The 71,685-nt window shown below is 44.6% G+C and overlaps 2 protein-coding genes and 1 pseudogene across 4 annotated transcripts; 1 reads left to right on the top strand and 2 right to left on the bottom strand.

The window, feature by feature from the left end:
• Positions 1–39,122: 39,122 nt before the first annotated feature.
• Positions 39,123–47,401, bottom strand: LOC146196625 (integrator complex subunit 1-like; annotated as a pseudogene).
• A 2,864-nt stretch (positions 47,402–50,265) lies between these two features.
• Positions 50,266–56,992, bottom strand: LOC146196624 (integrator complex subunit 1-like). Its single transcript, XM_084598393.1, has one exon. The coding sequence runs from the start codon at positions 56,832–56,834 to the stop codon at positions 50,460–50,462; it is 6,375 nt and encodes a 2,124-aa protein (XP_084454519.1). The 5' UTR covers positions 56,835–56,992; the 3' UTR covers positions 50,266–50,459.
• Positions 56,993–57,215: 223 nt separating this feature from the next.
• LOC146196623 (cation-dependent mannose-6-phosphate receptor-like) lies at positions 57,216–71,112 on the top strand. 3 transcript variants are annotated; one of them, XM_084598390.1, is made up of 7 exons: positions 57,216–57,431; positions 57,673–57,848; positions 57,985–58,094; positions 58,897–59,042; positions 63,916–64,042; positions 66,696–66,817; positions 66,934–71,112. In XM_084598390.1, exons 1-7 carry the CDS (start codon positions 57,268–57,270, stop codon positions 66,965–66,967), a joined length of 879 nt encoding a protein of 292 aa, XP_084454516.1. In that variant the 5' UTR covers positions 57,216–57,267; the 3' UTR covers positions 66,968–71,112. The 3 variants fall into 3 exon arrangements, with proteins under 3 accessions (XP_084454516.1, XP_084454517.1, XP_084454518.1); XM_084598391.1 differs by having other exon boundaries at positions 57,217–57,431; positions 67,690–71,112; XM_084598392.1 differs by having other exon boundaries at positions 57,217–57,431; positions 66,696–71,112.
• Positions 71,113–71,685: the final 573 nt, after the last annotated feature.

Raw genomic sequence — 71,685 nt, 5'->3', positions numbered from 1 at the left:
CGTTTAATGCGTCGTGTAGAAGGTTCCTTGTCAGCTTTAAACTAGTGATTTTGAGAGCGGGGAGCTTTTTCTTCGACGAAAGCTGAACGCTCTTTTTGTTGCCGGCTCCTCCGAGTTTTTTATTCTTCAGTGGGTGCATGTCAGCCCCAACGAAAAGTTCATTCATGTGCCAGTCAAGGCTACTCGTTTGTTTACGGCATTGTCACCACACTCACCACTGCTAGCTATTAACAATGCCGCTGTTTTGATTTCATCGCTGCCAGCCTGTATTTTTTTTTTTTCAGTATATCTCAATTTCTGTATCTTCACTCAGAAAGAGGCCACTGACCGGGTTTCTTCCACCCGTCATTTTTTTCGTTATTACCCCTGTTTCTTTTTTGTTTGTTTTCTTCTGGCCTACAGCGAAACCCCTCCAATTAATAATTTCCTACGCTTCCATAGGTCACTCTCATAACAGCATCGTCAAAGCAAGCAAATCGAGAGGACAGAACAGGAAGCTCGATGACTTAGGACAGATCGGAGATTGAGCACGTGACGTGAATTGTTTACTGGATGAACTTGATTGATGAGCAAGGAATGCCACGGGCCTAAGATATTCAGCTCAGAAGGACACGCACGGAATTGTTAAGGTGTTATGGTGCTACAGGAAGACACTAAAACCAGACAGTGGAAGCTTTACTTCAAGCTGAGGTTAGTGACCGATAATGGTAACTAGTAAATACATAATCCCGCCGCAGTGGCTCAGTGTTTAAGACGCTCGACCACTGAGCTGGGCGACCATGGTTCCGTCCTGACCGCACAAGAAGCATTTCGATGCCGGCGAAACGCAAGGCGCCTCTGTACTGCGCGATGTCAGTGCACGAACGTGAAAGGACCCAAGGTGGTCGACATTTCAAGAGCTCGGCACTACGGCGTCCCTCATAGCCTTAGTCGCTACGAGACGTCAAGTAAAATAAATAAAAAAAAAAAATCATGCATTTTATAGCGGGCAATGAAAAAAGTTTAAACCACAATGTCGTGAAAAAATATAATCGTTGAAGTAGAAATCCAGAAAGATATAACTGAACTGAAATTCTGCCCAGTCATCTATGCAATAAAATATGATAAAGAGACCTGTATATTCGATAAGGTGTCTCCAGTATCATGGTTTTCTTTCGATTTACTTAGGCCTCCCTAATCGACAGCCGTTTAATAGGTGTCCATTTAAGTTTTAATTTCACAACAACTCATGCATTCTGGTTCTTCTATTCACATATAGTCAGGTTCGGGATACTTAGGAACTACTGCCACCTTTTGAGCAGGTGATAATGGGGAAAAAAGAAATTCTCAAGAATTAAAAGACCGCAGCTTTAATTAAAGCTCTTCGGTACTCCTTCGGAAAGAGGATTTTAGGAAAGTCGAGGCTTCATCGCGTGACCAGGAAACATGGGATACCTGAAAACAATCCTACCCCCCCATTTCTAAAGCGTCTCACTAATGTTGGAAACATTTTATTTTTCAGTTGTACAAGGAGACGAATATGGTGTAAAATCACATTATATCGTTTAATATTTTCTCAATATTCTCAGCTTTGTAGGAGGTAGACTGCAGTGACTGGTACGTACTCGTATACCTACATCATGACAATAAAGGACACGACTAGTACAGCAACAAGAAAAAAAAAAAGTATAAAATATCCCAGAGCTTTACCACTATTTTAATAAAATGAATGAAAATGAGTGCTATTTATACCTCAGTAAAATTCTCTTAATTTCTTTTACAAAACAATTAAGTAAAAAGTTTCTTTTAATTTCTTTTACAAGAAATGACGCAATGTAAAGCGAAACCCTTGACTCAAGGAGCAAACCCAATGGTTCTCCCTCCATGTGCGCGCTATTAAAAAGGCGAAGTGTCACTCGCACGTTCGGTCGGATCTGGAGCACTTTCTTCTTCAAGGGCAAATTCTAAAGCATTTCAGCGCCCAAATTTTGTTTTTATGGCTATGCCAAGCCGACATTTAGGTCTTTATTTTAATATTGGCATCGGCATTCACATTTTCACACTGACATTGGCAGCATTCATTTCATTGGCATCATTACCGTAACATCTAGCTGAGTACACCGAGGGATGAATGCCTCTCGCAATCATATCCAAGTACTTCGGTTTTCAGCCAACATATTCAAATCAATCTCGTCCTTTCCATCTAACTCTCGGGAGTGGCCCCACGCAGCATATGGTCTATAGTCCTACATCTCACCATGCCTCCCCCCAACTCCCCCCCCCCCCCCCCCCCCCTAGTTGTGAGGGATCGCTCACATCACGAACGAAAATACTCAACACATCTTGCTGCTGCCCTTAATATAATAAATTTATGATTTTTGAAAGAACAAGAATATAAAAGTAACATCTTTGGAAACATTTTTTTTCTCTCTCTTGTTACCTTGGTGTCTGCTGCGACACTATAATTGGACCACTCTCGAATCATGGCGTTCCTTTTATTTATTTTATTCTATTTGTAGACCACCCATGCAGGCTGCTCGAATGCATCGTAGCATGTAGACTTGCTCAAGTTCCTCTTACTCACATCTTTTTGTCGCCTGACGCAGCCCTGCTCTTTGTCTTCGATTTCTACCACGACAGCAAGAACCTCTTTTCCGTTCATCTCCTTTTTAATAGCATTTCCGCGTGCTTTCTGTGCAAATATAGAAGGCCTAAACTAAGATCTTCCACACAAAATCTGGTACGCCGTGTGAGCGGTTTGATTTTGCCGTTCACTTTCCGCAGTGTTTCCGACCAGAATCTGCTTGTTGCAAATCTTCCTTTTTTTTTTTTTTCGCATCGTATTAGTAAAAAAGAATGAACCGTACGGTGAGATTTCCAAAACTACTTGTCCACAAGGGGCCGTTCTGGCGTCGGCAAATCTTTCGCTGTGCTTTACCTGAAACAACAAGCCAAGATACGTAGAGAAACTTAACAATGTTGAAGTTGGCAGACTGATCCTCAAGTTAGGCACTTAAGAACTAGATTATAGAAATCTGCCCGAAGGAAAGTCTCTAGACATAAACAAAAATAAGAAATTCGCTAAAATAAATATTGTAAGCCTGTCACCTTCGTAGTTCCGTGTTGTACTTTTCGAGCTTTCCGGCAAGTTCTTTTTTTTTTCTATTTTTATTGTGCAGCGAAGTAGGAAAAGAAATACCTTAAGCCGTCGTTAAAAAGTTGTCGACAGCCACTCACAGGTTTTCCGTTGGTGCGGAATAAGCCCTCGTTATTTCCGTTAGCCCCGCTCTACCAGTTGAGGAAACGGGGCCTTGGCGGCTTCCCGCTTTGAGAAATCAGACCTCCTCGTCGTCCATGTACCAGGCAGAGAACGAGCGGGATGATTCGTTTAGCTCGCTGAGACTGCCGAAATGATGGCCACGGAATCACGGGCGGCCCAGCGAAGTTCTGTTTCATGTCATTTTTTTTTTATGCTGGTACAAGTACGTATCATTCTGGTGCCATTTCCCGCCGTCCATATCGTCGTTAAATCTTATTCGCCGCCACGATACAAGTCAAGAAGCCGATTTCATTTTTCTTTTTAGTTTTTCCAATGTGGACGTGGTCGAAAACTGTTTTAGATATTCAAGGCAACTGAAACAAGTAAGAACAAGATAACTGAGCACCATAGAAAGGAAGCGAAGCTTGTCATGGTTGTTTACGCGACTGAATGAAGTCGCAGTCACGGCAACAAACCAGGGCCGTATTCTATAAGAAGCCATAATCTATCGACAATTCCTGATCCATTTCTTTTTTCTGGCGTTGGTCACTGCCGTTGAGTGGCGATGCCATGGATTTAAAGCGCCCACGGGGAGCGACCGGAATATTGATTCATTGGCGACCAAAGCGCAACATCGGCTGCATGACGCATCCAAGTGATTAACCGGTGCGTGCGGAGAGTGACGATCTTCTTGTTCTGTGACCCGTCGCTCGGTGCTTTGGTCTCATCCTGCCTTCATGCAGACACCATGGTGATGTCCGGCTAAATAAAACGGGGGATGTATAATGGCTTCTTATAAAATACGGCTATATAGATCTCGTGAGGTGTTGCTACGTTTCCGTTGGGCAAGTTGCGACGACTAGCCGATAATAAAGGCTACCTCTGAACGGAAGCTCTGGCATAGTTACAGGTTGCTGTAGTGTGCTGGCATTTTTTTTTTCTTTAGCGTGAGACGTCTCATTACTACGAATGTCTGCCTCGCTGGTCATAATCACCTTCATCAGCCTGACTGCACACGCCCACTGCAGGGGCAAATGCATCTCCCATATCCCTTCAATTATCTCGATCCTAACTGTGTTAGCTGCACCCATTTTATCTCTGCAAATCTCCTAATCTCATCCGCCCACCTAACTTTCTGCAGCCCTCTGCTAACGCCTGCCTCCCTTTCGAATTCTGTTCTCCGCCCTTAGAAAGCACCGTTTACCTTGCCTTCGCCTTTCATGACTTGCTTATATGCTCTTTTCTTCTCCCTGATTTCGATTATAAAATATTGTTAACTTGCGTTTATTACCTGACCCATACGGCACACTTCCTGTGTCTTAAACGTTAGGCCTACTGCTTTTCTACGCTTATGGAACGAAATCCCGTGCTCGATAGTTGTGAGCAAGAGTTTTGCGTCGGATCTGTGCATCGAATCTGTGCGCTAATGTGTCACGTCTCAATCATCCTGATGACGTCATCAGAGAAATAAAAATCCGGTCTCCACCGGGAATCGAACCTCCATCCCTCGGATACCCAATCCAGCATTTTCACCAACTGCACCACGTCCGGGACCGGGAAACGTACATCATAATTCTTCTTGTCTGACGTGAAGATGGCAGTCGCGATGGCAATGACGCTGCAATTAGTGATAATGACAATAATTAATGACAGTAGCAATGGTAGTGACGGTGCATTTAGTTGATAATGATAAAGAGAGCAAACGCGATGCAGCGTTCTTTCAGTGTAGATTCCACAGTGTTTTCGGGATTTTATTTCGTTCCATAGCGCTGAGTGGTCTTTAATTTATGTTGAATTTGGATCGTTAGCCTCCACGCTTCTACCGTTGTTCTTACTTTAATGTTTGTGGAGTAATTACATGTCATATAAACGAACCTGTTCCTGGTCAACCGCTGACTCCAAACCAATGCAGAAAAAAGGACACGGCGCTTCAAGAACGCGTCAGTATGAATGCACTTTAATAATAAGTCACGGTATGATAAGCAAAATGGCTGGCATTGTTTCGAAGTCTCTTTCCGTACGTAGTGAAGAGATCGCAGCGACTGTACGGGCCATTTGAAACTGTATTCGGTGTTAATAACACCACTGAAAAGCTTTAAATTGGTGTTAATAAATGGGGCAGAAATAATGGTTTCTCCCCGCTCATATATATCTCCTTAAGAATGGCGAATTTAATAATGATGTTTTTTTTTTTACGCTGCCTGTTCTAGAAAGGATAAAAGAATGTTCAAATCAAATTAAATGAAATAAAAAATTAAATAACAAGATTAGTAAAAACATACATGTAGACCACCTGGGCTCTTAGCCATCTTAACTAGACATGGGCCAATGCAGGAAGTGCAAGAAATAATAGCGCGACAATGCTATTTTGTACATCAATTGTGAATCGTAAAATTACATAACAATTACAGAAACAAAAAGTGAAACACTCAAAAAATGTTGAAACTGATTTTAATTATACTTTCGGGACGACGACAGCGCACACCTTCATTTGTTGAGAATAATAAGTAAATTAACCACAGGAAAACTCCCTAAAGCGCCGGCTAAATTTATCAAGCAAGGAAAGAAAAATATACTAAAAAAACCTGCCCGAGGTGCTTTCTTATTCAACACAGACTATGAATTTACCCGGGCATTATAGAACAAGAAACGCTACCATTGCTCTTCTTCGCGAATCTTGCTTCTCGCTTTAATCGCGAAAGTGCCGCTCCTCGACCTCCGCAAATTTTAACCGCGCACTATTCGCGATAAGCTCTATTTCACCTGTAGGTTCTACGCACGGCCGGAGAAAAAAAAATGCAAATAACGCAATTCGTAGGTGGTCTTAGGCGTGGAAGGTGTTGTCGCGAAAGTGGTATTAAGCTATTTATAGGCGCATTTCAGTTCAGCCTCTTTAAACAGTGCTTAATGCCGGTAGCATATTAACGGAAAATTTAGGTGGGAACACTAGCGATATAAACGACGTGGAACAAGTTGGTATTCTCGTTGTAGCGCTGCATATACACATGCTCTATGAGGCACCTTAGTGTCTGCTGTAGAGCAGCGTTAGAGCAAAAACCGCAGGCCCACGTTTGGAACGAATATTTAAAATGCTAAGCGAGCTTACGGCTTTAGGTAAGTGCTATCTTTTCAGCTGCGAGCAGCCGGGTGTTTCTTTTTTTTTTTTTAACTTCATAATGATTTGTGCATCTTGGAAATAATATGCGAAGAAGAAATTTCTGCTTTAGTTCTCCCGTTACGAAGCATGTGTTAAGAGCTTTGCGCGAGGTAAGCTTCTTTAACGATCAAAGGATAACAAAAAGAAAGGCTGGGCGTCTACCGCCTGGTTTTGCCGCCAAAGCCTTGTTTGTTTTGCACAACAGTTCTAAATTAAGGCACATGCCTAAGGCACAAGGTTCTCAGTGCCTAAGATCAAGCTGGAACTGCTAAGCTGTCGAGTATCACACAACTTCGAAAGCCGGCGAATATGTATACCATAAGTGCTAGCAAGTATGGAACCATTCACATGCAAGAAAAGAGTTTTTTGTTCTGTAGATGTTCCTTTTTTAAATATTCATTGCGTGAATGTATCAGGACTGTTAAATACAACATTAGTGATACATGTATCCTTACTGAGTCTGTTTCATATAAATGGCTAAAGAAAACCAGTACAAGTTTTGCTGTTATCTGCCAAGAAATGATTTGCACGTAATGCAACGCGCTGTTTTGCACATTGAGACCTTCCTTTTTTTTTTTGCATATGTTCAGCAACATAATTCATCACTGCTGCATTAAACCACCAGCTTTCAACGTCGAGTGTTCCACGAGCGGGTCACGTTTCGGTTTAATATACGGAAACATCATGCGCTCCCTTTGGAAAAGGACTTTAAAAACTTTTTGATGCTATAGCGCGCATTTTTACCATTAGGTAAAAAAAAAAAAGCTTGCAACTGAAGGGGCAGAATGTATTTCAACTTTTACGCACGTCTTTTTTTTTTCTTTCTTTTTGCCTGTTTCTAACCGACGTTTTACGGGGAGAACAAAAAGTTATAAACGCGTGGCGTCTTTGTTCTACCAATTACTGGAAGAAATTCGAAACCCGATTGTTTCGAGCTTCGTAGCTTCCTCGGCGCAACAGGTCGGCATCCTAAAAGCGCGTCACTTTTCAAAAACAATGGGCCTTTCAGTACAGCACCTTCGCTATCTATCAAAAAGAATAATAAGAAAAGCAGGACACGAGTCGCACTCACCAAGAGCGTCAATGCCACGCTGAAAACGACGACGAATGCGCTGGAGTGACGCATGGTGTCTCACGAACGTCGAGCGTCTTCCGGTCTTTCAGAGGAACGCCTTGTGGAACCAGAACAACCAAACCGTACGACTTGAACAGTTCCTCACAAACTTTTTTTTTTCCTCTTCCGCCTCCCCTCGCCGGAAGTTCGGTGTAGAGTTCAGGTAAAAAGGAAGCCGAGCGGGTTACTTCCTTTCCCTTTTTTCCCTCTCCCTCACAGTTTTCGTTTACGAAGGTTCTTCAGTGATCGAACGCCTCCTGTCGCGTACTTAGCCCGATCATCGAGAGGTGTCTACGAGTGAAGCGCGCGTTTTCTGTCGTCGCTGGAGAGTGCAGCCCGTCGATTCGAAGTTTGAGGCGGGAGAAAAGTCCGACCGTCCCGGCACCGGAATCGGTGCCCCGTTATATAGGCTCAGATCTTGCGTATCGATCAGCCCGTGACGTCATGCCCTCCGGCGATCCGCCATTGGTTGCCCCTACGTAGGAGGCTGGTGTGAAGAGGGGCCGCCTCTAGCGCATCGTTTGTTATATCTTCTTGTTCTTCGACGCGCGCTCAGCCCTCTTGCATGACTTCCGTTGTTGGTCTCTGGCGACGGCATTTAGGTAGGCTGGAAACGTAATACTCGAAAAGCGATGTACTTGTTGCATCTGGATACAAGTTTTTGGGGGTAGAATGGCCTTCCCAGGCTTGAGAGCGAGATTGTTTTCTTTTTTTCCCCGAAAGGATACATGCTATGAGAGTGGGCTTTGAAGATGACGGAAAACTAATTATATACTAACCAAAAAAGACAGCGTCGGTTTTTTATTTGGCCTCATCATAAAAACAAGTGGACAAAAGAGAAGAACGCATGCTGAATAGAGTACATGGTCTTTTGAGAAAGTGACCATTTTAAATTTATGTCATCGTAACAGTCGTTTTAATTTGTTCATTAATTGTCTTTCAGAAATATGCTATAAGAGCTGCAGGTCATACCTTTTTATTGTTGTGATATCTGACCATCCCAGTGCGTTGTTCAGGTATATTGTGAGCGTTATTTGCTTATTACCTTAAGTATACTGTAATCGCCTTTCAGCGACAGCGTCAAAGTGTCCCATCTGTACCTCCTCTTGCGGATCCGTTTTCACGTACATGCACTCTGCTACTCACTTAATTACTAATGACTTGCTTATGACTCTTATCTTGCACATATCCATTACCATACAGACGTAAGATACCGCATTGCGAGGTGCGTATTCACAAACGGTTCGAAAGGAATATGTGTTCGACACTAGCGTCAAGCATATCAGCTGAACAGTGCCGGCACACTTTTGGAACATGGTCGATGTAGCGAAGAAGAAGAGTGAAGTTTCGTGGCGTGATTTGGCAAGTCTGATGTGTCAGAAAACCGAGATGTAGAAGGAGTTATTGAAATGAGGAATGAGGGGCGGGGACTTCGGCCCGTGCTACACAGCCTCTCCTTCTGATCTCCTTGGCTAGGCCTCTGCTGTCTTCCACCACTGCAGCCGGTGCTGCGGTGAACATTGATTGGTGAGCATTGATGTGGTGAACATTGAATGATGAACATTTATTCGCAATGTATTTGGAAAAGAAAGGTGTGTGATAACTTGGAAAATGTGTGTACACTAATTGTGCGCATTGCAAATGTTGTGTACACTAATTGTGCGCATTTCAAATGTAGCTCCTGTAGGAGTGTTGGTTGTAGCATTAGTAAAGGGTGATTTACTGTTGAGTAATGTATTATTGTGATAGCATAGCTTAGTCAACGAGACCTGTACTAAAATTGGATCGAATCAGCACTATATACGGACACATTTAGGTTGATGTGTACGTTTTTTGATGAGTGATTTGTGAGATGGCGTACTCTGAGTAGTGTGGAGCAGGTGTATAGTGCACTATTTAATGATTATGGCATTCAGTCATTTAGTTAAAGATGCTGGACATGTGTAAAATGGCTTCTGCATGTATTCCCGCAAGTGTTCATTTAGGCCATGACGTGAAGCGGCCCATAAATGCCGCCAAAATCAGAGATAATTTCAGTCTTTTTGACGAAATCTTATGCGTCGCAACAGGCTAAAAGATTTGCCCCTGAAGAAACTTATTGGCTCTAAAACGCTCAATCGACCCACGTCTAAGATGAAGACTCCTTTCCAGACTTAATCCCAATCTGGAAACTGCATCACAGACTTTAGCTGAACTCTGCATTTAAAAACGTCTCGCAATACCGCTGCTCTAAAAAAAAATAAAAAAAAATAAATAAGCCCGTATTGTGACGATTGCGGCGCGATCGAAACTGTTGAAATATGCTGTCCGAGTGTCCTGCATATGTCGAAAAGCGTACTTACTATGAACATTGCATGGCTCTCCCCGGTGTCTCTAACGCTTGGACAGGGTTTAGGTCCCTTAGCCTGCCCTAGGCAACATAGATATTAAATGAACTTTTGACTTGCGTATTTAAACAAATATTGCACATCTCAACAAATTACATCACCTTTGCATGTCACCCTCATTCATATTTCAAGCTGTGAACTTTGTCCATTTTAATGTCGCTCTCACGTATTTTTCATGCTTTGAACTTTGTAAGCTCATTTTTTGGACTACGCGCCTCATCACTTGATGGTTAAAATTACTCGACGACGTATCTTATTGCGCATCTAATGGCCGCATTCTATCTCTCCCTTCTTTTATTTTTTTTATTTCCCACACCTCTCATTCCGGCTTTCTCTGTATGTATGTATGTATGTATGTATGTATGTATGTATGTATGTATGTATGTATGTATGTATGTATGTATGTATGTATGTATGTATGTATGTATGTATGTATGTATGTATGTATGTATTATGGGGGTTACCATTCTCGTAGAGAAGAGAGAATGCGCCACGGGGGGGCTAGACGCAGGAGTCGCCTTCTAGCCCCAACGTGCCAGCCCTAGCAGACAGAGCTGTGACCCCCAACCCGCGGTGCGAGAAATCGCCACTGCGGCGGGTTCGGGCCAGAGGGGACAAACACCGAGTTGCGTACTCGAACAAGAGTTTATTGCACTGCTCGAGTACACGGCAAGAGAATAGCAATTAAGAACAACCACCGTGTAGCGAGCGAAAGCCGCGTACGGGGGTGAAATAAAAACCACCTAATAGGGAAGCGCGTCAAGTAGGTGAGAGGAAGTGTCTGCTCACCTGACACAGCTTCTCGCTCACATCCCGTTGCGGTGCCTACGGTCAGTGTGCGATTCTCGGTGACGGCGGTGGTCTCCTCGGCGGAAATCATGTACCGCGCGCGTGCGCGCCCATTCGCCGAAGACCGCCAGCGAGTTGCTGCAGTCGCGCTCCTCGACACGGAACGGGAGAGGAGGTCTCCCGGTTACGCCGGCAGGAAAGAGGGAAGGCCGCGGCTGCGTCGCCGCAGGCCCGGGAGGCGGCGGGGGGTGGTCAGCATGCCCTCTCCTCCGCCAACCTCTCTGCCAGCGCGCGTAATCACGCGTGTTAATTACGCGCGGGCGCTATAATGGAGGAAGGGGATTGTGAATCCCCACAGTATGTATGTATGTATGTATGTATGTATGTATGTATGTATGTATGTATGTATGTATGTATGTATGTATGTATGTATGTATGTATGTATGTATGTATGTATGTATGTATGTGTGTATGTATGTATGTATGTATGTATGTATGTATGTATGTATGTATGTATGTATGTATGTATGTATGTATGTATGTATGTATGTATGTATGTACGTACGTACGTACGTACGTACGTACGTATGTATGTATGTATGTATGTATGTATGTATGTATGTATGTATGTATGTATGTATGTATGTATGTATGTATGTATGTATGTAGCGTGTCTGACTCGAGAACGTTCGATTAACACCCCACTCTCCCATCCCGAAGGGCGTTCAAGAGTTCGCAACTTGGCCACGCCATGTAGTCTCGTGACGTCCCCCCCCTCCTCTTCATCCAACCAAACGTCCCATATGGCTCAATGTCTTTTTTTTTTTTTAGTTCGGTGTGAGGTGAATCCATTTTTAGTTTCGTACGGCAGAACGGCTTTCTTTTTCGCTACTCTTAAGTAGCACGAAACTTTCGTTATATACAAAGACGAAGGTCAAAGAGATCCCGTACTGAACTGGGATAGTATAAAATGTTACAAAGGGCATATACCAAATGAAGAGAAGCACAAAAACGAACAGGGAACGATAAATTGAGTACGAAAAAGAAATGGACGTTAATACGAAGCTGAATAAAAAGGACACACAAAAATATAATTAAGAAGCAATAAAGTAATTCGCATAAAAAGATGCTATGACAGAAGAGAGCGCGTGCAGTGCAAAGTAAAAATTGAAATACCTATACAAGAATCGCGACAAGTACAATGTTAGCTTGACCACGCAAAATGATCATGTTTGCATGCGTGTAGTGGTGACACTGTGCAAGGCAATTCAGCCCGTAAATTTAAATGAGGGCGTCAACGTCAAATGAGACCACTAAGAAAATATTACATTGTCTATGCTAGTGCCGTAAACCGCAGGAGGCACCAACCAGCTGGGTAGACGCCGTGTTTGGGGATGGCGGCACACCACGTTGGAGTAAGCATCCTCAGTGCTGCGCTCGTGCTTGATTTGTCTACTTGTTTAAACAGTGAGGGAAACACCTGTAGTACTCGCCAAAAGAAAAGGCTGCACTCCCCTTCCAGTCAGTGCAATAATTGCTTAAATATATATTTCAGCCCTGCTCAAATATATCAGAGTCAATTTTCAGCGCTACTGCAGCCTTGTTTGGACCAGGTTCACAATGTTGCAAACTTGTGATAGGAGTATACTTGCAGGCTTTTCCGTAGGTGCTTTAGGTGCCTTATCTGGAAATATGTCTGTCAGTTTTAAACTAAGCACAACCGAAAGCTACGGTGATTGTTATCCTAGACGAATGCCTATTAAGCGACTTGCCGATATCACCGGGACTTAGTGTAGCTTTTTTTTTTTCGATTGGTGTAACGAATACTTTCCTCTGGAAGCGTTTCGCTATCTTTTCCTACGGCACTGGCATTACAACTGCACAACAATATGAATAGCTCGATGCAATGGGCCATTTGAGAATATGTCCCACGCCTTTTTTCAGGCGGCCACGTGCACTGCTAAATCAAACAACTCAACACCTCATAAAAACAGAAGCCTTAGTAGCAACAGTGACCAGAAGCATTTACATGTGTGTGTGTGTGTGTGTGTGTGTGTGTGTGTGTGTGTGTGTGTGTGTGTGTGTGTGTGTGTGTGTGTGTGTGTGTGTGTGTGTGTGTGTGTGTGTGTGTGTGTGTGTGTGTGTGTGTGTGTGTGTGTGTGTGTGTGTGTGTGTGTGTGTGTGTGTGTGTGTGTGTGTGTGTGTGTGTGTGTGTGTGTGTGTGTGTGTGTGTGTGTGTGTGTGTGTGTGTGTGTGTGTGTGTGTGTGTGTGTGTGTGTGTGTGTGTGTGTGTGTGTGTGTGTGCGCGCGCGTGCGTGTGTGTGTGTGTGTGTGTGTGTGCGTGTGTGTGTGTGTGTGTGTGTGTGTGTGTGTGTGTGTGTATGTCACTGGGCGCCGTATTTTATTCGCAAAATTAACGCCCGTATTATATCTTCTGCCGAGAATTTTCCGGAACTTTTAGCAGTGCGTTCATTACGCTGAGGCAAAATAGTCGCGAAAAAGTTAAGTGTTGAAAGCAGGCTAAAACCAAGCCGATGGAATGGAAATTTCATCAGAGATCCACCCTTTTGAACACAACCATTGTCATGTACTTCAATATGACTTACGTGTTCGAGATCACAGTGGAAAACTTTCTTTTTAAACTGCCATGTAGCGTAACTCGCAGTACTCAACGCAATGTCCAACCGCAACGAGTTGCTACAGTTATTAATATAGCAAATCGAACAGACAAACCCTCGGCTACTAGGCGTCGGTTCAACTTATTCTAAGAAGAACATACTTATTGGCTTTTCATCTCACGTCTGATCTGTATGGCAGTTTTGACAGTAGACAGATGCTGGACTTTATATTCTGGCTCTATTGTTTCGGAATCGGCCTTCAGCAATGGCAGCTTTCTAGGGTTGATTACATCTTAAGCAGCAGACTTTACATCAAATTAATGGATGCATTTCTTACGCAACTAAAAAGCACTGTACTTTAGTGTGGAAGCACTCGTACGACCGTCAGAGCAGGGAAAAAAATGTTGCTTGTGCCTCGCTAGTTGTCATAGCAACTGTGACGCTAGCCGTTATCGAGCCACCGGAGCAGCGATCAGGACGACGACGGTCTCTTCCCCCTATAGCCTTTCGTGCGTCAATTGCTTTTGCACCATCACTAGCAGACCTCCATGTGATGCCAGATTTGTCCTCTATCGTATCAAAACTGACGCAACTCTTTCTTGTGCAGTGTTTCGGATGACATCATACCATATCGCTTCCCATTTAGTATCCATCTGCTAGTCAAGTTGGTGGTTATACATTGCGACAGGAATCCGAACCGACGAAATATATTCCTTTAATTTTACTTCGTGCATTAAAAACGTTTAGCACTTTGTCAAATCCTATTCCCAGTCTCCCATCGCTAAACCTAGAATCATAACCATGCCAAAGAGTGTTTTTTTCAACCACCTGGGGATCTTTAACGTGCGCTGACGTTGCACAGCACACGTACGCCTCTTCGTTTCGCCTCCCTCGAAACACAGCCACAGCCTATGTGGCCATACTGATGCGTAATCTTGCGGTTACCATTAGGCGACACAACAGCGAGTGCTGAGCGGTTTGCCACAGGGCGCAGGTCGCATCTGTAAACACTACGTTTCCTCCGAGCGAGATGCCGCCTGTTTGCGTCCGTGCCTTTGGTCTTGCGCTTTGCATTTGCGAGTCACTGGTTTGGGAAGACTCACCAGCACGTCTCACCACAGCTCAGGGAGCCTTGGAATCAGTGAATCATCCATTTGGTGTAGTGCTGCTGCTTCAGGTCAGCGGTAAAATAGAGGGGTAATCTGTCTATGTTATAGCATTGTTTTTCTTTATTGCCACACTCAGGAAGGTACCATCGAAGCTGATTTGTTCGCACAGCTGAGGGATCGAAGCCGAGTGGTAGCGCAGTCACGAAAAGAATTATTTCATTTTTTTTTCCTCGAGGTCAGAAGGACAGACAACGCCTTTCCGGCGGAATGGAAGCCCTAGAGTTAGCGCTGTAAACAAAACACGTGAAGTCCTGTGCACTAATTTATTGCAGAACTTTGTGCCATCAGCAGCATAGATTTATCCACAATTCGTGTTAGTAGTGCACCTTAATTCTTGTAGTCAATCGTTTTGACGTAAGAATATTTGTAGTGAGTTTGAGAAGATTCTGAAATTGATAAGTGGTATGTATGTTTTCGCATGGATCGAGTACTGCATTTGATATTGTGCAAGCCCTAACTGCACCGAGAATTCAGCACGAAATCTTCATTGCAGCCTTCAATGTCTTCCTATCGATTCCTAAGGAGAACAAGCATGTTTTAGCGAGTCCGAAATGGGGTGTTTACACACTGGTCAGTTAGTTCTTAGGCTAGTCCAGAGCCGGATTCCCTATAGATTTTTCACAAATTAGCCTTAAGAGAGCGGCTGCAGTTCCGAAAGCAGCTGAGAACAATTAACCTCTTTCGAAATTCTCCCTGCCTTATGGCTTCACAATGCTTATGAATACAATCTGGTCGCCTCTACAATACTAAACGCGTGAGCACTTGTAATCTGCGTCTTCGAAAGAGGCCTCAGTCTCGTGTTTACATGGTGCTTAACATTCTTAGTGCCCTCGGCCTACACTCCAGAATTCGGAGATAGCGGATAAGTACGGCTTGGTCATTTAAGAGCCTCCACTGCACTTTGGCGAATCCTTTCGTCCAAGCTAAGTGGCGTTCTCAGTTGGCGGAAACGCTTTCATTTCTTGTCGCGCATCCTAAGAAAGAATTGAACATGCCATAGTTTAATGGCTCTTCCTAGCCTGTCCACCTTGTTCGAGTTGCGTCCTTCACGACGGTTGAAAGCGCTGCTGAGACGACGGTATGGCTGCTGAGATCTCTTCCATGTTCAACCTGTTCATAATGCTGCCGGATTCGTAGTCTGCCCTTCAGTAGTTTTAGCGTGGATCTCCCTCGGAAAACTGTATTTTCTGATTCGGTGCACTTGGCACAGCATAGCTATATAACAGGCCAGTACTTATGTACAGGGTCGTCCAGCTTTAGGGTGAACGCACGAGCGCATGTTCGCTCTCTTCGAAGTCCCAGTCCGTTCAAAACGCTTGCGCATGGAAGTGAAATGACAGCTCATGTGAAGCCCAACTTTCAGGTTTCTCAATGCCTGCTGCATTTCGTTTTGATGTGCGGCCGTCTCGGACGCAACGGCCCTTCAGAAAAACCGATCACCTCTTCGCGTGTTCACCTTATAGGAGTGGTCGTAACTTCGTTAATAGAGAACGTTTTCAGCAATTTTTTTATTGGGACCTATTACACTGGCCACTCAAGCGGATGTGGCCAGGGTTGGATCACAACACAGTGTGGAGGCACAATGGCATTTGAAAGCTCGATATACAAAACACGAATTGCATTTCATATGCATAAAAATCCATCATGATGATCTTTTGTACAGTTACAAACTGAAAAAAAAAATCAATTAACAGGAATTCAAATGAGCCTCAGGGAGGTACATCGTGTTGATTGGCAATTAAAAAACGATGCGGTTTGCTGAGCTCATTCCGTTCAAGTCAGCACTTGTGCACTCTAACGTTTTCAAACAGTGCATATGACTTCATATCAATGCCAGCACAAGACAGCACACTATAGCGTCATACATATACGACTCTCAACTAAACCGGAAATGCGAGACAAACTTCACTAAACGAGCAGCTCGTTATAAGGTCATAAGTGAGCGCATTCCATTCTCTCTCATGCTTGGGGAAGAAAGAAAATTTGTAAGCACCATTGTTGAAGCATTATTCTGAGAGGTATCTTGAGTGTTTAAAACTTGTGTGTCTGGTATGAGGCGGGATGAGGTACTTACTGGCATCTATCTGAAAAGGTAGAATAAGGAAAATAAACTTATAACTCAAGAATTTCGCTTTATTGCTGGATGTTAAAAGACCAACTTTAATTAAAAGTGCTATGGGTTAATCCAAACGACTATGCTTATTGCATATAAATTATAATGCCTTTCTTTGAATACTTTCTAGTTTAGCTTGATTATTCCTTGTATAGGAGAACCATGCCACAATCGCATAATCTAGCTCAGAACGCACGAGTGTTTTGTATGCTAGCAGCTTCCTATCAGGGAAAGCAAACTTAAAGGCCCGTCGAAATGAGCAGAGCGCCGAGTATTCCTTACATGTAATATATGTGACATGCTTTCATTCCATTTCAGGTCTCAAGTCACAATTATTAGCATAGTGTGTGTGTGTGTGTGTGTGCGTGTGTGTGTGTGTGTGTGTGTGTGTGTGTGTGTGTGTGTGTGTGTGTGTGTGTGTGCGCGCGTGTGCGCGCGTGTGTGTGTGTGTGTGTGTGTGTGTGTGTGTGTGCGCGTGTGCGCGTGTGTGTGTGTGTGTGTGTGTGTGTGTGTGTGTGTGTGTGTGTGTGTGTGTGTGTGTGTGTGTGTGTGTGTGTGTGTGTGTGTGTGTGTGTGTGTGTGTGTGTGTGTGTGTGTGTGTGTGTGTGTGTGTGTGTGTGTGTGTGTGTGTGTGTGTGTGTGTGTGTGTGTGTGTGTGTGTGTGTGTGTGTGTGTGTGTGTGTGTGTGTGTGTGTGTGTGTGTGTGTGTGTGTGTGTGTGTGTGTGTGTGTGTGTGTGTGTGTGTGTGTGTGTGTGTGTGTGTGTGTGTGTGTGTGTGTGTGTGTGTGTGTGTGTGTGTGTGTGTGTGTGTGTGTGTGTGTGTGTGTGTGTGTGTGTGTGTGTGTGTGTGTGTGTGTGTGTGTGTGTGTGTGTGTGTGTGTGTGTGTGTGTGTGTGTGTGTGTGTGTGTGTGTGTGTGTGTGTGTGTGTGTGTGTGTGTGTGTGTGTGTGTGTGTGTGTGTGTGTGTGTGTGTGTGTGTGTGTGTGTGTGTGTGTGTGTGTGTGTGTGTGTGTGTGTGTGTGTGTGTGTGTGTGTGTGTGTGTGTGTGTGTGTGTGTGTGTGTGTGTGTGTGTGTGTGTGTGTGTGTGTGTGTGTGTGTGTGTGTGTGTGTGTGTGTGTGTGTGTGTGTGTGTGTGTGTGTGTGTGTGTGTGTGTGTGTGTGTGTGTGTGTGTGTGTGTGTGTGTGTGTGTGTGTGTGTGTGTGTGTGTGTGTGTGTGTGTGTGTGTGTGTGTGTGTGTGTGTGTGTGTGTGTGTGTGTGTGTGTGTGTGTGTGTGTGTGTGTGTGTGTGTGTGTGTGTGTGTGTGTGTGTGTGTGTGTGTGTGTGTGTGTGTGTGTGTGTGTGTGTGTGTGTGTGTGTGTGTGTGTGTGTGTGTGTGTGTGTGTGTGTGTGTGTGTGTGTGTGTGTGTGTGTGTGTGTGTGTGTGTGTGTGTGTGTGTGTGTGTGTGTGTGTGTGTGTGTGTGTGTGTGTGTGTGTGTGTGTGTGTGTGTGTGTGTGTGTGTGTGTGTGTGTGTGTGTGTGTGTGTGTGTGTGTGTGTGTGTGTGTGTGTGTGTGTGTGTGTGTGTGTGTGTGTGTGTGTGTGTGTGTGCCAGTAGACTACACTTGCTTAAGAAAGAAACAGAAAATGTGTAATGATAGGAAATATGAAACGAACCAAGTTTAAGACGCATCTGCTGAATTCGAGGAGGTTTGTTTGGCATCGACAGCCTTAAAGCTTAGTTTTTCGGGGCTGCATCAACATCTTCTAGTTCTGTCCAGAGCACGCCGACGGCAGCGCTGCCGAGGAACACTGGAAGGACTTAGTCTATACAGTATGCCGGGCGGATGACAATGGGTAGTTCTGCAAGCGCCCTTTTTGAAGGTCACAATACTCGAGACATTCGAAGGCCATTGTATACCGCATTGTTTCGTTTGTCGTAATTATGTTCACGTAGTACTTGAATTCATCATGTTTTTTGCTGTTGTTGTTGTTGCAATGTAGGTCAAGAAGTTGTAAGGGAGCGGAAACCATATCAAAATATCTCCTTACAGTCTGCCCTAATGCTCTGCAATTTTTTATACGGAATGCAGAAATAAACATTTGGTTTGAAAATGATCTGTTGCTGTTAGAGCAATTTTTTATTCGGCTGCAGCTCATATAGACGGAGCATTTCTGAATGAATCGGAATTTTGAGAATTCGTAGATCATCACGTTAATTTTTCCGGTGCGGCCTCATGCTCTTCGTCAGGCTCTAATCAATGTTCTGATTCAGGTTGACATCGTTTTCCCGAATTTAGCGCGACGGGGAGATGAAATAATTTCATGCTTAAAGAGCAGGATAAAACTATTGAAAACATGTCCAAGAAATGTCGCGCTCTTCGGGGACAGCTGCCTGTCTCTGTGGAGAGTATGTAATGTGGACAGCGGCTGAAAGAAACCCGCTTCATTGAGCCTCTTGTTTTAGCTGTAAACAGGGAGGTTAAGGGACGATTTATAGAGACTTAGTGACAGGACAAGAGAAGGGGCCCTGAGGTTGACGTATAGTGCAGTACAGTATATGAACAGGAAGTGTCTGAACGAAGACGGAAATGTTGGGAAGGTCCAATGAGAATGTTTGTTTGAATCCTGTGAAGTATAAAGGTATATGCTTCAGCAACGTTGACATGTCCATGGGGCGGGGTACGTATTTATACGACGTTTGTAGTTGGCCGTAGTGCTTCCTAATTGCGAATTTGCAGGCCTGCATTACGCCGTTCCACTTGGGAGGGCTTCACCAGGGGGCTACAGGCGCCCGGATATAGGTGAATATCACGGGCCATCTCATGAGCCAGCTCGTTTTTTTGTGATCCCTGTATGCCACTGACCCACCATACGGTAACTGGAGATGAAGATAAGCAGTGTAGGGCGTCGTCTCAGTCTGCTGTATTAGACGGCGGTGGAGCAAGCATGCAACCGCCATGGAGCCAGCGCAAATTATGTATGAAGAAATTCAGGAAAGGTCCAAAAAGGACATGATGGCATGAGTTAAAGGCACAATTTCTAGAGTGTGCTCAGTCGAGTCCCTACGGCCCGTCCCTCCCTCTTCCTTCTGCAGGTGTCCGGTTATCGTCAGATACATCTGACAGACCAGCCGCAGAATATATGTTGAACACTTAATCTGCATTATTAATTAAAGTACATCTCTCTCTCTCTCTGTCTCTCTCTCCTTTGCGACATAATTTTGTGTTTTACTATTAAAACAGTTATGCTGTAATAATGTCGTTAATATTCTATTCCTTGTCTGTTTTGCGTTTCGTGCATATATATCATTTTGTACCCTACTGAAAGCCCTGTAGTGATTGCAGTATTTATAGTTAAAAATCATTACACTGATCTAGCTTAATTCAATAATATGCCTTGGTATCTTCAACAGTTAGGCTTCGCTAATTCAAACTCCGCATATTTTGCTAAACTGTCTATCACCTTAGTTCGAATTATCTATATTCGGCTGCGAAAATATTAATAAAAAGCTTATACAGACTCTCTTACTTCACAAACAAATTTATAATTTCCCTCAAGTGTAGATTTAATATAGCGCATATGTTGCGCTAACCAATCAATATGTGAAGGTATGAAACGACCACGCGACAAGCCTACATAGACGCACCAGTGTCTGGGCCGTATACCCACTAAGGAGCATACATGCCCGTACTCGATCTGCTCCACAGGATACCCAGAGTATGCGCCAAGTTTCTTGTCTCCAGACGAGACGTTTGCAAAGCTAAGAGAGATTTAATGCGACAGAGCCCTCGAGCTAGAGCGGCTTCTGTTTTCGCCAGCTGAGAACAGACTGCGTGTTTTTCGCGCACATGCTTTCTTGCACGTCTTTGTCGACGACGGGAAAAATAAGACTAGCAAGTAAAAGGTAATGAGGCGGCACGATTTTCGAGCTGGAAACTTTTTTTACCCTCTACTCTTCCATCATGTCTACTTGCGAGTCGAAGTGTATATAAGTATTGTGTCGATACTTTTTTCATACTTTAGGTTATCGTAATTTGAGTTCCGCTCATATGAGTGAAATACTTTCTACGCGGTTTCGAACTTTTGCATGTGTGTTATGTCCAATGCGGAGAAAAGCATGAAATTCACTGCCCATGATGGAAAGTTAGAATCCCCATGCTGTTACGAATTTTGCTGAGTATTCAAAAGGTAATTTAGTACTTGCTTAAATGCACTTGAATCTGATCGCTTTTATTTTGTTTTTGTTTCATCGCCACCCTTAAATGTACTTGCAAAGGATATCATGTTTTAGATGGCTCCCGAAGAGAACGAAGGTGAAAACACTGCCTCAAGTCATAGACAGCAGCGTAGGTTCTAAAGGTGGCTGGGAAATACATTTTAACAATACCAAGCCTCCTTATACAGTTACCGCGTTTGTGAACCTGTTATGCGATACATTAGACAAATATTATGTTCCCAAGTCTAAGGAAAATATCATAGGAATGATGTATATTCGCGAATTCTGCTCAGTTTTAATGTAGATGAATACAAGTCCACTTGTCGAAACGTTGGCTCGGCTTGCGAACTGAGGCACTCCCTCAACCCAAGGTGCCCGCGTGAGGTACGATGTCAGTGCACGTTAAAAAAAACCCAGGTGGTCTAAATTTCCGGAGTCCTCCACTACGGCGTCTCTCATAGCCTGAGTCGCTTTGGGACATTAAACCCCACAAACCAACCTTGTACAGTGCTCTTTCATACTGCGTCGCCATGTTCTTGCTCTCGTTCTAGCCTGGCGGGCTTGTTGTGCTTCAACGTCACAAAGTTGTGCAAGGGCTATGAAGGATGCCGCAGTGGAGAGCTCCGGACTCCCTGGGGTTTTTCACCATGCACGGAATTATCACACAACACACGGGTGTTTTTATTTCTGCGGGTGCGGCAACCGAATGCCAAAACTAGCCAGCAGCACCTGTACAAAGGTGGGTTAAAATGCATGTCGGCAGGCTCGATATGCCAGACCGACCAACAGAGTTCGACTTGCCCAACGCTCAGCACATGCAAGACGTTCATGGCATTTTTATTTTTTTTACTTTTACTTAGAACGCCACACGAAATTCCATTTTATATATCGACACCGTGTGTTCTGACGCCACTTGATTGATTTATAGGAAGGGAAAGACGCGGTAACTGTCTCACTTGTTTTCTGTGGACACCTCAACCGCGCCGTAAGGGAAGGGAGGAAGGTGGAAGTGAAAGTAGATAGAGAGAAAGAGGAGCCGTAAGGGAGGGCTACGGGGTAATTTCGACCACCTGGGGATCTTTAACGTGCGCTGACATCGCACAGCACACGGACGCCTCTTCGTTTCGCCTCCATCGAAACGCAGCCGACGAGGTCGGGTTCGAACCCGGGTACTCCGGCACAGTAGTCGGGCGTCTTACCACTCGGAGACATCACCAATGGTGAAAGAGAGAGGGAAAGATGTGGCCTTTGTATAGATGCACGAAAAAAAAAAAAGCAACAAGCATAATACATGGCGTACGAAACACGACATATCTGGGATAAGGTGCTATCGTATACAAGGGCGTACAGAATTAAATTGAACACGCAGCGCCTTTCCAGCCCTGACCAGACACGTGACCAAAATGAAATCGAGGCGTGTAGCATGTTGCCCCGCCGGAGTGGTGCAGTGGTAAGACGCCCGACTACTGTGCCGGAGTACTCACACGGGTTCGATCCCGACCGCAGCGGCTGCGTTTCGATGGAGGCGAAACGAAGAGGCCTCCGTGTGCTGCGCGATGTCAGCGCACATTAAAGATCCCCAGGTGGTCGAAATCACTCCGTAGCCCTCCACTACGGCTCCTCTTTCTCTCTTTCCACTTTCACTCCCACCTTCCTCCCTTCCCTTACGGCGCGGTTCAGGTGTCCACAGAGACAAGTGTGACAGATACTGCGCCTTTCCCTTCCTCTGAACCAATTATTATTATTATTAGCATGCACAGGCTGATGTGTGTACAGTGATCCGTGAGTGAGATTTTAGTGAAGTCGCATTGTTGGCGTGACTTTGCACTTGAAACATAAAAGCGAGCTTCGTATTCTCACTGCAGCACCTCTTGAACACACACACACAAAGAAGACCGCAACAATAAAGACGAAACCGAGGACCAGCAAAACCACAAATAGCTTAAAATAAGTTTCGAGGTTCGCGCAAGCCACAGAGGCGTGAGCTTTGCCATCGAGCGACTTGCAAGGCGGCGGTCGAGTCGTGTACTGAGTAGCGCTGCTTCCGGTCGCAGCAAGTGGCGTGTCCGCACGCTGCTTCGGTGTTCTCACCCATCACGCTCAAGAGATGCAAGGACAGTGGCAAGGCGACTCACGATAATGGCCGTCGACCGAAGGAACCGAGGAAAGCGGCTCGAGAAGACACTGGGTAGTAGCCGAGCGAAAGGTAAAAGGTAAAAAGTCCAGGTTTGTATGTCGCAAGCATGGATTCGACCGCCACCAAGGACTCGAGCGCTCATGATGTACCGTGGTGCGTTTTCTAAAGTTACGAAGGAATTACGACGCTCCCTTCCAACAATTGTGTATTTGTATATTTGTCCACTTTTGTATGCCTTTTTGTAACCAACACCCTCAGTCTTGAAAATATTAGTGAAAATTAGGCAGATAGATTGGCGAATACTATGCCAATAAAGTCTGCTCACTTTTTTCTATATTGCCAGACCATACGTACATACATTGCAACATACATATGTATGTGCTTTGCAGCATTTGTAAGAAAATTGAATTAAAATTAGTGAGAAGGTGGCTGAAATTGATACTGAGCATTTCATTATAGCCTCTCCAATACAGCCAATGCGCAGCCTTAAGAATTGAACATGCCACAACCCTACTACTTTGTATACACGTTCGCCGTTGAATATAACGTATAATCTGCTTACAGTTTATTTATTTATTTATTTATTTATTTATTTATTTATTTATTTATTTATTTATTTATTTATTTATTTATTTATTTATTTATTTATTTATTTATTTATTTATTTATACTGCAGACCCAGTGAAGGGTCCTGGCAGGAGGGGCAATAATTCAAAAAAAAAAACAGAAAACAGGCGCAGTTTAGAAAGTTTCAGTGGTCGTAGTAAACAATCTTGCCGCGGTGTTGCAGTGGTTAGGGCGCTCGATTTCTGTGCCCAAGGATGCAAGATCGATACCCGGCTGCGGCGGCCGCTTTTCAATGAAGGTGAAAACCAAGGCGCTGTGCTGTGCGAAATGAGTTGTCTCCCCTGATGGGGCTGGTACAGGTGGGTCACCGCCGCTTGCGGCGGGGGCTAGCCTGGCACCAAATTTTTATCTGTTCTAGGCCGTCTTTTCACCCGCCACCGCTTCGGTGGTGGTGGACGACGGCTGTTGTTGCGGCGCGCGTCTTTCTTTCCCTCTTCCTTTTCTTTCTTATCTATATTCTCTTCTATCTGCACGAGGCAGCGGAGGTGGCTCAGCTACAGAGCCAGTAGCAGGCCCGTGCATTTTCTTTTCCTTCTTCCTACAGCCACAACAACAACATGTCAGTTCAGGTTAAAGAACCCCAGATGGTCGAAATTTCCGAAGGCCTCCACCAAGACGTATCTCATAGCCTGAGTCGCTTTGGGACGCTAAACCACATAAAACCAAACCAAGCATATTAAAGAAGTGAACATTGCACAGAGTTTCAAGACGCATATGCGCGCGATGCAGCGGGCAGGCTTCGCGCACTTTCGCGGGAGCACACGCTCGCCTTGTGGAATTCTGGTCGCGAACTCCCGTTTAAAATCCCTGGACCCTGACCTGAAGCTCCGCTTCCACCCGGTCTACCCCGACGTGAAGAAAATTTGCTGTGCCGCCTGTGGGTTGGTGTAGCGTTCACAAACTCTTATTCGTTTGTGATAAATATGGCAAATAGCCCTGCATGTTGCATGTGCAACTTGCGGGTGTGACGAGACTATCGGCCACATTTTTTTCTGAGTGCCCCACATACAGTGCGAAAAGACAGTGCCTCTGGCGTGCGCTGGAGCGTCTAGATGGACGCCCACTAACTGAAATCAAAATTTGAGGTCCATGGCCGCGGCGATTGTCGGCGGTGAAGGCCTCTCATACACTGCTCCGCTTCATGAAAACCACGGGCCTGATCGATAGGCTGGGATTTTGCTGTGATTTGACATGATATGACTGTGACGTGATGCGACGCGATATGGCTGTGATGTGACTACACTGACTTCACCCATCCCTCTCTTGCCCATCACATTTATATCCACCCACTCCCTTCCCCCCCCTGCAGGGTAGCAAACCGGTTTCTATTACCGGTTAACCTCCCTGCCTTTCCTCCTCCTCCACGCGCTGTTGCCGCTAATCAGTATCCCGAACAGCAATGTCATTGAACGGTGATGACACAGCACACCCGTCAATTCGAACAACCTGTTTACTCGAACTAACTTTGTGATGTTACTAAACTTAACTGTAATCCTTAGCCGAAATGATAGAGGTTTTAGCGTAGTTAAATAGGACGTGCGAAGGCTTTAGCGCGCAGATGAAAGTTGATAGAGAAGATGACGTGCAATGCGCAGCGCAATAGTATTTTCCAGTCTGAATGCGGGGTTATCGGCCGCGGCGATAGCTTCACCACGAGTCTCCCATTATTTGCAGCTTGGGAGGTGTTTAGGCAAAGAGTTCGCGGCATAGATATTAAGATTGGTTCAGTGATGTCTTACTGCAAATATGGCGTTTATTTTGGCTGTATTTAGTAAGGTCTGTACAGTTGTTGTTGTTGTTGTTGTTTTTTTTTTTTTGTCACCTGTTGCGCGTGCATTCAGCATGACTTGGTAGCTTTTGTATGCTTGCGCTCCCACATCGAACGGTTTCTGGAGTGTCTAACTTGAACGCGAAGTTTCTAGTCTGTACACGGAGGAAGTCGCTGCCGTAAAGTGCTACCTTCAAACGTTCGATGAAGAGGGCTTTCGGGCGGCCCATGTGCGATCCCGTATCAATTGTGTTTTACAATCTGAGGAGCCAACTAGACAGGCATTGCTTGATGAGCGTCGCCACCCGGCTGCCAACAGAGTCTGAATTCTGTTGTGGTGGTGTCTCGCTCACTAATTCAATTGCAATATTAACCGAGTTTGCAAATGACTACACCTCTCTTTTCTCTGCCACTACAGGCACTGTTGATGATGTTCATGCGTTTTATGGCCATGATTAAGTCCCTGCCTATGATTAAGCCCCTTTCTTAGGATGTGTGCAAGGCGATAAGCTCTCCATTAAACTTAACTGAACTGTAAGCCGCAACTGACAGTTTGCCACTTTCTAAAACCTCGGGACATGATGACCTTCCAGGAGAATTTTTCGGGATTTAAAACTGTTTTATCCCCTTTCCTACTCCAAATTTTTGAGACCAGTATTGATGTCGGACTTCTGCGACAGTAATTTACAAAAAATCGTATCGCGTTAATACCAAAAGCTGATGACAAGGAAAAACTCTAGTTTTTAGTCGGATACAGACCTATCACGCTTTTGATAGTTGATTATAAAATTTTTGTCAAAGTCCTCTAAAATCAGCTGCAGTTTGAAATGTCTACTGTAATTGGGACCCGTCAGACGTGTGGCTTGCAGGCCCGATCAATACAGCCCAATCTACTTCTGGCGAGCACGGTTAATGCATTGACACTCGCGAGCAGGTGGCACTGCTGCAAATTGGCCTGACAAAGGCATTTGATTTGGTGTCCATCTCAGTTCAGTCGTTTCTCCTGGATACATCTTTGTTACAAACAATTTTCCGAGCGCTTAATTGTAAATTGGTCTCTTTCACACAACCCATTCCCCATCCACTCCGCCTGCCCACTGTCCCAGCTCTTGTTCGATCGATACTTGGAGCCACTTTGCGTAAGTGTTATAAACAACTGAGCAATCAGGGGTTTTCGTATATAGGTCACGAATTGACGGTATTAGCTTACACGGGTGACCTCGTGTTTTTCAGCGCCGACAAGCTAACATTGATGGGTTATTCGTTCAACGGAAGACTTTGATTTAGTATCAGGTGCTCAGATAAATTGTTCTAAGAGTTGCAGTTTCTGGTTTGGTACGTGGGGATCGACAACTGCTGAATATAGTCACGACCCATGGGGTTACAGGTGTTCAAGTAATGATAAGGCCATGCAGGCGTGCAGTCGGTCCCAAGAATGAGGCTTTCTGCTCCGGCACATAAAACATCAAACCTGATGGTGGCAGCTTTTTTTCTCCTCTTCGCTCTGTTCCCTACCCGACATCACCTCGAGCTATATTTTTGTCTTCCCTTCGTAACTTGTTCTTCGACTTCTCTCCCGACTTTGTATAGCGTGAAGTTCATGACAGTTGATAGTAAATTGAATCAAGTCATATAACAATAGCAGCTAATGAAAATATCCATTTCGCCACGTTCATAGGATGTTCGTTCCCGCCTAACTTATTTTCAACACTTCTTAAGCAGATCGCAAACACCCCGTTGAAAGCGCGTTAAGTGACAAATTATCTTACAGGAATGCTGCCCAAGAGCTCCTTTACCATATATAAAATACCAAAGAATACGGCGGAAGTTCATGAAGCGCTCAGTGAAAATCAATTTAGCTATAGCTATACATGACCACAGCTCGTCAGGCTTCGTCAGCTTACAAAGAATATGCCATTACTATAATTGGACATAACCTAAGAACGAAGCAGCTAAAACATGGCGCCGATTTTCGTCCCTTTGCCGTTATTCGAGGGATTAATCCCCTGCCACACTACAGAATAAACTGCGGATAATTTCCTGCCACGCTTATACTTACTGGCGTTGAACCACGGATTAACCGCAACGTTATTAAATTTGGCTGATGCTATTATACTGGAGGTTACTTGCCGCTACGTTTCGGCTGTGTTTGACTAGGAATATGAACGGTCTTTGAAACTGGGATCAAAGTTCTGCCTCTTATTCCGGCATTGCTAAAATGGCATTGTCAGCGTTGATACAGCAGTTGTATTTTCAAACCAGCTTTTCTTAACGGCTGCAGAGTATTTGTATTTCTAGAGGAAAAGAGAAACGCCACTAACATAAGCACCGAGTCTGGCATTGGAAATTAATTACTGCCGTGGCGAGCAGGAGCTATCCGGTACGCGCAAGCAATCGTAGCGAAAGGGCTAACTGGGTTTATCCGCCTAACATCTAAGTTTTGAGCGATGATCACTGTAAAACGTTTCTGAGCTTCGCCTAAGGGTATGACGCGAAAGTGTTTACGGTTTCCCGTTTACCGGGTCATCTTAGCAAACAGCGCAAGGGACAGGACAAGAAAGACAACAGGACAAGCGTTTTTCCTGTTGTCTTTCTTGTCCCGTCATTTGCGCTGTTTGTTAAGAGCATATATGACCAGATTTTTTTTTCTTTTTTGTATATCACTTTTGGGCACGATGCACCCCGTTCTCCAGTAAATCTGGCGTCGACGTTGTGAGCGAAAAAAATCACGAGGATGGCTCTGGCAGGTTGTAGCTGGCAGCTGACATGGCCGCGCACTGATTAGTTGTAGGGTTGTGTGACGTCACGCGGCCATGTCACGTGGCTGATTTGGCAGGCGCTTCCAACTTCGACTTCTCAATTCAGATGGGTGGATAATAGGAATCGAACTTTCCACAACACTTGCATTCTGAGTCAGACATGCCAACTCTTGATAGCGCAGACGCTTGCGTATACGCTTGGTTATAGCGGGGCTTTATGTCTTATATGCGTGTTCTATTATTGTGTCGCTTCGCGGTTCTTTACAGTGCTTCATGTGCGACAAATTGAATGCCCGTTAGAGTGTTGCAGTGCGTATGTTTTCCATTTGTGTGTTTCTGATGTTTTTCATTTTCTATAACGGTCCCATCAGTTCACCCACTCCTGTAAGAGCCTAGCAAGGCTTACAGTATGCTTAAATAAAATAAATAAATATGCCGGGGATTTTTTCACATAATCTGTTATCTACGACTGCGTGTTAGTGAGTATGTATGATATAATAGAGGCAAGAGAGATAACAGAGGCAAGAGCAGCCGTAGACGGGGACTGCAACGTGGTCTTGTCATGTGTACACTTAACGTAAGAACTTAGGTGTCCTCCAGATTATTTGTCCTCTTTTCCTTTAGTAAACTGTAATATATATATACTTATATATCTTGTAGCAAGCCGCACGCCAACATTCCCCCTTCATGCCTTTGCTCGCGGCGTGCGCAGAGGTCATGCAGGTATTTGGGGGTCAATCCGCTAATTTCGGAGCTCCTCTCTGCCTGCGCTATATAGCATAGAAGCTACCGAAACATTGCCTTTCCTCATGTTCACATTTTGTTGCTGTTATTGCCCTGTTTTCGGAAAGACCGGTACGCTAATGACATGCCGACACACACGCATGCACTCAAGTATGCATGCACTGTGATCCGCCCGCACAAAACGTAGCGGGAACAACGCACTCATTTCAAGTTCAGAGTAATGATCCGTGGCAGCGTTATACGGCACCCAGGGGAATTTTCATCACGTCCACTAGGGGGCAGGTGAGTGGCAAGTGGAGCGATTGTCGGGATCCATGTGTGCTGCGGTGTTTCCACTGACTGAAAGAAGAGGGCTAGCTATAGGTAGAGTGAATATAATACGCCACTGACTGAAAGAGAGCTAGAATACTTCTAATTCACTGTACTATAGGTTCAGTTTTCACAAGAGCGCTCTCTTCCTGTCTCTGTTTCGCCGCCAGATCCTAATTCAGCTTCGCCTACGTTGTGGACGAGTGGCTGGCCAAAATAAAGTTTTTTTTTTTTTTTTTTTTTTTTTTTTTTTTTTTTTTTTTTTTTCTGATGCTGGAACAGCCTGTTTCTCCGGAAGGTAGACTCGGAATATGGTCGAAAAACAGAATACAGGTAAAATTTGGATGCATCGACTGTCATAAAAAAATATCAATGAATCTGGAATAATAAAATAATTAAGTGCAGAAAGAGCGGTTCATTATACCACTGTTTCTCGTAACAACACAAGGGAAATGTAACTATACTGATGATGATGATTATGATGATTAATGAACTTCCAACATTACTACAACCAATTCCCGGCTCACATCAAAAGCAAGCAGGCGTGTATGGTCTTTAGCTTTGAAAGAGGTAAACAAAGGTAATAAAGAGGAAAGCACAGAAGGAAAGAAGGGAGGCCGGAAATGAAAGGGGAGAAGAAACAAAAGTAGTAGTAGAAGGAATGAGAAAAGGGGGGAGGGAGAGAATACAGGGAGAATGAAAGAAAATTCAAGAAGCTACTCACAACAATGAAAGGTAAACGGCAAAAAAACATAGAGCTATAAAATTATTCATTTTCAATTGCTAATTAATTACGTTTCAGCTTTAAAAACCACTCCTTGCACTGCAGGCTTACCTGAGAGACTCAGGCACGTTTATACAACGAAACGGCAGTTACCAGCTATATTTAATGTGACCCTCAAAACGTTTCTCAGTAGTCCGAAGTCGACGGTGGCGCCTGTTGCACGTCCAAGATCCAGCTTTTTTTATTCGCCTCACCATGTGCTCTTCCTGCAACCATATCGATGATGACGAGGCTGCTCCAAATGAAACGATATCCACAAAGTTTCCTTGCCTAATAGGGCAACTGGTAACTTTGTTCTGCCTTTAATCATCCTGTAGAGTGCAGACCATCTCGGCTATCGCCCATTGTGGCAGCAGCATCCCCGTAACTATATAGGCAAGCGTCATGTTTGTAAACAAAGGTGGCGCTGCGATCAGCAGCGACAAGGGGTGTAGGCAAAAACGCAGTGTGCCTGCACTGCGCCAAGTGACGCCGCCTTCGAACCCAGTTCGCGCGTGCAAATATTCTGAAGCGTAAGCTTTGCTCGTGCGTAGAAATAGTTTGGTCTATGTCTGGAAAGTAGTTCAGCTCTTTACTAACCGATTACTTCTGGAATTACCTGGCGAACAGTGCTGCATTGGCTTCCTTCTCCGTGGCCTGAAAAGCGCGCGGCTACGGTGGGCGACTGTAGCAACGTTGGATTGTATAGTGACTGATTAAATAAATGAAAACGAGAAATCACAATGTACAAAAAAAAAACAAATATATTATTAATATATACAGTGTCCAACTACCGGGCCTATTGTTAGCGCATGCAAGGACGATAATATAAATGATTGGAAGTGCGTTTTTCATATGACGACTATTTTGATGGGTAGTTTTCTGCTGCTCCAAGCACCTTCATTCTAAAGAACAATATTACCGGCAACCATACTGAACTAGAAATCATATTTTTAGCTCATTGTATACCAGCAAATTAAGTCACAGAATTTCACTGAATAAGAACTCAATTCTCTGTTCTTTGTAATATTCGCCTAGTGGGCGCGCGGCGAACATGTTTTATTCTGTTCGGTAAAAAGACGTTCGACGCCTGTTTAATATCGCACAGACGTAGTCAGTGTCATTCAGAGGTTAATGTATACATGAAGGCTCGTAAGAACGCTTTTTTTTTTTTTTTTTTTTTTGCTATGAGCGCAAATGCAATGTTCTCCACGATGTCCACGATCAGTTGCAGCGCAATTTGCGCGATCTGCTGAGCATTTTTTTAATATATTGGGGAAATTTTTATTCAAATGGCGCGTCATCTTATTCTGCTTATTTTTCATCATAGTCAATTCCGTTTTAGAACATTAGACTTAATGTACCGTATATACCACAATTAAATATCTTGCTCGATCAGAACTGGTTGTACGTGGTTAATTTGTTCATTATGATCTTAATGACCTTCAAAAATAAAATTTAATACTCTGAGAAATAGCGCTGCTTGACTTTGTCCGGATCCTAACGATGTTCACTCGATTTCTAGGACCGTTGATGAAGTGCGCGTCACTTGTTTAAATTCGGGAAAGTGAAAACAGAGAAAAGCTACTTCGGAACTATTGGCCTGTTTCAGCAATATCGCACTGGAGTGACCGCTCGAGGTAACTGCAGTTGCCTTTGCAGCAGCTTTTGTGTCATTTTCTGCACGAAAATATGTACGGGTAGTACCGCAGATGAATGGAACTCAGCACGGTTTCCTAGCTGCTTTCGATTAAGATCATACGCGCACGGAATATCACGCCTAAACTTATTATGGCCAGGTAGTATATACACCAAAACGTGAACGAGCTGCAGGCGTTTGCTATTGCGCTATTCGCCATGTGGCCGAAAAGCAATCACGGCAATTAAGAGTTGCAAACGAACTGATCAACTTTCAGTGCAGAAGTGCAAAGCAAGTTAACTGCCAAGGCAATCTTTCGCCGAAGGGTCTACAATTGTCGCGCTGAACTCTTCTGTCATTCGCTCTCATCTTTATCCGACCGAAAAAAACAAGTGATAACAGGTACCATTTTCTTTTTTGTGCCTTGTGGCTCAACCAACCGCACCACAGATCGCAGGAATATCGGGAATTATGCTCGAAACGCACCAAGCGCCGCGCATCCAATGCAGACGGCCCATGCTTTTGCCTACACCACGAAAGTCACTGCTGTCGCTAGCGCCGCCGCATCTCCACTGACGTCATGGGCTGACGCTTGTGTATAGTATTTCACTCGAACCATCGTGGTGTACGCCAAATGCTAAGTTCAGTTCATCGTCTTTGCTGAACGTCATCAGCACTGCTGCGTGGGGTGAGCCATATCGACCAAGGGCGTCGTAATGTGTGAAGAGAACGTGCACTAAGTCACGCCGAAAACCAAGAACAACGTAATTTCTGGCATCTTCAACACAGCTGTCAGAACAGAACCAAGCCCAACGGGAAAAAGTAATCCGGATTTGAACAAATATTCTGGTAGTGTAGGGCACAACAAACCGGCGTCAATCCCGAAGCCCTCTCGTCGGCGTGGTCGGCCGCTCTGCGCGGCTCCAGCCTCAACGACCAATTCTGGGTATCCAGCGGGTCCTCGAGGTGGAGACGAGACAAGATCTCCACGTTCCCACTTGGGAGACCTGCACTCACTATCTTGCCCTCCGCTCGAACGTAGTAAATAACCATGCAAGGCTTTTTCTGCTGACAGCCAAGTTGGTTATTCCCAGCTCTCCAATTCGAGGCGAGTGTGGTAATATCCGCTAGCCAGGCGGAACACAAGAAAGTAATATCAGCGATACACTAAGAAATGTTATCAAGGACCTAATGTCTATGAAGGTGCGAACGTCTCCACTGGCTACTGGTTCAATAGGGACGAGAAATTGGAGAGCACTTCGAGATTGCTGCCAGCTTGGATATTAAAAGCCGAAAAGAAAACATATTTAGAAGAGCGTCATGTCTGTTACTGCTGCTCTTGTTCTGCCACGATACACTTGCTTATGACGTGCCCGCCCCCCCTCCTGATTTCCTGGCCTCCAAGGAAAACAAGGTAACCCGTCCACATCGCTCTTTGGTTTTGCCCGTGGTGAATACCAAAAACAAAATAGCGTTTGGAACAAATCTATTTCATTCTTCTCTTTTAATATAGCGAATTCATAATTTTTTTTAATATTAGCATCTCCATTCCTTCAAATATGCCCTTGACTAAAGCTCGGCCACATTTTGTGTTTCTTCATTGCAACTAAAACCCAGCTCAACTGAACAAAATATTAAGCAACTGCACAGTTAAAAAGCGATAACGAAGAAAGGTCGCACATAAGTTAAGACATGCCTTAATTGTCTGCTCTGAACCAGTTTGACTTACTATATAGTCATTCTGTACATACAAGAAAAATTTATAAAACCAAGTCGCGCAATCGAAAAACCCTTTAAATCTCTTTATTTCATTTAATTTTATTTTCAGCCGTGCAGGGCACGTAGAAATATCAGGTCAGCGCATGGTGGAAGCTTGGGTCTGCACTCCGGCAGGATGAAGTGGGCAGTGAATCCTTCACTACACTTTATCTCAAACTGCGAGCTAAAAGTTCCCACTCAAAGCAGGAGACGGCAAAGAAAAAAAAAAAGAAAAAAAAAAGAAAACCTATGTACAAGCAGAAAACGATGCCAAGCATACCCTTAGAGTAGCCTTCCGTCCCACCTTAACGCCTCGCTTTTGTTGACCATCCAACATCATCAAGCTCCAGCCCACTTAGCCTACTTATCAGCGTGAAGAGGGAGGATAGTTTCATTCGTTCTTTTAATCTGCAGAGAAAGCAAAACGAAGGCTGTGAATCCGATGGAGCTTGATTATAACGGCTGAGAAAATATTTTTGCAGCCAGAGTTCAAGCAGTGCCAAAATAATGTGCTCATAGTGCATGCAGGGTTTCACTGAAAATGTCGAAGCAGAGATGGTAGCAAGTATCGATCAAACCAAAAGAGACTAAGCTCGACAGAGAGAGAGAGAGAGAGAGAGAGAAAGAGAGAGAACGGCTTTGAGCGGTCTGGGAAGAAACCCCTGGATAGAAAAAAAAAAAAAGAAACCTACTTTACGAAGGGCAGTAAATGAATTGCGGATATAACGCCGCAGTGAGCGAACAAAAAAAAAAAATAAAAACGGGTGCTCAATGTATGGCACAAACGCGCCATAATTCAGTAGCTAGCGATGAGGTAAGATATTTACGATATTAACGAAACCTTACAGAACGGGTATTGTGATTTACCTTCATTATAGAAAATGAAACAGGACAGAAAATGTTAATGCTCTCGCACATGCAAAAATGCGTCATAATTATTCTTCCGAGAACCGCGTCCTAGGCGTAGCGCTTAATTACCCTTGCGCCAAACTTATAAGTAAAGCAGCTGGGGTGTCACGCAGTCAGTGAGACAAAAGACAAACGTTTACCTCACTGTTTCGCCTTGCTTTGTCTAGGCTCCTAAAGTGCACCAGAGAATGGATAGGACTCGACGATGCCGTGCAAAATGGCACGGCCATTAGCCAACCTTTAAGGAATAAAACATATATTAAAAGACAGTGGTTACAACGAAGACATCATGAAAAGGTGCCGAGGAAAAAACAAAAGAGATTAAAAGACGTCCCAGAGACGTTGTTTCCACGGCGGTAACCTTTACATGCGGGGAGGGGAGTCGAAGCGTAGCGGCCAACAAGGATCATTACTCTCCGAGAGCCGGTATTGAGCTGTCACAAAAGCTCAGCCAAGGATATTGAAGCCGCCCGGCTTGGAGCCCGTCCTAAAGGGTCCTTGTCCTACCTCTACTTTCGTCTTTGATATTCCCCCTTTTTTTTTTTCTTTCGCTCACTCGAAGTTTCAATTACAGTAGGCGGATCGAGAAAATCTTAGTAGCATCTCAATATCTCAACTTCATTAGCTTTCTTCCCCGCGAAGTCTGAAGGAGACGAACCAGGGGAAAATCAAATAGTTGCGAAGCGCACAACCAGCGTTAAGTCGTTTTGCCTTTGTTCTAGAAAAAAAAAAAAAAAAAAAATCGGGGCAAGATGAAGACGTTTTTACCTTTATCAAACGAACTCGACCGCTAACAGCAGCCTTAGCAAACTTTGACGGAACCTCTAAGCAGGCTCCTGATTGCTGGAGCTGCAAGATGCACGCGGCGTATATGTGTGTTTGTGGAGGGAAAATATGGAGGTGGCTGCCATGCACCCATTGTCATAATCACGATAGCATCTGCAAGGCAGTGGAAAATTATGCGGTAGGGTCCCTCGACGGGCAGCGTATAGAGCACGGTATCGAGGCACCCCACGATGAGGTGAGGCACCCTACAACCCTACGATGAGGTAACGATGAGGGCGCTGACAGCGCCGCTTGGCCGAGGTTGGGATCGATACGCTCAGTGACCGTACCACGTGGACCCTCCAGCATCAAAGCAGGACATGCTGAGCCAATGCCTCCTCTCTCGGAGGCCATGTGTGTATGGCTTACTTGTTAAGGCGCTCGAAGGAACCCAAGGACGCGGGATCGAATCCTTGGCATGCCACTTTTCGATGGAGGCGAAAATCAAGGCGCCCGTGTGTTTTGCGATGTCAGCGCAAGTTAAAGAACCTCAGGTGGTTGAAATTGCCGGAGCCCTCCACTATGGCGTCCTTCATGGCCCGAGTAACTTATGCATGTTAAGCACTATAATGCAAAACACTCCGCGACTAGAATGTACATCGTTGCAGTTCTGAACGATGCCTGGCTTACACATAATCCGGCAGCAAGCTGAGCGATGCAGTGGGCCCTGTAGTGTAGTAGCCCTGGGGACGAGCTGCACCACTGGAGCGAAATGCGCTAGCGTTGCCCAGGCGCAGTAAGTGAGATCACGTGACCACTCTTATCCTCTGCTGAAGCAGGTGCTCGATTGAATTTTTTTTTTTTCGTTTCAAAAGCTAAATGTAGCATCTTTCACTGCAGGCTTGCTTACTTGTCAGTGGATGTCAGCATAGCACAATTTGTCCTTGAGTCGTTGCTCGTATTGCTGCGGTTTATTTAACCTGTTACCATGGTCCGTTACTGCTTTCTCCTCAATGATATATGAACGCGATGCAACCCGGCGCAAGCTCCTATTTCTACCCAAAATAATAAAGTGAGAGAAACATAGTTAACCAAGCTTTGATTGGGCAGAGAAGTGAGTGGTCATTCTCCTGTGCAAGTATTTCAGCGAACAAGACTTCGTGTATGGAGTTCCTCCCAGAGAAAGGAAGCTTCGTCGAAAGCCGAGAGTATCAAATTTATTTTCAATGTGGGTGTCGGTGCCCTACAACGGGTTTCACTGAAACAAAGCAAAAAATCCTGCCGACACGCGCAGCGGTATGCGTGAGTCGTCTCAGGCAGCATTAGCAGTACTGTAGTAATTTTAAGTAGCAATAAAACTAATAAGCATGACCAAGAACATTACAGAAGGATGACCGAGTTATAAATAGTGAAGTAGTATTTACCAACTAGTAGTTGGTAACGCCGCTTATTCCTTTATGACATAGTCATGACAACTATACTTGCAAAAAAGTGATGCCTCATTAGTGTTGTGACAATCATATCAAATGGTTCTAAAAATAGTGGAGTGGTATGCCATAATTATTAATAAAGTGATGACATCATCAAGTCACATGACAGTAAAATCCCCAGAATGACTTGCAAAAAGTGGTGGCGTCATTAAGCCACATGACAGTCACATGGCCAGAGTGACTGATAGTGATGACCTCGTCAGGTCACGTGACAAATTCGCATGGCTAGGAAGCAGCGCTCGGCCTTTCACATTTCTTTATAGTGCAGGTTCTGCAGTGCTCTCAATGTTTTCTTTTTACCGAGACTCAATAATCGCACACCTTTCACTGGTTGTGTTTGGCAGCTTTAGTTGTTTCCATAGCAGCAACGCTGGCCAGTGTGCGTCGTCATAAAAATCCGCCGAGCTACACTTCAACGAGCCAGCGAGCTGTCGACAGCTCGCCGAGTGTTTTCTTGCAGAATGAGCGGGTTTAATACCCCGAAGTAAGCTTAACCAGGCCCAGAGCAAAGTATCTACTAAATAAATAAATGGAATATTAACATGCGTCCTAGCAACCTGTATAAATGTATCACACATTAGCAGTTCAACAAGTGTTATATCCCACTTAGTGCCTCACGTGGGCGCTGCCGAGAAGTGATGCCGTGTTCATGCCCGATGCAATGCCTAATACTTCTTGTGGGCCGTCGTTGAAAACTACAGAGTGCCTGATTCGGCAACCATTAGAAAACTGAGGACGTATTCAATATTCCCTAATAATGTAATAATTTTTAAACATTTGATTTATTTGGCAAATTAGATAGGATATTCTATTATTAATTAGATTAGAAATTTTCAAATATTCTAATACTCCATTTCATACATCTTCTGGTGACAGGAGGAAGGCAAAGGTGTGGCGATTGCTTTCAGCAGGGCCCTGACTTTAAGTCAGCGGGGTCTGAGACCCCTCCGCGCTCGAATATTGTATAAGGAGGGCTGCCATCGTTCCTTGTTAGTGGTTGTCAGAACTTTCTTTCTCTGATGTTCCGGCCATTATTCAGTAAGTTTGAGTAAAAATTCATTAACGTAATTTCTAGAACCACAGGAGAAAAACGATGTCTCCCCTTAAATTTGCATAAAACGATGTTCAAGGCAGGCCACCAGCCGCTTTCTCTCTCCCTCTTTATTTCCCTTTCCGCCTGTGCTCGAACCCCTCCCATAGAACCAGACTAAGCACTGGCTGCCAGCATTGAAACAGGTCAAGCGCGCACCCTTCGGAATTAACACACCAGGACCTCATTCGAACAGCTGTCTGCGATACTACCAATTGCGGTCCCCCGAGCCAAGAAAAAATGTTCCACGTCAAAGCATCCCGAAAAGCTAGCCAGTTGTTCACGTGTGTCGGTGGGAGTCGGGAACTATATTCAGGACAGCAAATAGTTGGCAGAACACTTCGATCACCCGCCTCCTAAAAGACAACGACCGAGCTGTGGCACCGCGATTACACTAACCGCAGGAGCTGAACAATCAAAAATTTAACCCTAAACGAAGAACAAAAGAGGTGCTGCGAATAATAAAATTGACGCTAAGGTGGAAATCCCCCACGCCACCGCATATATGCTACCTATGTGGGCCGCAGCACATTCCATTTCGTGGCCGGGCGAATATATTAACGAATCGAGATTAAGGCAGCCGCAAGCAAGATTACAGGGGAGGATTAATGGGCAAAAGGGAGCTGGCGCCCTGATTTCCGTAATGCATTTTTTAATCATTTCCTTTTCCAGCAATAAAGAAGAAGGGGGGGGGGGTCAATTTCAGTGATGAATTTCTGAATTGGTAATCAAGGGAAACCTTAAATCCACGTCTTGAAGCCTACTCCTTGAGCAATGACCTTTCGGCAGTTCAAGACAGAACCAGTTTTTCTGAACTTTTACTGTTTAATGGTCATAACTCTCTAGAGCGGAAAAATGTGTTTAAATATATACCCGCGAATGTTGATAGTATCTCCTGAATTATATTACTTTGAAATAAGTCCGAGGAAAAGATTACCAAAGGCGATTTAGCGTCAAATCAGGCCTTGGAGCGAGAATGTCAACGACAACAAATGCACGAATACTGCAGTCACATAAATATGTTGCTTTTGGTGTTCTTGGAGCATTGTGTGTAGAAATCTGTTGCAGATGCAGTGTCCTTCAAGGACCGTGCTAGATAATGATGTGCCGCATGATTGCAATAATTACAACTCGTGAGTGACATGTTCATTTCGTGCCTCCGGTGTGTATTATATACGGAGCTTTTAATTAAATACCCTACCCATCGAACCAATATGTGCTTCGAATTCAGGTTAAATACCCAGGTCCAAGATTTATTTGAAATGGCTTTTCTATCGTTTCTCTGTTTTGCATGTGTCTGTTTTCCTGCGGTGTCTTGAGCTCCGTTTTTTCTTGCATTATTTTGTAGCTTTCATAGTACTTTTTACAGGTTTTATTCCGTTCACGAGAATTGTTCTCCTTTAAATTCATGACACACACCCACACAGGAGAATCGGCCAAGGATTGGGGTGCAGACATATTTGTTCTTGAGATGTATATTACATTCCCCCCCCCCCCCCTCCCCCCCAAAAAAAATGATTGCTAGGAAAGAGAGAAGGAAAGTAAAAAATTAAACAAATACTGAAATAAAAATGAGAATTTATAACGCACGCAGGAGATGAACACTGTGAGATTTGTAGCTACCGATTAAAAAACTGAAAACATCAAGGCAGACGTTTAGAATGATGTTAAATACAGACCAGTGGCTGTACCCAAGCATGGTGGCATCAAACGACAATAAGCTCTGGCTGCTAAAATTAAGTCCCAGCTGTCGCAATGGCTTCTGCAAATACCATCTTCTCATCATGGTGAAATGGCGGCAAAACAGCAAGAAATTTTCGATTCCAGTTCCCCGCAGGATGCGCAGCCGAGAGTAAGCGCCAAACCAGACCTGTGCATTAAATTTACAGATGGGATACGGCAGCGAAACCTTGTTCGAGAGACTTCAATCTGCCGTGATTGACATGATTTCCTTCTCCAGGAATACTTGAGATGCAGGTAATCATCCGATGTTAAAATAGATTCAGTCTACGTGCTTAATAAGGAGTGCCTACGAAATCGCGCAGTTGTTATGTACGCTGTAGCCAGGAGGATAGACGACATGGGGTAATTAAGATAGTCTATCAGCAATCTCATTGACTGTCACATTGCTGTGACGTGGTACCCACATCATATGTATGAGGTTCAAATGTGAAGGTGGTACCCACATCATATGTATGAGGCTCAAATGTGCAGGGACCAATGAAAGAAAGGATTTTAAAATTGGCAAATCATATTTGAGGAATGCGACAAGCGCAAGGAATAAGTGTCTGTAATTACAGCCACTGCTGAGTAGGAGCATCTAGTTGGTTTGCGCAGAGCAAGCACGACCACCAAAAACTCTGCCTGGAAAATTGGGGTGGAATCTGGAAGTTGAACAGAAAAAGCCTAGTCTAGAAGTGAACAGTATATTCCAATGCCTGCCTTTTCCTGACATTGAGAGGCATGAATTGCTATTATGCTAATGGGAAGACTTTGTAAATGATTGTCTAATACTTCATTAAAAATGCGAGGTGATAAATGTTTTGCGTTATTGGGGAAAATCTCATCGTAGACAATTTGAATCAAAGATCCACCAACTTTTGTTGGAAGGATGTTAGAGAGGTTTACATTCAAAGGTTGTAACAAATTTTGCACTAGTATTACCTGTCGGGTATGAAACCGAGATCAGTGGACTCCGAAAAAAAGAGGCCGGCTGACAACAGGAAACTGACAGTGAGTGATAGAAATGTGATCCATGTATATTTAGATAGGCCTGGACAGTCAAAAATCGTAATCTAGCTAACAGCAGTGGTATTCGGACTTCAAGATAAAGTATATTGTTAGTCACAAATTTGGGGAGCCCAAGGCATAACCTAAGCAGTTCCCGCTCAAAAAGAACGAGCAGACGGATTTTGTTAGCAGGTGAACCAGAAAACAACAGATCCAAATTCTAAAATTGGTCGGACAAACAGCATAAATCGTTCAACAATTTCACCTGCATTTAAGCAATTGTGATCTGCATCAAAATGTTCTTTTCGACTTTATTATCGATCCTCGTAGATGCATCTCTTCTTTATTAGGTCCTGCTGATCGCATCTCGATCAGCGAGACTTATATACAAGTTTATTTTACGTGCGGGTTTTATCACTTAACCAAGTTCAAACGCCATGAGAAGCGCAGTAATGGTGCCTAAAGAAAGTGGCAACCAGCAGTTGCAAAGAAAAATGTTTGCTTAGATCAGAATGTTTCTCATAATAAACATGTACATACCGTAATGTGTGTATACTTTATGCATTGTCAATCTCTTAGATGATTGAGGTCAAGTGCAAGGAAGACAAAATTAATGCAGATCGCTTTCAACTATCAGTGTTGAAGGAGGCACCGTTCAAGAGCATAATACTTTTAACAAACAAGCACAATGATTCGATTAGGCATTGGAGAGAGTCTCTGCAAAATACTACACCAATGTGCGCAACAGGAAGCAATGAAAATACAAATCAAAGGTGCCTTATGCTCCCCTTTGGAAAGCCAGCTTTTAATTTCCAAGACATCGGCCGCCATTGAGCTGAGGGAGCGCGACAAGAGGGGAGTGGGGGTATAGTGGGGAAGCCCCTTTCGAACAAAAGGTCGCTTGGGGTTCCCCCTGCTCCTAGGGCAAGGCCATAACTCCATGCCTGCTGCTAAAATCGCAGAAGGAAGGTGAATTTTGTTACTGCAGCTATAGTGCTACGGCATCCGCCTTCTCGCTGCTGCCTGCCCGATGCCTGGATTGATGCAATATAAGAGCATCCCCTTTGAAACGGGCGGTGGCAGCCGCCACTATGCTCGGCTTTTTTTTTTTAATATACTCTTTTCAAATATACACAAAGCCAACTAAGCTTCCTCATGTTACGGTGGAGCGTCGTGATCTTCCATCATGGTCACGACCAAAAATAAAGTTGGCAAAACTAAGGCTTACCCCTCACGGATGGTCCTAATGACATTTCATCTTTCTCTTTGTGCCTTGCTTTGTATGGAATGAACATTGTGCACTAGATCTGAATGCAAGGCACAGTCGGTTTCAGTTGGTGCAGTACGTAAACATAACAGCAAGGTCTGTGCTGCAGCAGTTTTTACCTAAAGACATGAAGCGTGCTTTTTCCTCGTAACAGGTTTATCCTATTCTCGAAATGATGAGGAAGGGACACTAACGGAAGATGCAAGAATATTCCTTAGTCCGGATTCTCTTGCCACAAATACTAAAAGGGTGGCAAGTTAGTTTTCTTTTGCGTAATCAACTAACAGACATCTTTAAAAAATATTTCAACCAAAACGGTTTTTTAGTTTCCGTAACATCTGTTGGCTCAACTGCAATTTGTATTGGACGGGTCCTACTCATTGCAAACCAGAAAGTGTGTGCCCCAAAATACACAAGCTAGGCTCATCAGGAGCCAGAAATAACAGCTGGCCTGTGACGAGCCTAGCTCGTCCAAGTCCACAAGTAGGTTGGTGGGTTAGGTGAGTGAAGGTTGGTTGGGGGATCCCATCAAGCCTCCTAAGTGCACAAGTACAGGACCGATGCAGTGGAGGACCAATTAAACCACAACACAATTACCATTCCACATCCCTTCTCTCGGCATTTCTTCTTTTACTTATGAAAAATGCTGTTTCCAAGGCATCAAAACTGACAATTACACCCCAGTAATATTGAAGAAATCAATAATCTAACGACAGAGGTTTGACCAGTTTACCTTAAAATAAAGTACACAAAGCGGCACATACGCTCGCCATCGATAGAGGACACACAAATTACAAGCACAAACACCAATGGAAGGATGATTAGTTTCCATACTGCATGTTCAGCAGCAGCAATGTGTCTGTGATTGGCACAGCACTGTTTACATTGGTGCTGATCCCAACCTGAAATGCCTTTTGGAGAAGCATACTGCCATGTTCCTGAGCAAGCACAACAAATTCTGGAAGGTGATCGAGCACCAGTAACACCAAATCCCTGCGATCACTTGCAAGACACTGCAGGTAGCCTGAAATGAACTGCCCCGCAGTCTTGGGATTATTCTTGATGCTCTGAAGCAGCAGCCTGAACGCCAAGCTGCAACATGATATGTTTGTGCTCGTCAGCACAACGCACTGCAGCTCGTCTTGGTAAGCTTCCAGAACTTCGGGCTTCCTCGATGCGACAACATCCAGGTCCTTCAATGCAGAAAGAATCTCTTCTGGGTCAACACTATCTTTGTCAAGCAAGCTCCTGAGATCTCTGCTACTGCCACCCTTGCTAAATCCCAGCGGTGGTTGTGAAGCCGGACGCACAACTGAGCCCCTTGTAGATGGGCCAGGCTCCGAACCTACATTCTCTGGAGCGTTTTCGTTCCCTTCGGGATGCAGTCGAAGAATACAAGTGCCAGCCAAGAGAGTCTTCAGGCTCAGCAGGTCAGGGAACACGCCAGAAACATCTTGCAATGCACCAAGGTGCTTCTGAACCCACTGCCTAGCTGCAGATGGATTGTGGTAGACATACTGATGAACCAGAAGCAGAAACCTGTTGAGCAGGCCCATAATGCGCTCTCTCTCATGATTACGCATATACTGGATATGACACTGAAAGGCATCCACGTAAACGTCCAGTATGTCATTTAGTGCTGGAACTCGAATGTCAAGAAAAAGGTGTGGCAAAAGCAACTCAAGCGTTCCCAACATGTGCACAAAAAATGACGCATGATTTCGTGTGCCAAAGACTAATGTGCCCATACCTGAACGACTATGGAGGAGGATGGCCATCATGGGGAGCTGGCGAAGCATTAGCTCTGGATGAGTTGCTGCAAGTTTCCTAGTAGCAATATGGAGGTCAGACAGCTTATAGTATGACTGCTTGTCATAGTCGGCAATAGACAGGGCCAACAAGAGTGTGTGTGAAAGGGTGTCCACCTTTGTCTGACCAGATGTCTGTGGCCCTATGTCCTTCAGCATTTCACCTATTGCATCCGACGTGAACACAATGCTCGGAATGCACAGGTACAATTGTGTGAGCATCTCCTTTGCAGCTGCCCGACGACCAGGTTCATTCTGAACAATGGCTACCAAGTGGGACACAACAGCTGAGATCAAAGTCTTGTCAGTACAGCTTTGCTCTAGGAGTGGCAAGCGTGTTGAAATTTTAATCCTGCTTTCCTCGTGGGAAGCTGGCTGACCTTCAGAAGCACTCGCTGAAATGTGTTCGTTGATGATATAGTCTGCCATTGCACAAGCCTAATCGGGGCTAAAGATCAACACTTTCTCGGGTGTGTAGTGCTTGGGAATCTTCTTGTCCCGGCCTTGCCATATTTTTGGTATGAACATGCAAGCCTGAAGGAAGTCTAGCACAGCAGAAGGGTCATACTTCTTTGTGGATGCCTGCGAAAGGATCTCATTGATGGCTGCGTGCAATGTTGTCCAGTGTGCTCTGTGTATGAGCAAAGCAAGCAGGTATGGACGAAATGTTGTTCTCAGGAGCTCATTTTTCGTGCTGTTGTGAAAAAGCAGCTGGTGCTGTAGTTCCGGACAAGAGGAAACACATTCCGGCTCCAAATGCTCCAGCCAGTCAACAATGACAAAGCTAGTAGTCACCTTCTCCGACTCAAACTTGTTTTCACAAAGAATTTTCGAGAGTGCATGAATCAGCTGCTGACTGTCGCCCATCTTGATAGCCCTTTGCACAAGCACACAGAGTGCCTCTTCGAAACGCTTCGATTCATTTCGTGCCACTGATGTCAGAGCTTCTACAATGTTGGCAGATTTCGCATCACCAGACGCTAATCTTCTTGGTGCCTGATCCTTGTTCCTCGAAGATGAATGTAACGTACAGTACTGAGTCAGGATGGCTGTGAGGGGTGACTGGACTTTGCTCAGCTCCAAGATCTTTGAACAAACCCAGTGAAACTTGAAAGTAAGTGGAGAGTTAGAGGCTTCCCTCTGTTGTGCTGCAATGGCAAGTCTAAAAAGAGAACACGATATGAATGACTTTACATATAAAGCATTTACAAACACTTTTCTTTTTTCACTTTCAAGGATGTGCTCACAGGTATGTATAAACTCGGCCAAAGCACCGCCAAAGAGGCACTTTCTGAGCACATCATGGGAAAACGCCTTTTGCAGGCCTCTAAAAAGTTCCTGCTCTTGCTTGATTCCCAGCTTTCCCTTTATCGGGTCTAAACCAAACAACTGAAAAACAGCTACCGGTACCGAGTCCAGTCGAGACACCTCTGCTGGCCGCGGTGGGGCATGCTGTATAACCGACGTCGGCACCGGTTCAATCTCGTCCATTTCGGAAGCCGCGTCAGTGACATCACCCTCACCCAGGAGCCGATAAAACAATTCGCCGCCGATCGCTCCTCTTTGGTGCTGTACTTCGACGAGCTGCGACATATACGCCTTGTCAACAACTGCCTGAACAACAGCTGCCTCGTCATAATCCACAGCTCTGTCCAAGCAGCAAAGCAGCTTGCTCATACTCGGAACTGGAATACCAAAAGACTGGATGAAAAGTACTAGCTGGTTTGGCTCCAAGTCTTTCAATGCAGCATCAACAAGAACATCTACTGATGACCTGATCATGCGAAGCTTTAGCCAATCTGGCAAGAGGAGGGCCTCTTCTGAGGTGTCCACAAGAAATGCTTGGGGTGGGTCTCCTCCTTCTGGAAACCACGTCTCCAAAAGTGCATTGAACATTTCAGGATCACTCTGAGGGGGACCGTAAGTAAGCAGTATGATCATGGAGTGCACAACCAGTATGTACATGGTTGCCGTCTCACCAGACGCCCACTGCAACGTTATGTGATCTTGACACTCGTACCAAAAGACATCTTTCGAAGGCTTTCGTGCATTCTGGAGATACCGCGTGAATATGTCAAGCAGTGAGCAGTGAAAAAGTTGGTTGTAAACAAAGCCAACAGACTCCTGCAGAAGGATGCAATTTACAATTGTCGGCCTGTCGATAATGAGCTGAGTGATGTCCAGTGAAAGCTCAGAGAGTCCATCATCGGGTGTATAGGTTGCAAGGAATTTAACATAAGCTGTAACCGCAAAAGGATCATTCTCAACCTGGCATGCCTGCCGCAGAGTTCGCACTGATGTCCTGCCGCACAACATTGAAGTGAGGAAGCGAGGGGATTTCCTTCAGAAGCCAGTCATGACTGTTTGGATCAGAATCTTGCGGAGCCTCAGCATTTAGGGGCTTCTGACTGAGGACCACCATGAGCCCTTTGGTCGCAAGTGTGCGGGCACTCTGCTGCTGCGAACTGAGCTCCACCAAGCAAAGAAAAAATGTTCCACGTCAAAGCATCCCGAAAAGCTAGCCAGTTGTTACTGCCAATTGCGGTCCACCAAGCAAAGAAAAAATGTTCCACGTCAAAGCATCCCGAAAAGCTAGCCAGTTGTTCGCGTGTGTCGGTGGAAGTCGGGAACTATATTCAGGAAGGCAAACAGTTGGCAGAACACTTCGATCACTCGCCTCCTAAAAGGGGCACTGGCCGGACAACGACCGAGCTGTGGCACCGCGATTACACTACCGCAGGATCTGAACCATGAAAAATTTAACTCTAAACGAAGAACAAAAGAAGTGCTGCGAATAATAAAATCGACGCTAAGGCGGAAATCCCCCACGCCACCGCATATATTCTACCTATGTGGGCCGCAGCACATTCCATTTCGTGGCCGGGCGAATATATTAACGAATCGAGATTAAGGCAGCCGCAAGCAAGATTACAGGGGAGGATTAATGGGCAAAAGGGAGCTGGCGCCCTGATTTCCGTAATGCATTTTTCAATCATTTCCTTTTCCAGCAGTAAAGAAGGGGGGGGGGGGGGGGGTGGGGGGGGTCAATTTCAGTGATGAATTTCTGAATTGGTAATCAAGGGAAACCTTAAATCCACGTCTTGAAGCCTACTCCTTGAGCAATGACCCTTCAGCAGTTCAAGGCAGAACCAGTTTTTCTGAACTTTTACTGGTCATAACTCTAGAGCGGAAAAATGTGTTTAAATATATACCCGCGAATGTTGATAGTATCTCCTGAATTATATTACTTTGAAATAAGTCCGAGGAAAAGATTACCAAAGGCGATTTAGCGTCAAATCAGGCCTTGGAGCGAGAATTTCAATGACAACAAATTCACGAATACTGCCGTCACATAAATATGTTGCTTTTGGTGTTCTTGGAGCATTGTGTGTAGAAATCTGTTGCAGATGCAGTGTCCTTCAAAGACCGTGGTAGATAATGATGTGCCGCATGATTGCAATAATTACAACTCGTGAGTGACATGTTCATTTCGTGCCTCCGGTGTGCATTATATACGGAGCTTTTAAATACCCTATCCATCGAACCAATATGTGCTTCGAATTCAGGTTAAATAACCAGGTCCAAGATTTATTTGAAATGGCTTTTCTATCGTTTCTCTGTTTTGCATGTGTCTGTTTTCCTGCGGTGTCTTGCTGAGATGACCTCCGTTTTTTCTTGCATTATTTTGTAGTTTTCATAGTACTTTTTACAGGTTTTATTCCATTCACGAGAATTGTTCTCCTTTAAATTGATGACACACACCCACATAGGAGGATCGGCCAAGGATTGGGGTGCAGACATATTTGTTCTTGAGACGTATATTACATCCCCCCCCGCCCCCCCCCCCCCCCCCAAAAAAAATGACATGATTGCTAGGGGAGAGAGAAGGAAAGTAAAAAATGAAACAAATACTGAAATAAAAATGAGAATTTATAACGCACGCAGGAGGTGAACACTGTGAGATTTGTAGCTACCGATTAAAAAACTGAAAACATATTAGCAAGGCAGACGTTTAGAATGATGTTAAATACAGACCTGTGGCTGTACCCAAGCATGGTGGCATCAAACGACAATAAGCTCTGGCTGCTCAAATTAAGTGCCAGCTGTCGCAATGGCTTCTGCAAATACCATCTTCTCATCATGGTCAAATGGCGGCAAAACAGCAAGAAATTTTCGATTGATTTCAGTTCCCCGCAGGATGCGCAGATGAGAGTAAGCGCCAAACCAGACCTGTGCATTAAATTTACAGATGGGATACGGCAGCGAAACCTTGTTCCAGAGACTTCAATCTGCCGTGATTGAGATGATTTCCTTCTCCAGGAATGCTTGAGATGCAGGTAATCATCCGATGTTAAAATAGATCGTCTACGTGCTTAATAAGGCGTGCCTACGAAATCGCGCAACTGTTATATACGCTGTAGCCAGGAGGATAGACGACATGGGGTAATTGAGATAAGTCTATCAGCAGCCTCACTGACTGTCACATTGCTGTGATGTGGCGCCCACATCATATGTATGAGGCTCAAATGTGAAGGTGGTATCCACATCATATGTATGAGGCTCAAATGTGCAGGGACCAATGAAAGAAAGGTTTTTAAAATTGGCAAATCATATTTGAGGAATGCGACAAGCGCAAGGAATAACTGTCTGTAATTACAGCCACTGCTGAGTAGGAGCGTCTAGTTGGTTTGCGCAGAGCAAGCACGACCACCAGAAACTCTGCCTGGAAAATTGGGGTGGAATCCGGAAGTTGAACAGAAAAAGCCTAGTCTAGAAGTGGACAGTATATTCCAATGCCTGCCCTTTCCTGACATTGAGAGGCATCAATTGCTATTATGCTAATGGGAAGACTTTGTAAATGATCTTCTAATACTCCATTTAAAATGCGAGGTGATAAATGTTTTGCGTTATTGGGGAAAATCTCATCGTAGACAATTTGAATCAAAGATCCACCGACTTTTGTTGGAAGGATATTAGAGAGGATTACATTCAAAAGGTTTGTAACAAATTTTGCACTAGTATTACCTGTCGGGTATGAAACCGAGGTCAGTTGACTCCGAAAAAAAGAGGCCAGCTGACAACAAGAAACTGACAGTGAGTGATAGGAACGTGATCCATGTATATTTAGATAGGCCTGGACAGTCAAAAATCGTAATCTAGCTAACAGCAGTGGTATTCGGACTTCAAGATAAAGTATATTGTTAGTCACAAATTTGGGGAGCCCAAGGCATAACCTAAGCGCTTCCCGCTCAAAAAGAATGAGCGGACGGATTTTGTTAGCAGGTGAACCAGAAAACAACAGATCCAAATTCTAAAATTGGTCGGACAAACAGCATAAATCGTTCAACAATTTCACCTGCATTTAAGCAATTGTGATCTGCATCAAAATGTTCTTTTCGACTTTATTATCGATCCTCGTAGATGCATCTCTTCTTTATTAGGTCCTGCTGACACATCTCGATCAGTGAGACTTATATACAAGTTTATTTTACGTGCAGGTTTTATCACTTAACCAGGTTCAAACGCCATGAGAAGCGCAGTAATGGTGCCTAAAGAAAGTGGCAACCAGCAGTTGCAAAGAAAAATCTTTGCTTAGATCAGAATGTTTCTCATAATAAACATGTGCATACCGTAATGTGTGTATACTTTATGCATTGTCAATCTCTTAGATGATTGAGGTCAAGTGCAAGGAAGACAAAATTAATGCAGATCACTTTCAACTATCAGTGTTGAAGGAGGCACCGTTCAAGAGTATAATATTTTTAACAAACAAGCACAATGATTCGATTAGGCATTGGAGAGAGTCTCTGCAAAATACTACACCCATGTGCGCACCAGGAAGCAATGAAAATACAAATCAAAGGTGCCTTATGCTCCCCTTTGGAAAGCCAGCTTTTACTTTCCAAGACATCGGCCGCCATTGAGCTGAGGGAACGCGACAAGAGGGGAGTGGGGGTATAGTGGGGAAGCCCCTTTCGAACAAAAGGTCGCTTGGGGTTCCCCCTGCTCCTAGGGCGAGGCCATAACTGCATGCCTGCTGCTAAAATCGTAGAACGAAGGTGAATTTTGTTACTGCAGCTACAGTGCTACAGCATCCGCCTTCTCGCTGCTGCCTGCCCGATGCCTGGATTGACGCAATATAAGAGCATCCCCCTTGAAACGGGCGGTGGCAGCCACAACTATGCTCGGCTTTTTTTTTTTAATATACTCTTTTTAAATATACACAAAGCCAACTAAGCTTCCTCATGTTACGGTGGAGCGTCGTGATCTTCCATCATGGTCACGACCAAAAATAAAGTTGGCAAAACTAACGGATGGTCCTAATGACATTTCATCTTGCTCTTTGTGCCTTGCTTTGTATGGAATGAACATTGTGCACTAGATTTGAATGCAAGGCACAGTCGGTTTCAGTTGGTGCAGTACGTAAACATAACAGCAAGGTCTGTGCTGCAGCAGTTTTTACCTAAAGACATGAAGCGTGCTTTTTCCTCGTAATAGGTTTATCCTATTCTCGAAATGATGAGGAAGGGACACTAACAGAAGATGCAAGAATATTCCTTAGTCCGGATTCTTTTGCCAAAAATACTAAAAGGGTGGCAAGTTAGCTTTCTTTTGTGTAATCCCCTAACAGACATTTTTAAAAATATTTCAACCAAAATTTCAAATTTGTATTGGACGGGTCCTACTCGTTGCAAACCAGAAAGTGTGTGCCACAAAATACACAAGCTAGGCTCATCAGGAGCCAGAAATAACAGCTGGCCTGTGACGAGCCTAGCTCGTCTAAGTCCACAAGTAGGTTGGTGGGTTAGGTGAGTGAAGGTTGGTTGGGGGATCCTATCAAGCCTCCTAAGTGCACAAGTACAGGACCGATGCAGTGGAGGACCAATTAAACCACAACACAATTACCATTCCACATCACTTCTTTCGGCATTTCTTCTTTTACTTATGAAAAAAAAAACTGACAATTACACCCCAGTAATATTGAAGAAATCAATAATCTAACGACAGAGGTTTGACCAGTTTACCTTAAAATAAAGTACACAAAGCGGCACATACGCTCACCATCGATAGAGGACACACAAATTACAAGCACAAACACCAATGGAAGGATGATTAGTTTCCATACTGCATATTCAGCAGCAGCAATGTGTCTGTGATTGGCACAGCACTGTTTACATTGGTGCTGATCCCAACCTGAAATGCCTTTTGGAGAAGCATACTGCCATGTTCCTGAGCAAGCACAACAAATTCTGGAAGGTGATCGAGCACCAGTAACACCAAATCCCTGCGATCACTTGCAAGACACTGCAGGTAGCCTGAAATGAACTGCCCCGCAGTCTTGGGATTATTCTTGATGCTCTGAAGCAGCAGCCTGAACGCCAAGCTGCAACATGATATGTTTGTGCTCGTCAGCACAACGCACTGCAGCTCGTCTTGGTAAGCTTCCAGAACTTCGGGCTTCCTCGATGCAACAACATCCAGGTCCTTCAATGCAGAAAGAATCTCTTCTGGGTCAACACTATCTTTGTCAAGCAAGCTCCTGAGATCTCTGCTACTGCCACCCTTGCTAAATCCCAGCGGTGGTTGTGAAGCCGGACGCACAACTGAGCCCCTTGTAGATGGGCCAGGCTCCGAACCTACATTCTCTGGAGCGTTTTCGTTCCCTTCGGGATGCAGTCGAAGAATACAAGTGCCAGCCAAGAGAGTCTTCAGGCTCAGCAGGTCAGGGAACACACCAGAAACATCTTGCATTGCACCATGGTGCTTCTGAATCCACTGCCTAGCTGCAGATGGATTGTGGTAGACATACTGATGAACCAGAAGCAGAAACCTGTTCAGCAGGCCCATAATGCGCTCTCTCTCATGATTACGCATATACTGGATATGACACTGAAAGGCATCCACGTAAACGTCCAGTATGTCATTTAGTGCTGGAACTCGAATGTCAAGAAAAAGGTGTGGCAAAAGCAACTCAAGCGTTCCCAACATGTGCACAAAAAATGACGCATGATTTCGTGTGCCAAAGACTAATGTGCCCATACCTGAACGACTATGGAGGAGGCTGGCCATCATGGGGAGCTGGCGAAGCATTAGCTCTGGATGAGTTGCTGCAAGTTTCCTAGTAGCAATATGGAGGTCTGACAGCTTATAGTATGACTGCTTGTCATAGTCGGCAATAGACAGGGCCAACAAGAGTGTGTGTGAAAGGGTGTCCACCTTTGTCTGACCAGATGTCTGTGGCCCTATGTCCTTCAGCATTTCACCTATTGCATCCGACGTGAACACAATGCTCGGAATGCACAGGTACAATTGTGTGAGCATCTCCTTTGCAGCTGCCCGACGACCAGGTTCATTCTGAACAATGGCTACCAGGTGGGACACAACAGCCGAGATCAAAGTTTTGTCAGTACAGCTTTGCTCTAGGAGTGGCAAGCGTGTTGAAATTTTAATCCTGCTTTCCTCGTGGGAAGCTGGCTGACCTTCAGAAGCGCTTGCTGAAATGTGTTCGTTGATGATATAGTCTGCCATTGCACAAGCCTGATCGGGGCTAAAGATCAACACTTTCTCGGGTGTGTAGTGCTTGGGAATCTTCTTGTCCCGGCCTTGCCATATTTTTGGTATGAACATGCAAGCCTGAAGGAAGTCTAGCACAGCAGAAGGGTCATACTTCTTTGTGGATGCCTGCGAAAGGATCTCATTGATGGCTGCGTGCAATGTTGTCCAGTGTGCCCTGTGTATGAGCAAAGCAAGCAGGTATGGACGAAATGTTGTTCTCAGGAGCTCATTTTTCGTGCTGTTGTGAAAAAGCAGCTGGTGCTGTAGTTCTGGACAAGAGGAAACACATTCCGGCTCCAAATGCTCCAGCCAGTCAACAATGACAAAGCTAGTAGTCACCTTCTCCGACTCAAACTTGTTTTCACAAAGAATTTTCGAGAGTGCATGAATCAGCTGCTGACTGTCGCCCATCTTGATAGCCCTTTGCACAAGCACACAGAGTGCCTCTTCGAAACGCTTCGATTCATTTCGTGCCACTGATGTCAGAGCTTCTACAATGTTGGCAGATTTCGCATCACCAGACGCTAATCTTCTTGGTGCCTGATCCTTGTTCCTCGAAGATGAATGTAACGTACAGTACTGAGTCAGGATGGCTGTGAGGGGTGACTGGACTTTGCTCAGCTCCAAGATCTTTGAACAAACCCAGTGAAACTTGAAAGTAAGTGGAGAGTTAGAGGCTTCCCTCTGTTGTGCTGCAATGGCAAGTCTAAAAAGAGAACACGATATGAATGACTTTACATATAAAGCATTTACAAACACTTCTCTTTTTTCACTTTCAAGGATGTGCTCACAGGTATGTATAAACTCAGCCAAAGCACCGCCAAAGAGGCACTTTCTGAGCACATCATGGGAAAACGCCTTTTGCAGGCCTCTAAAAAGTTCCTGCTCTTGCTTGATTCCCAGCTTTCCCTTTATCGGGTCTAAACCAAACAACTGAAAAACAGCTACCGGTACTGAGTCCAGTCGAGACACCTCTGCTGGCCGCGGTGGGGCATGCTGTATAACTGACGTCGGCACCGGTTCAATGTCGTCCATTTCGGAAGCCGCGTCAGTGACATCACCCTCACCCAGGAGCCGATAAAATAATTCGCCGCCGATCGCTCCTCTTTGGTGCTGAACTTCGACGAGCTGCGACATATACGCCTTGTCAACAACTGCCTGAACAACAGCTGCCTCGTCATAATCCACAGCTCTGTCCAAGCAGCAAAGCAGCTTGCTCATACTCGGAACTGGAATACCAAAAGACTGGATGAAAAGTACTAGCTGGTTTGGCTCCAAGTCTTTCAATGCAGCATCAACAAGAACATCTACTGATGACCTGATCATGCGAAGCTTTAGCCAATCTGGCAAGAGGAGGGCCTCTTCTGAGGTGTCCACAAGAAATGCTTGGGGTGGGTCTCCTCCTTCTGGAAACCACGTCTCCAAAAGTGCATTGAACATTTCAGGATCACTCTGAGGGGGACCGTAAGTAAGCAGTATGATCATGGAGTGCACAACCAGTATGTACATGGTTGCCGTCTCACCAGACGCCCACTGCAACGTTATGTGATCTTGACACTCGTACCAAAAGACATCTTTCGAAGGCTTTCGTGCATTCTGGAGATACCGCGTGAATATGTCAAGCAGTGAGCAGTGAAAAAGTTGGTTGTAAACAAAGCCAACAGAGTCCTGCAGAAGGATGCAATTTACAATTGTCGGCCTGTCGATAATGAGCTGAGTGATGTCGAGCGAAAGCTCAGAGAGTCCATCATCGGGTGTATAGGTCGCAAGGAATTTAACATAAGCTGTAACCGCAAAAGGATCATTCTCAACCTGGCATGCCTGCCGCAGAGTCGCACTGATGTCCTGCCGCACAACATTGAAGTGAGGAAGCGAGGGGATTTCCTTCAGAAGCCAGTCATGACTGTTTGGATCAGAATCTTGCGGAGCCTCAGCATTTAGGGGCTTCTGACTGAGGACCACCATGAGCCCTTTGGTCGCAAGCGTGCGGGCACTCTGCTGCTGCGAACTGAGCCGTCTCATGAAATAGTCGAGAACCTCGCATGTGGCTTGGACATCTTCGTCTGGGTTCCTCAGCAGCTTCTGCAAGTGTTGCAATAATTGTTGCTGTTTGCGCTTCTTACTCTGCGGAGGCTTGACCTTGCCTTTCTCTGGTTTCTCATCTTCCGGCTCCATGGCTCCTTGGCTGCACTCCAAGGCATCTGTGAGCAGAAACTCACAGAGACACTGTACGGGAAGGAGGTCAAATGATCCCTCGTTCGACTCAACAAGCTCTGCTAACCAAGGCATATGAGAAGTGCCTTGTCTTTGGATGATGCCCAAAAGAAAGTCTGGTTTTCTGCTTCGGCACAAAAGGTGTCCAAGCTTCAGAGTTTCATTCAGAGCTTTCAGCTGCTCCAGAACCTGTGTCGGAGGTCTCCTTGTCACGCCCTGAGGGTCCATTGTTATCAGCTTGGAGAGCAAGAGACTGTTGCTCTCGGTAATTGTTACCTTTGTTGATGCAGCCGCAAGATGTGCTTCGAATTCCAATATCTTCTGCTTTTCTACCTGAGCAATCTGCATCTCTCGTGCTTTGATTTCATCAGCTTTCTCACCTACTGCCAATGTCGGCGGAGGAAAGACAAAGTGGTTAGTGATGCACATCTCCACCATACTTTGCAGAGTCGGGTGACTTGCAAAGGCCATTTCCCCAAACGTAGATGGGTTGTGGGCAACCACAATGAGTAGCATAATCCAGGCCTTCCAGTAGTAGTCTGCAATGGCTAAACTTGGCGGTGTGTAACCCGCTGGAAGTGTGATGTTCTCAGGGTGGTGATAAGCACACAAGTGGAAGATGATCTCTATCAGTTCTGTGCGCTCTACCACAAGCACAGGATGCAAATCTTCCTTGTAAATTGCAGCTGCTCTTCTGATGAGTTGATCAACAAGCTCCAATGCATCTGACGGGTTGAGGGGGTGTTCTTTAGACATTCCTATGATCAATATCCGAATGAGCGTGTCCTCTAGTGCAGGGACGTCAGAAGCTAATCGAAGCATCAAATGTCTGTCACTCTCTGGAGGCCAGTTGTCCTTGCAGTAGTGTTCTAGCTGTTCGAGAAAGAAGGCCTTGTGCAAGCAATGCAGGAACTCATTCCTGGCAGGCTTCAACATCTTGGGAACAACAGTGTGCAACCACCACACGGTATCTCGCTGAATAGTGGCCACCTGCATCTGGTAGTTTCGAAGAGGAGAGATATCCTTCTTCTCACCTCTGAACAGTGCTGTTGCTGCTTCTCGCACGGCTGGCGTGATTGCCATGAAGATAGCCTTCACAATGAGATCCGTAATCGATACAAAAAGTCGCTCCCTTAGCGGCTGGTCCAGTTCTTGAAATTGCGTCTCCTTTCGTTCTTGCATGAGACCGAGGCAAAAAGCAGTGAAGTTGAGGTCATAGCGTAGAGACCGTATGATTTCTCTGAACAAGGCACGCAGGCACCGCAGGTAATCATCTCTGTTGATCAAAAGGTCCTGAAAAACCTCAGCTAGAACTTTGGCAGCTTTTTCAGGCGAGTGCTGAAATATCACCGAGAGGAGCTGCATGTTATTTGGGTTCCTTGAGTTGGAAAGTTCATTGTAAATGCAGTGCTTCAAGACAGTGCTCAGATTGTCAGTATGTTGGCCCAAGAGTTCTTTCATGCACTGCATGAAATGGTTGACAACTGGTTTCGTTTTTAGCCGAATGCGGATCAAGCAGCCAATCACTTCGACATCATGCTTGTTGTGTTGGTTGCAGTTCATGCACACTGTGAGCAACAGGTCCTGAGCAGGACGGGTCAGCTTAGGATTCTGAAGCCAAGTCTCCAGACGGTGGGCAACCAAAGAACGCACCTCACTGATTCCACAAGCACACACCAGCAAACGCAAAAGGTTCTTCGAGATGTCCATCGGCTGGCGGCGATTCAGTTGCTCGTGGATCACTTCCAGAATGTAGTGCTCAATGTTTCCTTTGGAGCCTGCAAATCGCGGCACAACTGCAACATTTTCCGGGCTCTCTTTGAGGTCCAAGTGCAGACTCGACAGAGAATCGTCATCGTCGACCACTGGCGCCGGTGGACTGGGGCAAGCGTCCGGCTTGAAAAGCAGGTCCGGTGCAAGCATGCTCTTTGGTGGCAGCCTAGTATTAAAGGCAGTGAGCACGTTGTCAACGTAGTTTTTGCACTCGTCGTGGTCAACCCAAACTCGGTCTCCCAACGAGTCCTCAACAAAGACTTTCACAAACTGATCTGGCCAACTGACGTTGTCCTGAAACGCAGCCAACAAAAGGTTACAAGCTAATACCGAAATGAGATTGTTGCCTTTAGTTTTAAAGTTCACTGTGACGTCGCGTTTGAGCAGGCTTGTAAAGGCCTCGACGGAACCTTCGGAGTCAAATATCCTCGGTCGAGTTTTGGCAAGGAACATCAAAGTCAAGTAGAGCATGGGATCCGGCTTCGGCCGCGTGTTCTTCAGCGTTTTTGCCGCACCGCACATGAGCGACTCTACCTTCTCATCATCTCCAACATCTTCCGCTTTCAAAACACGGCTCAAAAAGTCCGTTGGGTCGACTTCCACGGCAATCACGTCCCACTGGTCACTCTTGTTGGATGGAGCCTCGCGCTTTATTTGCGACCCACCAGCCCCTAGGCGGGCGAGAGACGCCGGGGCAGCGGTAGCGAGCTTCGGCTTCTTTGACTGCACCAACGAGGATGGTCCGCCCCCGGCTTCTGGCCGCTTCCGCTCAGTGCTGGAACTTGTGCTGCTCAACGCCGACTGTTTTACGGGCGGCTTCGGTTCAGGCACGTCGGGCGTCGACCTTTGTTTCGATCCGAGGGCGATGAAGTCGCCGGATGGAAACAGTGCCTTTACTTTATTGGGGCCTCTTTTCTGAGACCCCTTTCCTTTCTCACGTTCCATGCCTAAGTAAAGTTGTTCACTTTACGTAGCTACATCCCAACTAATTTCTCGTCTATTGGAAACACGAAAACACAATACGTTAACCACAAATACACGCATCCGAGGTAGAGCACTGTATCCGCGGGCTGCCTAACGGCGCCATACTTGATTACCCTTTAAACTTTTTTTTGTACACTAGCAGCAGTTTCGTATATATATTGCGCATTCCCTGTAGCATGCAAGCCAGTGCAATAGCATTAAAAATAAAAAATATTATGTATTTTTAGATATTTTGAGAGGTTGATTAATTAAAATAAGGTTTGTTTTAACATTCAAATTTTTTATACAGCTGGCGCCAGCGCCTCAAAAGCGAGTGACGTCTCACAGAAACTCAAAGCCGTTTTGAGCCAAGCCCACCACTGCGAGTGCATATTGAGCCAAGTGATGTGCAAGCATGCTGTCGCGCAGCGTAAACAACGAGTATTTATGCATTCTTCTTGTTTCATGTGCACTTTTGCAATGTGTAGTCGCTGAAACACCAGGTTGCACACTGGTTAACAAGGACTCAAAATCCGAGAAAGCTCTTTTAGACGGGCTGCACGACTTGAAAGGAGAAAGGTAAGCTTCCATGAAATGAGTTTCTATTTTCATGCATGATTTTGCGAAACTCTTTGCAAAGCGCTCATCTAAATAAAACTGATTTTGCCGTTTCTTATTTTTTTCTTGTCTTTAATTGATATTCTATGCGCACCGTGTTAGCGTGGTTAATGTGATGTGGTGTTCAAACGTCACCGGAAACCACTTGTAACCAATGTGATCTTAAATGTACACAAACTAATCTGCCTTTTTCTTTTATCAGTTTCAGAGCAGAGGACAAAGTAGACGGCAAACTGAAGAATGTCTACGAAATCGGCGTCTGCACAAGCGTAAACAAGTCGGCGCCGCTAATTGGGGCTGTTCAACATGTTATTGGCGATAAAGCAAACCAGACAATCGTGTTGGGGCAGCTGAACGCTACGACGCTAGTCGGGGCTCGTGAGTCTGATTTTACCTTGCCGCGTCTGAAATCTCTAAATTCGCTTTTCAAATGTGTGTCTGTGTTTAGCATGAAAAAGTGATGTACTAGGGTAATGCCAAACCGCATAAACTGACACCACAGTTCTGTTTGCAGCCGGTTGGACTCTAGTCACTTACAGAAGTGGTGATAAGTATAATGGATCCTGTGAAAACTCGTCACGACAAGTTCAGTTCGTCGTCCTCTGCAATCCAGACGAGCATCACGTAAGTAATTCCGGGAGGATACCTACTGTAACGAAACACCTGCAGCCTGATCATTAATTCATTTTCAGTTAATCTTCACAAGCATCGTGCCGATGATTCTTAGGAAGCATATAAACACGATACACCATTTCTTGTCTTCCCGTCTGAATGAAACCAGTAATTGCATTTAATATATACTGTGCTGATTGCTAAAGAGAATGTGTGTGTGGTGGCACGTTCAAACTGACAAACGGCAGGTCATTGGTAAGAAAACAGATCAGCCATTTAATTGGTTCGCCCATGTAAGCTAGAATATTTTGCGTACAGTTGCGTGCAGTGCAGTCAGGCTCTTAAAAGGCAACTTGTTGCTTGTTTAAGAGGAGGATTGTAGCGCAAAGAGGAACTCGTGCCGAGTACAGAAGGCGCTGGGCAAGCATGAGCATGACTGTTTTCTTAATTCTTTGATGTTCGCTTCAAAAGCAACTTAAGTCATTGCCTACCACTTTTTTTTTTTTTTTTCTCATTTTGACATCTGTAGTCTGTCACAAATTGAATGAGGCTCTTCATTAAACCCTTTATAACCTGTACCTATTAAACCAGCTACTCATTTTGTTGATGCAGAAAGTCACAATTAGAACCTTATTTATTTTGTCTCATGCCATAAAGTAAAATTTTGGAAGTTTAATTTGAACCCATCTTTTTTATCTGTGACAGTGTTCTGCATAAAATATGTGTAGCCTTACTGTGAAACTTCGGGCTGCTCAGGTCTTCTCAGTAGCATGAGGAAGCATATCTTTGCTCAAAAACCTTTGTGTTTTTTCAGGGATCTCTCCAAATCGCCTCCGGTGGCCGCACAGGCGAAACAAGCTGCTCTTATATTTTTGTACTAAGTAGCAGTGTTGTCTGTTCCAAGGAGAAGCATGAGCAGCATCATCGAGGTCTCAGCGGCGGTGCTGTGTTTTGCATACTGTAAGTGAAGCTGCCCATTTATTTAATTGTTTACCCTCAGACCAAAAGGCATTTGCAGAAGAAAGTAGAACATATAGTGGAGCAAGAAAAATATTAACAGGTTTGAAGCAGCAAGAAGGAAGGAATAAAAAAATGGCAAGGACAAATCGGCAAAAAGAAATTTGTGGTAGGAAATAATATGGCAATGAAAACAAATTTAATATATACTGACACTAAATTTGTAAAGAGAGATTATATGTGGCAGTCGTAAAAGTGTTAAGTCAGTAATGTCAGTTACATGTCTGGGAAGGTTGTTCCAGCTCTTTCGGGTGCTGGGGACAAATGAAGGAAAGCAATGTTTTTTTATAGCAGAAAAAAACACCTACTTTGTTCAGGTGATCGATGCAGCCTGAAACATATGTAGGAGTACCATATTTTCCGGTTTATAAGACGCACCCCTCATATTTGGAGGCTTTCAACAAAAAAATTGATATATAAGATGCACCTCAATTTATGCAGTTTAGGAAAATAGGACGTGACTTTATATGCTTGCTCGACCATCGTGTCTTATGTGCCTGAAAGAAAATTTGCTAAGTTCGCTTGCGAATGATAGAAAAAAAAGAAAAAAAAAAGAGGCAACACTTATGCGCGAAAAACTCTCGCTCCGTGAGAGCAGGAATTTTATTATTACTCAAAGCTTTGAAAGTATGCGGTCGCCGATTTCTCAAGACAGCGCTCAGGTGTCCTCTCTGCTCTCATAACCACTGCACTGATTGTCGCTGCGCGCGGGCGCTCTAACGCAGGCGGCAAAGCACATGCATGAAGGAGAAAACACACATGCAATAGTAACCAAACAATGTTGTAAATCGTAACTGGAAAAGAGAGTCTGCTTGATCTGGCTTGTCTTGGCAGCGTGGAAAGGGCGAGGAGCATGGACGTCGCCACCTTTTGGCGTTCTGCCAGTGAGACGGCTGTACGATTCAAGAACACTATAACGACTGTTAATATTGTAATCACAGGCCTCGCTATCATTGCCGTTTCATGATAAAGTTGGCCTATGCACATTGCACAAAACAAAAAAAGAAACGCACATAAGAAGCACCATTGTATAGAATGCACTACCGAAAATTTCGTCAAAAAAAAAAAAAAAAAAACATGTCTTATACATCAGAAAATACGGAGAAAGGATTGTTATAGGTAATCTTTTGAAACGCTTAGAGAGATTTCGCATCAATGTGAAAGCAGGGACATTGATGAGGCTTGTTTTCTGTCCTTACCATGAATCTACGCCGATATTTTGGAAGTGTAAAAAGCAGCTCTCTGAGACATATGCCGCATATTCCAGTTTAGGTCAAAGAAGTGTTTCATAGTAATTGTGCTGAAATAGAAGAATGGTAAAAATTTCAACACAGGCACCTTAGGGCAATAAATTCAACATGTAGTTCCAAGAGAGGTTGGAAGTTATATGCATATTCAGTTATCTGTAACAAAAATAGTTTCCAGGGAGGTAATATGAAGTTCGTAAGTGGCTGTTACAGTGCTATTTTAAGAAACACGCATGCTTTTTATTAAGGCGAAAGCCTTTAATGCCTCATCATTATAGACACAAGGTTGTCAGCAGAGGTGTCACACTTTCGAGAGCGAGAGCTAAAAATAAATTAATAAACCTTATCTCCATCGGAAATCGAACCTCCATCCTTTGGATCCCCAGCCTAGTGCTTTAGCAACTGCGCCATGCCCCGGATCATGAAATGCTCTTCATAATTCCCCTTGTCTACTGTGAGGATGATAGCGGGATTCAACGAATGGCAGATACTGCGCCTCTCCTTTTCTGTAAATGAATTATAGAATGCCGGTGAACTTTGATCTGTTCAATGAAATGTTGGTTGTGTTCTACAAGGGGCGCGCGATGTACCGTCACGACAGGCCATGACGTCACCGGGCGATTCATGAATATATGAAGCTTACCCTGCTGGATGTCTGATCCAGCCGTCAGTGCGGCGCCTTTCATTTGCCGCTTTTTCGAACGCCGTACCACACAGCAAACAGAAGCAGACCTAGATGTCTAGGAGGCGTTAGTACAGCAGGCATCAGCGGTGTTTGAAATTGATTTACAGGATAGAAAAGGCACAGTATCTATCACAATTCTCCGCGGACACATGTACCACGCCGTAAAGGAAGGGAGGGAGGTGAGAGTGAAAGAAGAGAGGGAGATAGAGGTGCCGTAGTGGAGGGCTAGGATCTGCCTCGCTATAATGGCTTTCACCTCATCGCACTTTACTGGAATGTGGCCTCTAAAATTTTTTAGTTGCACGTGCCAAAATTTACCGTTCCAAAACGCTGTTGATATCAGAGTGACAAACCTAAGCATCAGAGTCGTTGTTAACTTCACAGTAAGTAGCACAATCTGCAGCAGAAATGCACACGGAAGGTATCTCAAAATAACAGCTTGAGGGGCTAGTTGGTGCTCCATAGTATTCAGAAATGTGGCGCAACAAACACAAACACAAAGCGTGTGTTGTGTCTCTTCTCTTGTGTTTGTGTTTGCTGCGCCACATTTCTGAATACACACGGAAGAAACAGCATTATTAAGCAAGTCTTCTTAGGGCATGCCTGAGCCCGCTGGGGAGAAATCTGAGTTAGTTTTATTTGCAGTCACGAACTGGGAATGATTAGTCAGGAAAGACTGCAGCCACAAAATAAATTTAGGCCTAGGATTAAGATCGCTGAATGTGAAAAGAAGTAATTAGTGTAGAATTTTAGCACAGGCTTTAGAGAAATGGAGTCTACCATAGAGCCCTGGTCAGGTATGAAATGCAATCGGGAGATGCTTGGTTTGAGCCTCAATGCTGCCGTGTACCCGCTGGTTTCCCAGTGTGTGGTACAAGATTTTCCCTGGCCTGCTTCTGGGGCCTCCTACGAAGAAATGCGTTGGAAAACAATCGCAACAAGAGAGCGGGTGGCATGTTTCATGATCTTTTCCAGGGTCCTAACAAGTGAGATGGGTCCGCAGTTATACTAGGAGAATTTTTGTCCCCAGCGCTGTCAATGAGACTGACGGTGCAAAATGGTTTGGTCAGACCAGAACGCCCTTTCTAGCTCATGATGGTGGTGTTGAGATCGGAATGAGATGGTCATTAAAATTGGCAGGTAATTAAAGAACACATTATTTTTTTCTGTAGCATTGCTTCATGACATAGGGAGACTTGGCAGCCAAACACAAAGACCACTATTTAATTGCTTGGCCAACTGTTAATGCCTTTTAAATAGTTAATGCTTTTGCAGATATATTGTGTCAACTCGGATTTAATAGAGTCAATTTTTAGTCCTCATAACCAGCAAACTGAAACTGGTCCTCTTGTGTCTAGTAACCAATCTGTGTTTGCTTTTAGTGGTACAGATCTAGTGGAGCACATGACAGCACAAAACTATGATCGCTCATTTTGGCACTTGAGATCTTTCTTACATAATCATGCTGCTGTGACTCTGTGCTTTTCATAATTCATCATTTTGAAGGATTGAAGTCCTGTGGGCTGTTGGCTTTTGTCATGTCTTTAGCGCGTTTTGGGCTGTGTTAGCTCTGATTTTCTGATGGAGGGGAGAGAAACGGCACTAAGCATGGCACATGCCTGTGCGAAGACTCAAGCAGAGACGACGCTTTTCACAGAAGTGGAGTTTCTGTTCCTCGGTCTGCAAGGAAACTAGTTGGAAACTAGTTTTTTATCTGTTATTTCAAAAGCGAGCAATTCAGATGAACTGACAGTTTGTGACCACTGTGTGTCGCTTCAGGCTCTTATGAGCCATTTTGTTTTCAGAATGCATTTGCGGACAGGCTGTGAAGCATTAGAAATATTATCAGTGGTATACAGCTTGGGCAAGCCGAAAGTCGAGTGATAGCTCTTCGTGACGAACTCAAGTCTTTCAAGTGTCTTTCAAGTGCCATATTCAGCTGCACACTCAACACGGGTCACCAAACAGCTTGTTCAAACAGGCAGGGACTGTTCTTCAGGGAAACCTCTGTCTTCCTATTTCCACAGCTACCCTGTGCAGTCCCTAGTTCAGTCATCTGCTCGAGTGAGTTTTCTTCTTTTCTTGGAACACAACGGTGGCGAAAATTCGTCAAGAAAAGGAGAGCATGCATTGCACATTTAAGCAAGCATTGAAAAGCTGCTCGGAGAAAACGGCATGACCATGCGCAGCAAACTTATTTTTTTCAATCTCTCCACGGAGAGTGCTGGCGTTTACTGCGTTACGCCCCCTTTTAGTGGTTGTCTCCCTTATATCATTCTAGGTGGTATTGATAAATAACTGCATTGCATTCATGGCATGAACTCGTACTGCTTTTAGTTCTAAAGCATTCAACCGGATGGTCAGTGCCTAGCAAAACTGTTTAATGCTTGTGCCGTTACTCTGATTGGCTAAGCCGTTTCATGATGTCACAGCCATGTGGCCTCATGAGACTAATTCAGACTAAGTCGTCTGGTATAGCTGCTCCAATGCATGAATTGCCCCGGCAAATAATTCAAGTTCACCAGTCGACAGAGAGAGTGATGGAGTCCATGGCTGACTGTGATCTCTCGTAGTGCTTTCATTGCTTTTGCTTGTTGTAACCAGGTTTAAGTAGGGCTAAACATCCTCCATTTGACACAGTGACTTCCAGATAGCGCCACAAGTAGGGCTACCCCATGGCCTCCATGACCAAGCATGCCATTGAGTTGATTGCGGAGGCTATAGTTAAACCTCTGCCATTTGGCACAGCGGCTCCCAGATGGCACCGCATGTACAGATGAAACTGCAGTTCACCAGGCCTAAAGCCACGGAAAGTGTGTTCAAGCCTGCTTTCGCATGATATTAGAATTCTAGCCAAAATTCTCTGCATTCTTTTCTGTTGCAGTTTCTTCACAGTGGCTGGCAGCTACCTCCTTTTAGGTTTTATGTACAAGCGCATTGTGGTGGGAGCAAAAGGCCTGGAGCAGATTCCAAACTACAGCTTCTGGAGGGACTGCGGCCATCTCCAGGCTGTGAGTGAAGCTATTTTTGCCTAAGGGCTTCGTTTCCAAATGATCACTCATCAGTAGCTTCACATGCTTTTAAAACTTTGCTTATATCTGAGGATATTGTCTTATCTTGTGAGCCTGTATGTCCTTAGTGAACGAATGTAATGTATGCATGTGTATGTACAGTGTTTATGAGTAAACAGATATAGCATATTTGACTTATGTGCTAAATCTCTGCCACTTCCAGGGAAAATGGGACAAGAGTATCACCAAATTCTTCATTGCAACATTTTTGTTCCTTTTTCTAGCATTTCTGTAATCATATCTGAAAGAATGCTGAACAAAGAATGATCTTGATTCTGATGTTGCAGCATGAATGTAAAGCCAAAAATACAGTTATGTGTTTTTCAGCACATATCTTATGGCACACGGTCAAGTGCTCAATGCCAAAAATACATTTATGTGTTTGTCAGCACATGTCTTATGGCCATGGAGGAAGGAAACAACTTAGGAGAGGCCCTTGCCATTCGCAATGCATTGGAGAAAGTGTGGCGGAAGTGACGTCAAAATTTAGGGTTAGCCAAGTCGGGCCATTAGCAACGGCGACGCTGTTGCTATAAAAACTTCGTCCACTAGCAACAGCGTTGCTAAGCGCCCTAGGTACGTGAGCGTTGCGGAGAAAGAAAATGCGAAGGGTATAGGAGGAGGAGAGACGTTGCAACGTCCGGTCGCGGCGCGGTGACGTCAGGGACTCTCCTAAATTCTTTCCTTCCTCCATGCTTATGGCACACTGTCAAGTGCTGCAGCAATGCGAGGTCTGCAGTTCGACCTGCCTGAAGGCATTCACAGAAATAGCTCTTTAAAAGATCCTGAATAGTAGCACATAGTTCTTGTAAAGCTTTAATTGAAGTGAACATTAATGATAAAAAATAAAAATTGGGCAGTGGCTTTGCTCTGGTTAAGCCTGGATATAGTACAAGCGAAAAGCTTCAGTTATGCTTGGTTTGATGTCGTGGTTATGCTTCATAGCTTAGCTGGTATTGTAGACATTGTTTATCTATAGGCGTAAACTTGGTTACTCAATGGCATATGTTTACGAGTTTAGCTTTGGCTTTGTCATTTTTTCGCTGTTGTGCAGCCAACTCCCAAGGGAATTCTTCTGGATCGGACGAATTTAGTTTCTCAGCTTTTTTGCATAGTCTAGCACCAGCCGCACTCTCCTTCCCTTCCATGTCGAGTGCGCACGCCTATTCTCTGGCAAGTGCATTATATAGCCTCCTTGCGCATGCATAGTAGTGCGCAGCGCATCTGTGGTAAACACGCGGCTGCAACGAAAGGTCAAATGGTGGGCAGGCAAAGCGCGCAGTTGTAGTGACCGTGAGGAGGCGACGCACATGTGCAGTAGCGCGCTGCTGCGCCGAAACGTCAGCTATGGCGGCGGCCGCCGCAGCAGCAACGAGGAGAGACCACTTGCGCGGCGCGTGATCTCACTCGGTTTCGCGCATGTGCATAACTCACCAGTTCGGCTCACGCGAAGCTCGGCTCTGACCAGCGAAGCAGGAACCATGTTAGCCGTGCCTATTCCTCTCGATGACACTCAAAAGCCGCAAGCACACTTTTGTGGAACCTGCACGTTCATGGGTGCGGCCAGAATATTACGGAGCATGCTTCCATGCTTGAAACACATTCCATAGAGAAGCTATAGATTCTTGGGTCCATGCACAACCACACCAACGATATGCGCTAAAGTACCATATACTGCCGATTACTATTCTACCCCTAACTCGCAAAATCTCCTTAGCAGAAAACAGTTTGACCCCAAGTATAGGCCCATGCTAACTCGTGCTACGGTCATAGCTGACCGATAAGTTTTTCAAGAGACCGAATCATTCAGAGAGACATTTATTTATACACAACACCCCTTTTATGATCCGTTGTCTCGCAACGAGGATGTGCTTGCGGTCATCGTCATTTTGTGAACCACTGCTACTGCTGTCCGTCTGAAGCGGTGCGCAGATGTGACACATCACAAATGGGCACACCACTGACAGTCACTAATTCGATGTCAGTGAAGCGAAATGCAGAAATGGTGACTAGGCATGAAAAAGAAGATGCTTCTGAAAGCATGTGACTGATCACGTCGCTTGGGACCGAATTGGATTTGATCTAAAGTACGGCATTGCCAGCTTTTATGTGGAGTGCGGTTTGTCATCAAAGCATTTTTATCTTATGAAAACATAAATTTTGGGCGTTTCTTTAGGTAAATTCCTGTTTTTTAAACAGTCTACTTTCTGGTAGCGTGTCTCACAACTATTGTGGAATTATGCGTGAATGTTCGCGATATTACTTGCAGCTCTGCTGAAACTACTTTCGAGCCCACATACAGGCTGACTTAGCGACTCCAAGCATAGGTTGGCTGTGATTATCTGCCGAGCCTCAAACCTTGGAAGGTCATTTTAAAGCAGGCTAATGATTGGCAATGTACAGTATGTGCAAAGTACTTTCCAATTTTCATTCAGTGAGGCATGACATGCATTTGGTCATTGAAGCTCCACACTGTGGCTGGGACCTTGTACGGTGTTTTTTCTGCGGGTGTTGGCGCGTTTTTCTTTTTTTTTTTTTTTGTGGCTCCGGCAACACTGAGCAAATGAATCTGCACTGTTCTCTTTTGTGACAGGACGGCTGCAACTACATCTGCCGGTGCCAGTGCGACTCCGTCGATGAGCACCGTTCCTACCGAGACATTGACGACAGGCCCCTGCGTCCAGACGAAGACAGGGACGACCAGCTGCTGACCATGTAGGCCTCCGAAACTCATTTGTTCCTTTCTTTCTGCCAATGAGTTTTTGCTGAAACGTGTTACGTGAGGATATGCAATCTCTCACACAGCCACTTTGGCTCACTCTTTACTGCAGATCAAGAGGGAGTGAAGCTCCCCGTCAGTGTTAGTGGGGAAGAGGACGAGACGAATGCCCAGGTGGCATCTGGTGGCGTAGAATGCAGAGTTCCTCTGAGGAGGTGGTTGCATTATGAGCCACCAGGTGTCAGCAGTGCATTAGTGGCCCCGGGCCATTTGCAGTTCTCGTATGCTGTGCCAGAGAACAGAGTCCACCCTCTTGTGCATCCTTGTTTTGTGCTCTGCACTGCTAGCAGCACTTGCACTTGGGCACTGTTGTACTGTGTCAGTGGAGAGAAGGTGCAGAGGTCTTGTAGCATACTCTGTAGTTGGGGCAACTCCGAGGACAAATCCATCCAGTTTTTGTTCTAAGTGTAATGGAGTTTGGATTTGTCTGGTTTAGAGGTAACGTTTGTTCTGCAGCGGAGGATGCATTCATTGCCGAGAAAGTTCACACTGAAAATTAATGTTTTTTTTTTGTTTTGTTTTTTTCCCACTGGATTCAAAGTTGCAACACTAAACACTGAAAGACATCGAATTAACTCCGTACAGTTGCTGGTTGAAACTCGATGGGGGCGAGGTCTAGCCTCATAGGGCTGCGAACACAAGTGTTTGACCTCACCGTTGTTCAGTGCCGAGAATGGCTTGCGGGGACATTGCCTCAATTTTTTTTTGTTCCTCGACTTTATCCAGCTGATACAAGCTCTCTTTTAGTTAAAGTCAGCCTGTTTTGTCATTGATCAGTCAACATAGGCTAACTTCAATTTGTTCTCAGTGACCCATCGAGTGGCGTGGCTGTGTGACAGGAGGACTCTGCCCGTGAGTTTCCAAGAGAGTGAAAAGCAATTGTTTCTGGTGGGATGGGGGTTGCTTACAGTTGCAGTCCTGCAGGTACGTTGGTTTTTTGCTCCCCCCACCCTCTTTTTGTCTTCTTTTTTTTCTTTGCAATAGTTGGAAGTATGATAACTACATGGCGAGCGCTGTTACGCATTGTGCTATCGGCATTTCGCCGAGAACATGTCCTTCGGGGAGAGAGATTGTGATATAGCAAGTTGTAATGTTAAAAACCTCACTGCTATCTTAGTGGGCATTATGGGAAAGAAAGTTTTGAGGCATTTTTGTATCGATAGGGTCTGCGGTACATACTATTGGGTATGAGCTGCTTATATTCAAATACTGTACGTGTGCACTCCACATTCCATATGCTTAGGGGAAAGCAGCTTTCACCAGCACCGTTGCCGCGGCCTTCGTTCTTTTAAGAGTAGGAATTTTAGTTTGGCAAATAAAATGAACATTAGTCCCTCTGTTAGAAATTTGGCTAAATGAAATCTTTTAATGCACCATTGTTCAGGAAGTGCTTTTGGTAATGTACCTACTAATGTACCTACTCTGTATAGAAAAAAATATTCCCTTATGCACTGCTGTGATGGTAGTAGCCTCGAGACATGGCTCGTGCACTTTAATAGATATTCGCATCCACTTGCAGAGTTCACAATATGAAGACCGCTGACGTGAAGGGCAGATACACACAGCAGGGCCTTTTTGCAACTTTCTTTCTGTTCAAGGGTGCACATATTGTTTCTTTTGAAGGGGTAATTTCTTTTTATTGACACATGTCTTGCTTCTTTTGCACCCATCTCCACTGCCTTCAGAATTGTAGCACAGGGAATATAGCAGGAAACAACAAGAGTCTTGTGTAGTTCACTGAAGCGTAATCGGGGTAGGTGGTTGCAGTTGTGATGGTTGGTTCCATGTTATGCTCTCACTATTGAAGTGTGCAACATATTTGTTCCCGTAGTATGCGTGCTATTATATGTATCGTAGGTTTGTGTGCATTCTGAGTGGACTCTCCAAAGTCCTTTATTTTTGTGTGTGTGGGTGGCCATGATCATACTTCCCACCTCCCCTTTGAATACCACCACTACACTGTCGGTTCTGTGAAGCCCAGCTATATTTTATAGTTATGGGTCCCAGCACCCTGTTTGTTTTAGTCAAGCCAAACTACTTTTGGTTGTTACGTGCCCCACCAGTTTGCAGTGCTGTCCATGTACCACAGAATGCTGTCATACATCAGTGCCATCTCTGAACAAGTTTTGTAGTCGTAATAATAAATACAGGAAGCAGACATCGTAAGGCTCGAGCAGTTCATTTTATAATCCTGTCCTAAACTGCATGAGTGTGGAAAGTTCTTTTGTTATTTTCTTTGAGCATAATGGTTTTGCTTGTAATATTTCTTACTGTGTGGGACATATGTGAGCACGTAGAGCTGATCTGTGTTCACCTTGTATTTGTATCGCATTACAGCTCTGGGCTTGGAGCTTGTACGCGGACTGCTTTCAGTTTTTTGCAGTACGTAGAAAACGATTTCTACAGTTGTACCTCAACATAACAAAGTTGTGCTTATATTCTAGAACCGTCGCTACCAATATTTTCTTGGGCTGGGGCTTCTGTGTGTTAGATATACAAATTCATTGTCTGTGTAGTTGTAATAGTTTTTGGTCAGCATTTCGTCAACAGAAATTTACAAATAAGGTTTTGGCGCCAAGATCTGCAATAATGTGGCGTCGGTTAGTCGGTACTCATTCCTTACAACTACTGCTGCAGTGTCCAGTAATATTCAGGCGTACAGTGCTGGGAAGCAGTAAATGATTGGAGGCTATTGCAGCGCTTTTAGCATAGAGTGTTGCATAAACTGTCTATCAGAACTTGGACGCCGCAGTTTTCAATGCATTTTCGATTATCACGATATCAACTGCAAAAGCCCATGGTGCGAACTTAGCTCTGCTGAGTTGTCATCTCCATAGAGGTGCTCATACATTGATAAATGGTAAAACTTTTTGGCTTTGCACCCTGTTCTTTTTTCTTAGCTTACAAAATTAGTCTGCCTTGTTAAGGCAGAACCCATTGCCTTCAAAGAAGAGGAGGAAAGCAAAGAAATTCTGCACGTGTTTTGCAGTCAAGCACGGCTTGTTATTTTGAGGTTCACTTGTAATTGAAGCATGGCTTTAAGCAGTATGTAGAGCCAGACATTAAATGCACTGCGTAAACAGCACTCCTTCGTCACACGTGACGACTGATGCCATGGTGACGCTACTGTTGAGCAATGTTCATTACAAGCATTGTAGTGTTATTTGTGTCATGTTTCTTAGCGGACTCATGAATGTAATATGGTGGTGCTTTATATTTCTCAAAAGTGCAACTTGGCATTGTGAGAGCCTCCTTTCATCAGTTGATGCCTTTTTGTTTTCTTTGTTTCATGCTTTGCTGAGTTTTGTGGTATCAGGGTACCATATAAACGCATCTTTCTCAAAGGTAGGCATTTTGTGACATTGAACGTCTTGCCCCAAAGCCTGCACTGGTACAGTTTATATGACAGCACTGTCACTTGTTGCATCACTGTCGCATGGCAAGCCTTCTGAAGGACACACGTGCTGAACTTTACGTCAAGCCAAGAGGGTGACGTTGCAACACCCCTTGCTATTATTACCTCTCAAAGTGCCCTGCAAATCTTGAAAACCAGCATTTCCTACGAGCAGCGGCTGTGTTGAGGGCACTGTCATCTTTGGTTCCTTTGCCGGAACGCAGTTTTAGCATCTCGGTGCCTTGTAATCGGCACCCTTTGTACTAGTCAGTGAAAGATGGGACTGTGGTGTTCTTTTCTTTTCGCATTTATACAAAGAAATTTTGTGATCTTGTAGGTTCTGTTGTTTAAAGGCATTTTATTATCGTGAATAACTTTATAACATATTGCTACATGTCTGGCACTATGTCGGTAGGGCTACTGCCGATTTCATTAGTATTGATCTGAGCGAAGCATGTCGACAATTGCTAGCCGGACATAGTGACGTTTGCAGCTTCATTCAAGTGGTACGCTGTCTGTTGTTATCTGTAAAACGAAGCATTGCAGTGCTTTTTGTCTGACAGTGTTGTTGCTGTAAGCTGTCGAAGCACCCTTCTGCTGTTTGGGGGTCTGCAGCCCTGGGCAGTAAATCGGTCAATTTCTTGCCATAGCCGACTTGGATTTTTTTCCTGCCCTCACGTGTGGCAAGACTTTGTTTAGGGATTTAGATGAAAAAAAAAAAACCTAGTGTGTCTTGTCTGTTTGCTTTCAAATATTTTTGGCAGCATTATTAAACTGCTTGCCTGGTTGCATGTATGATTGGTTTTGTGGATAATAAATGTGACACACATCTTGTGATCTTTGCCTGATGGTGGTAGTATCTGGAAATTTTCACGTTGCAGAAATAAGCTTGTAAGGCGTTTCATGTGCACAAAAATAATGCATGGGGTTTATCACCAGACTGGAAGGTTACAGCAAATAAATTCATCACCTCTGTGTCCACCATCACAAAGCATATGATACAAACAAAATGTTATGGCACATAGAAAAGGCAGCTTTTATTTTTTAACTGCCAAAGTTAAAACTTTCAAATTAAAAAGAAATGTCCTCAGTGGGAACTCTCTGGGTTGTGGGTTGCAATATCTGCGAATTCTGTTTCTTCCCGGTCAGCTTAACCTATTGACTTCAGCTTGTTTTTACCCTGCTGGGCCTTCCATACTGATCGATTTTCTACCTAAAGCATGGGTACCCTTGAACGCAAGTTTTTGCTCTAAATATATAGCCATCTAGCAAAGGAGCTGCTGAAGAGTAGTGACAAGCTTGAGATATATATTGTTTGCACACCAAAAGGTAATAGAGGTGAACCCACTTATAACAATATTGAAGTGCCAAGGAAATGTCATCGTTACAACTGATAACTGTTGTATGCCC

Source organism: Amblyomma maculatum, chromosome 3, assembly GCF_055883805.1.
Source record: "Amblyomma maculatum isolate TAMU_Amacu chromosome 3, ASM5588380v1, whole genome shotgun sequence".
NCBI classification, from domain to species: Eukaryota; Metazoa; Arthropoda; class Arachnida; order Ixodida; family Ixodidae; genus Amblyomma; species Amblyomma maculatum.
The sequence above is the reverse complement of the archived record's forward strand: the minus strand, read 5'-3'. Positions and strand labels throughout refer to the sequence as shown.

What these genes read in the sequence shown, in the direction of transcription:
- LOC146196624 (XM_084598393.1), bottom strand. Translation starts at nt 56,834, where the DNA reads ATGGAACGTGAGAAAGGAAAGGGGTCTCAGAAAAGAGGCCCCAATAAA.
- LOC146196623 (XM_084598390.1), top strand. Translation starts at nt 57,268, where the DNA reads ATGCTGTCGCGCAGCGTAAACAACGAGTATTTATGCATTCTTCTTGTT. An exon ending in TACGACGCTAGTCGGGGCTC is followed by an intron (nt 57,849 to 57,984) that starts GTGAGTCTGATT and finishes TTCTGTTTGCAG; the next exon opens with CCGGTTGGACTCTAGTCACT. An exon ending in GACGACCAGCTGCTGACCAT is followed by an intron (nt 66,818 to 66,933) that starts GTAGGCCTCCGA and finishes TCTTTACTGCAG; the next exon opens with ATCAAGAGGGAGTGAAGCTC.